This window comes from Chelon labrosus, assembly GCF_963514085.1.
Source record: "Chelon labrosus genome assembly, chromosome: 16".
Classification (NCBI taxonomy): domain Eukaryota; kingdom Metazoa; phylum Chordata; class Actinopteri; order Mugiliformes; family Mugilidae; genus Chelon; species Chelon labrosus.
Genome location: NC_140349.1, coordinates 19,259,713 through 19,322,624, shown reverse-complemented (window position 1 = coordinate 19,322,624; position 62,912 = coordinate 19,259,713). Strand labels below are relative to the sequence as shown.

At 40.5% G+C, this 62,912-nt stretch overlaps 4 protein-coding genes across 6 annotated transcripts; 3 read left to right on the top strand and 1 right to left on the bottom strand.

The window, feature by feature from the left end:
* Nucleotides 1-11,114: 11,114 nt before the first annotated feature.
* On the bottom strand, nucleotides 11,115-13,950 carry rpa3 (replication protein A3). Its single transcript, XM_084563584.1, has 4 exons — nucleotides 13,785-13,950; nucleotides 13,599-13,673; nucleotides 11,384-11,495; nucleotides 11,115-11,292 (listed from the first exon to the last, which is right to left on the bottom strand). The coding sequence occupies exons 1-4, from the start codon at nucleotides 13,881-13,883 to the stop codon at nucleotides 11,210-11,212; spliced, it is 369 nt and encodes a 122-aa protein (XP_084419710.1). The 5' UTR covers nucleotides 13,884-13,950; the 3' UTR covers nucleotides 11,115-11,209.
* Nucleotides 13,951-14,288: 338 nt separating this feature from the next.
* umad1 (UBAP1-MVB12-associated (UMA) domain containing 1) lies at nucleotides 14,289-27,478 on the top strand. The gene is made up of 4 exons (XM_084563583.1): nucleotides 14,289-14,425; nucleotides 14,788-14,876; nucleotides 20,688-20,773; nucleotides 25,444-27,478. Exons 2-4 carry the CDS (start codon nucleotides 14,795-14,797, stop codon nucleotides 25,717-25,719), a joined length of 444 nt encoding a protein of 147 aa, XP_084419709.1. The 5' UTR covers nucleotides 14,289-14,425; nucleotides 14,788-14,794; the 3' UTR covers nucleotides 25,720-27,478.
* Nucleotides 27,479-28,793: 1,315 nt separating this feature from the next.
* On the top strand, nucleotides 28,794-30,386 carry LOC311501057 (uncharacterized protein). The gene has a single exon (XM_084562714.1). The coding sequence runs from the start codon at nucleotides 29,393-29,395 to the stop codon at nucleotides 30,251-30,253; it is 861 nt and encodes a 286-aa protein (XP_084418840.1). The 5' UTR covers nucleotides 28,794-29,392; the 3' UTR covers nucleotides 30,254-30,386.
* A 3,194-nt stretch (nucleotides 30,387-33,580) lies between these two features.
* On the top strand, nucleotides 33,581-60,408 carry glcci1a (glucocorticoid induced 1a). Of its 3 annotated transcripts, none has more exons than XM_084562931.1 (8): nucleotides 33,581-34,264; nucleotides 44,979-45,130; nucleotides 49,026-49,115; nucleotides 53,391-53,540; nucleotides 54,569-54,721; nucleotides 54,841-55,051; nucleotides 56,325-56,445; nucleotides 56,526-60,408. In XM_084562931.1, the coding sequence occupies exons 1-8, from the start codon at nucleotides 33,907-33,909 to the stop codon at nucleotides 56,839-56,841; spliced, it is 1,551 nt and encodes a 516-aa protein (XP_084419057.1). In that variant the 5' UTR covers nucleotides 33,581-33,906; the 3' UTR covers nucleotides 56,842-60,408. The 3 variants fall into 3 exon arrangements, with proteins under 3 accessions (XP_084419057.1, XP_084419058.1, XP_084419056.1); XM_084562932.1 differs by having other exon boundaries at nucleotides 53,388-53,540; nucleotides 54,572-54,721; XM_084562930.1 differs by having other exon boundaries at nucleotides 53,388-53,540.
* The last annotated feature ends 2,504 nt before the right edge of the window (nucleotides 60,409-62,912 follow it).

Genomic DNA, 62,912 nt, shown 5'->3' with positions numbered 1-62,912 from the left:
TTCATTTCACTTAAGTCACAATTAAGGATCAGGAAGGACAGTATCCAGGAAGGATACTATGATTCATTAGGTTCTTATTCGTAGGTTCTTATTCCTAGGTTCTTGGAATAAGAACCTAATGAATCATAGTATCTTCTGGTTGGTTCCTGATTTGTTGCTCACTTCTGCCTTAGCAACCATGCATGTTTGTGTACCATGTTCCAAGTGTTAACAGTGCTTTTATAACAAAATTTCACTCTTATTGCAGTAAATGAAACTTGCAAAATCTCAGTAGGGTACTAAATCTGCAAAATGAGCTTCACTAACATACTGTTTAACCCGATACGCAATATGTGTGAAAGCTTCTTGCAGCTTTCCTCCACTGGGAAAAGAACTTAAGCGATAGCCTACTCATGGTCCACTCAGCATACAAAATGTGTATTTACCAAAAATGAGTTATAGCATGAGACAGCCACAAAATATTTATGGCAAGGACAGTCACATTGTCGACTCGGGGTGGGAGACAAGAAAAATCTCTATTTAGGATGTTTGGAACGTAATCTTTATGGAGCTGTGAGCCGAGTGTCAACCTGAGAATGTTGAGCGGCTGTGAGAAACTGTACCTGCGGGACGTTGGTATGAGAAACTTCTATTAGCTGCTCCCATAATTCACGCAGACAGGATCAGATAAGAGCTCGTGCCCGATTCCCGACATAAATCATTGACACGTCTGAGGGCTGCCACTGAAAAAAATTAGCAATCATTCAATAAATATTACCTGGAACATTGGAGAAAACATTCCTTCAAAGAACCACACCTTATACGTCAATCTGACACACAACGTTGACACATCTTATAAAGTTGTTAGAGCGTACATATTGCAGACACCAAGGAACATTTATTTTGGGGTCATGTTATTAACCGTCCACTTACCGATTTAATTGCTGTCATGATTAACAGGTTAGCAAATAGTTGCCTCAATACACAGAAGAATGCCAGCTGTGAGACTGAACGAGAAATTCTAAACCTGAGGCCTGTTAATATTGAACAAATATTGACCAGAAATTATGTCTTATTTGGTTCTTATTTTAACTATATTCAACTTATGTATATTTTTTTTATTTACTTGACTGCTTTCTCTCTACACCGGCATAACATTATGACCACCTTCCTAATATTGTGTAGGTCTCCCTTGTGCCTCCAAAACAGTTGTGACTCATCAGAGAATGGACATGGGCCTTCTGAGGGTGTCCTGTGGTGTCTGGTAACAGATTGTTGTTAGTAGGGGCCTTTGGGTCCTATGGGTTGAGGGGAGGGACATCTGTGGATCATCCCACAGATACTTGATCAGTTTGGGATCTAGCGAATTTGGAGGACAGGTCAACACCTTGTGCGGTTTTAATGTTTTTCGAGTTGTTCCTAAACCGTTTTTGTGTGCGTGCCTTCTGCCATCAAGGAGTGTCATTGCTATGGGGTGGGGTGCCTGGTCTGGTCTAGGTGTGTGGTACATGTCTAAGTAACATCCACATGAATGCCAGGTCCAAAAGTTTCCCAGCAGAACATCGACTTGTCACAAGATGGTCAATGTTATTTACTTCTCCTGTCAGTGGTTTTAATGTTGTGGCTGATCAGCGTATTTACATTCAATGTCAATGCCCTATGTAACCTCCAGACAAGACCCATTTTCACTGTTTCATCAATCATCTTTAGCAGTGCTCAATTGATAAAGCAAATAAGAGAGAAATTGTTGGATCTCCAGAAGTATGTATATGGCTTTTGAGGTGAGATTATATCTTTAACTGCTGTCTCTAACACATACAGCACCAGTCAAATACTGCTCTGCCTTCACTCTGTGGTCCAACTCATCTCAAACCATCTCAGTTGGGTTTAGTCCATGCAATCCATGCTTAACCAATCCATGCTGGTTAAGTTTGCCTTGAATTTTGAAGAAATCACCAACAGCATCACCATCACACCTCCTCCTCCATGCTTCATGGTTGAAACCACACATGTAGATATCTGCTCATCTGCTCACCTTATCTGTGTCTCACGAAGATGATTGAACGACCAAGCCCAGCTTGCAGCCAACTTGGACAAGAAGTTCTTAAGTTCTTAGAGAAATAGGACATTTACAGTTCCATCGCAGGTCAACAGACACCATCTGAAACTTGGAAAACAAACGTCTGTCAGCTTCTTGCATATTTTTCAGTACATCTCACCATTCCGAATGCCATCGCTTAGGCAGACAAAAAAGTATTTTTGGTCTTGCATGCACCACTGTAACAAACACAAATGATGTTGGTCAGGGTGTTACGGAGTATAATTTAAGCAGGACTGCTCTAAACATCAAACACGAGGTTTGTGTTCGATGTGTTTTAAAAAGTATATAACATGAAATACAAATGGAGAGGCGGTGGTCAATATGTGTATGGAGAAACCGCCCCTGGGTGCTTCATTCTGGGTGAATGGGAAGAGACTGGTGACTGGTAAAACTGTCTGCAGAGAGATCTGTGTTAAGACAACACAGTCGGGCCGCAACAACACTAGTACCAGACTGGGAGTTTAGAGGGCGCTTCCTGCTGCAGTTCAACATATTTTGATAAGAGAAGCTTAGCCATGTGGGGCTCTGCCAAAGATGGCAGGAAATCTGCTGCACGGAATAAAAAGAAAAAAATGACAAAAGACCTCAAACAGATGTCCTCAGGGGCAAGTTCACAATTAAAAAACAATATGTGCGGTTGTTAGCACCTAGTATTAGGTGTAAAATGGTTAATTGGTGGATGTTTAACGCTTGCACACAGCTCCAACGAAGAATTGTGGTCATAGTATTAAAAATCTGATTAGAAACTAAGACGAAGACCTCTGTCTGAAGACCTGAGAGCATCTGGAAGTGCTGAAAATAGTAATCGTAAAAAATACTTCATCAGCATTATCTGCATATTCATATGTACATATCTGTAGAGATTCTTGTATGCAGTTTTGCTACTCACAGTTCAAAGAAGGTAAAACTGTTGCAGTCGTATTACTCGAGTTGTGACGACTGTCACTGCATACTCCTCTTTCCATTCTGGAAATTGCCTTCTTTTGTGGAGCCTCCGCATTCTAGTTAACTGTTAGCATCTCAGGCTATCACCAGTGATTGCTGTATATAGACATTTGCAACACTTGTCATCTCTTTAAAGCTACTGAAAGAAATATATAGCTGCATCGAGAGAAAGAGAGAAAGGCACAGGGAAAACTCTACATTAATCTGGCATAACGTATTTGTGCATTTACTTTTCAACTATTTTCTGGCGCTACTAGAAAAGTCTCAAAGATCAAACTGCTGTTTGAAGTTGATGGGTTGGCAACCATGGCTTAGGAAAGAAAGGTCAGTCAATCCAAAAGACTGCAAGGACTTTGACTTAGACATACTTTGTCATTTAGATTTTCATCAAAATGAAATTTCGGTGCAATGGCTCAGAGCACAGCAGGAAAACTGACAGAAACAGTATATACAAAAATAGAATAAATATACATATAAAAATTTTGAATAAAAAGATAAATGGAAGATAAATACAGCCTTTCTTTGCAATGTCCTGGATGGGAGGAAGTGAAGTCCTGATGATTTTCTCCACTGTCCTCACCACCCTCTTTAGGGACTTCCAGTCAGAGACGCTACAGACCCCTGACCAGACAGAGATGCAGCTGGTCAGTATGCTCTATAGTACCTCTGTAGAAGGTGGTGAGAATGGGAACGGGAAGGTGTGCTCTCCTCATCCGGTGCAGAAAGTGCCTACGCTGCTGGGCCCTCTTTACAAGGGTTCCAGTATGTTTGGACCAGCTCAAAGAGTCCGATAACTGCACCCCCAGGAACTTGCTGCTGATGATGATCGATCTCCACTGCTGAGTTTTTAATGGTGAGAGGAGTGTGGCTGGGCTGGTTCTTCCTGAAGTCCACAATGATCTCTTTTGTTTTTGCAACATTCAGGATCAAGTTGTTGGTATCACACCAGTCCACCAGATGTTTCACCTGCTGTTATTGATGAGGCCCACTACTGTTGTGTCATCTGCAAACTTCACGATGTGGTTAGTAGTGAACCTAGCGCAGCAGTCGTGGGTCATCAACGTAAACAGCACCGGACTCAGGATGCAGCCCTGGGGGGAACCGGTGCTCAGGATGCTGAAACCACGGAGGGCCAGTATAAACCACGGGGGGCCAGTATTTATGAGATGCTGTGGAATGGTGGTATTGAACGGGCAGCTGAACTCCAGAAACAGCATCCGCAAGTGTGTGTTTTTCCCTTCCAGATACTCTAGGCTCCGATGGAGTGCAGAGGAGATGCCGTCCTCTGTGGAGCAGTTGGGGCAATAAGCAAACTGGGACGGGTCGAATGTTGGGGGGAGTCTGGTGATAATATGGTCCATTACCAGCCTCTCAAAGCACTTCATTATGATGGGGGTGAGTGCTACAGGGTGGTAATCATTGAGGGAGGAGGTTGTATTGCTTTTCGGTACTGGTACGATTGTAGCAGTCTTACGGGATGGTACCATAGCCTGGTGCAGCGAGGTGTTGAAAATGTCTGTGAGAACCCCAGCCAGTTGGTCAGCACATTCCTTGGGCACCTTTCCTGGTATGTTGTCTGGGCCCGCTGCTTTCCGGACGTTAACCTTCCTCGGGGTTCTCCAGACATCAGCTGGGTCCAGGCAGAGTAACTGCTCATGTAGGAGAGGGAGAGATTTTTTTTCCCAAGGTGTTGTTTTGTGCCTCAAACCTCCCAAAGTAGTTATTCAGTTCGTTGAGTAAGCTGATGTGGTGTACTCACAGAAGGGGGATGGGGCTTTATAATCAGTGATAGGTTTCTTCAAGTGCAGTGACAGTTTCATGAGGCCCGGCCCAGGAAAGGAAAAGTTCTCTCACCGGCGATACCAGACTTAGAAATCGCCACTCTACGCTGCGTGCACAATTATTACTTTCCAACTCCAAGCTGAATAAACTTGAATACCTATTGGATTTAGGGAAGCTAGGTGATGTGCATTTGAGGGAGGGGTGGTGATCAACACCCTATATCAGATGTGCACAATTATTTGGCAGCTTCTTTTCCTTAGGCAAAATGGGCCAGAAAAGAGGTCTAACAGACTCTGAAAAGTCAAATCTATAAAACATATTTCAGAGGGATCCAGTACCCTTGAAATTGCCAAGATATGAGGACGTGACCATAGAATCATTAAACGTTTTATTACAAATAGCCAAAAGAAACATGTTGAGAGAAAAAGATGCAAATTAACTGCCAAAGATTTGAGAATAATCAAACGTGAGGCTATCGGTAACCCATTATCATCCAGTGCTGTCATATGCCGGAATTACAACCTACCTGGAGTGTCCAGAAGTACAAGGTGTTCAGGGACATGGCCAAGGTAAGAAAGGCTGAAAAGCGACCACCACTGAACAGGACACACAAGTTGGGCCAAGAAATATCTGAAGACAGATTTTTCAAAGGTTTCATGGACTGATGAGATGAGAGTGACTCTTGATGGACCAGATGGATGGGCCTGTGTCTGGATCAGCAATGGGCACAGACCTCCACTCCAACTCAGACGCCAGCAAGGTAGAGGTGGGGTGCTGGTATGGGCTGGAATTATTAAAGATGAGCTTGATGGACCTTTTCAGGTTGAAAATGGACTCAAACTCAACTCTCACACCTACTGCCAGTTTCTAGAAGACACATTCTTCACACAGTGGTACAGGAAAAAGTCTTCATCTTTCAAGAAGACACGATTTTTATGCACACTTGAGGCCCAGTAAAGGCCTTAAAGATGAAAGAATAATGACATGGCCCCCTTCTTCACCTGACCTAAACCATATTGAGAACTTGAGGGCCTTTCTTAAATGTGAGATGCACAGTAATGGAAAACAGTACACCTCTCTGAACAGTGTCTGGGAAGTTCTATTCTGGATTATACAGGGAGCGAATGAAGAGAGGCTAAGTAATATAACCTCTCCTGTTCTGTCTCTACCTGGCTGACCTCAAGCAGGGTCCCCCCACGTGAGCTGGGTTCTGCTGAAGGTTTCTTCCTGTTAAAACAGAGTTTTTCCTTGCCACTGATCTTGGGGTCTGCTCTGGGGGGTTTCTGGCTCTGGATTCTGTAAAGCATAGACTTAGACTTAGATAAACTGTCCATAAGGGAAATTGCTTGGTCACAGTAGCTTAGTTGCACTTAGTTGCATCTTGAGACAACTTATATTCTTAGTGGTTACATAGATCAAAATGAACTGAATAGATGTGCAGCTCTTAAATCTGTGGATAACCTATCTGGCCTATTCTAAAGAGAAGCCAAGGAAAGTATTTCTTGATATAAAACCTTCATATGAACGTTGTGGGCTTTCACTGAGATCATTAAGTCATATGTTTTGCAGCTGTCAGAGGATATCAGATTATTGGAGAAATATTTTTGCGACCATGTCAAAATAAATTGTGTGGACCCATTGAGTTAGATCCTTTGATGGCAACTCTGTGAGTTACTGACTGAAGCATAAGGCAGCAGAGTGCGAAACAGAAGATGGGATCATTTGTCAGCCTTCTGGCATAAAGATTGATCTTATTCAACTGGAGATGGAAAACTGCACCAACATACCTATTGAGGTAATGGACGACCTGGAAGAAAAGAAGATTAAATTATCACTGGAAAAACAAAACAACAAGAGAAGAATTTTTACAAAATCTGGCAACCTTTCATAGATCACTTCTGTCAAATGACAGGTTTGGGGCTCTGTGTCTTTAAGAAGGTGACGAAGGAAAAAAAAATCACTTTACACACTTTAAAGCAACTGTATCCAATTCATAACTAAATGCTATATATTTAAATAAGAAGAATTGTTGAAATGCAACTTCCAAAAGCGACATGCTGCTAACTCTGCTGTTTTATCAGGCCGGAGAAAAGGTTTTTGGAGCTTGTTGATGATTACATGAGGTGCTTGCAGGTATGAAATCTTATTGAACTTGCCATGATTGGATCATTAGCTAAAGCTCCCTGTGGCACTTCAGACTGTGGCAGGCCTGACAGCTTCATACAATCGGTCCAAATGCCGTGCTCAAGGGCTCTCATAGGCATGTGAGAGGATTTTTAAACATGTTGGCTCACATTACATAACGAAGAAGTGCTCGTTCGCGGCCACCACCAGCGCAACAAAAATGTGTCCAGTGTCCACCTTGGTATGTGGAATATGAACCAATAACCTTTTGGGGTGTGGTAATAGGTTAAAAATTGAGAGGTTTACTAGATCCACAGCTCAGTCTAGCAGTTATTGTGGTCATTTCAGGGTTAACAAGGAGAACAGAAGAGCATCATAAACATCCAGCCCTTCGGACCCTTTAAAAGAACACCGGTGACAGACTAACCTTAAGAGCAGAGTTTACTTTATCATGACTGATGTTAACTTAACCTACCTGACAAAGGCAAACACCCTTAGACTGATATATGAGTGTGATGGATTGGGAAGAAAATTGTTTTTAAAGATAAACAAGATTTCGGTCCTGTCAGCATGGACCCACCAAAAAGATCAAGAGGATAATTTTATTTGACAGTTTCAAGGGTCCTAGTCTGTAAAATCTGCAATGAAACGTGCCTCACTCTGCCCACAAAGCTGTTAACCAACCCAAAAAAATGTAATTTAATAACTTTAAACTTCATGCACACCATTTTAAAGATTTAGAGCTGCGATATTAAAGATTCAGGGATTAAGTGATCATATGGTATTACGTGAAATGCATCACCCACACGGTGAAACACAAAAAAATTCTCACCAATTCTCCTTTAGTTATCGGGAGCTCTTTAGTGTCTGTAAGCTAATTTTAATAAATCCACATTTTGAAGCAATCAAATGAGTAGGTGGTGATCGACAGTGAACCATATAGCAGATAAAGGAAGAGATGTTTTTCCAGGACTTGGTGGAGATTAAATTAGAGCCAAATAGAGAAAGAATATTGAATTAAATTAATGAAGAGTCAATGTAATTGTTTCATGGATCTTAGCAGTGAAACAGCTATCAACTGCAATCCACTTTATGTTTCTGGCTATGTGCTCATGGTCATATTTCTGTAACAAATTATTATGTTAAATTCTATGTATTAGCTGCAATCTACATAATATTTTTAAGATCGTATAAAATACTGAAAATCAGATGATGTTCAAAATTAAATAGCAACTGTACTGTGATTTCTTTCAGATATTCAAAATTCAAACTGCTGAAGCCTCAACAGCAGGCTCAAATACTCCAGAATGATTGATCTTTCAGGGGCCTAAAGTAAACCATGAGTGAATATATGTGCAGGGTTTGACAAGGATAAGCAGTGACGGAAAATTAAGACATCTCCATGACAAAGTGTGGGAGATGGAAGAGATAGCTTGGGTCGATGGAAGCAGATGGACCAGGAGCTGCAACCTTAACGGCAGTGTCTTGACTTGCCGGAACACGGCAGCTGCCTTCCTCCAGGCTACTCTTCTCCCCAACGCCACACCGAGCGCAGGAGGGACGTACTCAGTTCTTTTACAGCGGCTGACACTATCACCTCGCTCCTGCGCGGAGGTAGTGATATACGCATGCATACAGCGGTTTGCCATAAAGCTATAGTTTACAGCAATCACTTCTTCTTTGATCACCATTCCGAAGTGGTCGTCATCTATCACTCTGCCGAAGGATGCAGATTTACGCTCCATACACTAATTCATAACAATATCCAATGAAAACAAGTCTGCAGTTCTGTTGGTAATGGAACTAAAGAACCATTTTCTTGTAAACGGAAATATTGTGACTCAGCAAATGCCATAACATATTTTTCACACAGTCTGCAAAAAGCCTAGTGTCAAGCTTATTCTCTCCTTTGGGAATGAAATATCGTCGTTGGACTGGATTAAGTCAAACCAGTGTTGGAGTTGATCGTTCTCTTTGGACCCCTGCCTAGTCTGACCAGCGATGACTTGTTCAGCCACACTGTACACCAATCAGGCATAACATTATGACCACCTTCCTAATATTGTGTAGGTCTCCCTTGTGCCTCCTAAACTGTTGACTCATCAGAGAATGGACACGTTCCTTCCGAGGGTGTCCTGTGGTGTCTGGCAACAGAATGTTGTTACTGGGGGCCTTTGAGTCCTATGGGTTGAGGGGAGGGGCCTCTGTGGATCATCCCACAGATACTTGATCAGTTTGGGATCTAGTGAATTTGGAGGCTTGGTCAACACCTTGTGCTGTTTTTCATATTTTCTCTGAGTTGCTCCTAAAGCGTTTTTGTGTCATTGCTGTAGGGTGGGGGTGCCTGGTCTGGCCTAGGTGGGTGGTACATGTCTAAGTAACATCCACATGAATGCCAAGTCCAAAAGTTTCCCAGCAGGCTTGAATTGTCACAAGATGGTCAATGTTATTAACTTCTGTCGGTGGTCATAATGTTGTGGCTGATCAGTGTAAATTCTAACATAATATTTAATAAAATAAAGTCAGTGGAACCTAACTGAGTTTTTTGTCCATGTGTTATCTACACTCACTAAAAATACAAGTAAAGTCAACTTATTAAATTTTACAGTGCATGTTGTTATCCACACTGCTGGTTGTTGGTGTCCAGCAAATGACGTGGCCTTCATAGACAATTGAGAAATTTTCTGAAGAGGTGGTCTGATAAGAAGAGAAGGTGTCCCTCTCACTTTGGATGGTGAGGCTCTCACATCTAGAAATAGGGCTGAGTTTATTAGACGACCTAAAGCATGATAATCCAGCGCTCAGATCAGGAGTCAGAGTTGCAGTCTTAAGGTACAGACACAACAAATCCTCATTAAACAGCTACTGGCAACAGAGGCTAACTATGAATTTGCACACCACAAAGACTACAGTCAACAGCCACCCGGCACATACATTTCAGCCTATGCGAAAAGAAGCAATTCTTCACACCAGCAGGTGGCAGTCTGTATTTTTCATTAGAAAGGAGACACCAGAAGAACCACTATTAGCTGGGAGGCTAAATAGGGATCTGAGATCGGATCGCTCAAATGTGATCTAAATACGTCCTGGGGGTGTTCACACCCGTACCTGGACAGATCTTAATACAATGTCTGAACGGGGCCTCAGTCGATGCCCTGCCCTGCTTTAAACACCGACTTAACTGAGGTAGCTGGAGGCCAGAGGTCATTTGGAGTCAGCAGTAACAAAAGTAATGAAGCTGTGATCTTGGAGCTTCTTGATCTTGAGAGGAGTGTGGCATTTAACAGCATTCAGGTGGCAATACAAACGCACCACAATCAGCATGATCAGTGGACAGGTGTTCTGGCCAAATTTACAAAAATAAGAATCAACATTATCTCAGGGTTCACGTGTACTTTTAAATCTTGTTATGCCTTTACTGGAATGTCCTGTGCTGTGTGTTTATTGCTTCAATAAGATCATTAGAATTCTTTTGTTGTATTATTAATATTTTATTTTCTTCCGTTTCCAGCTGTGAATATGTGTTGTTATTATTGGCCTTTGCATATGGCATCCTGCTTCCAACTAAATATTTGGAATAAAAAAACTGACATTCAGATGCATTTCCTGTAAATGATCAGGGCAGATGTAACATTTAATACCGTTGTGATCAGTTATCGCTCACAGTCGTTCAAACCAGTTCTTCTAGATAACGAACAGCATAAGGTTTTATGTGAAACTTGAGTTTCTCATCCCTGGCTCTGTATGTTCTGACTTAAAGGCAGTTTCTCTGGTCATACTGCCCCCTGCTGCCCAGTATGGTTCATCTCCACAGTAATAAACATACATTCAACATTAACAAATAAAATGAAAGGGCTAGCATTAAAAGTGACAAAATATTTCTACCAAATAGAATAAAAAGTTTACTAAAAGTAAGTAATCCCTGATGATAAAAGGTGATGTTACAAATCATAACATTTAGGGGGAGGTCTGTACAATCTGCTCACACCTATCAGAAGGAGGCAGTCCAGAGATATGAAATAACCGAAACACCGTACAATATAATTAACTACGACTTCACAAAAGTAGTATTAACTATTTACAATATAGTTAGCATAATTCTATTGTTTCAATACAATAATATGGACTCAGGTTCTTAACTAATTTAAGTGGTTTTATTAAAAAGAAATAAGCATCCACTAAATATGTTCATTAAAATGATTTATTGCAAACTGTAGAATTTTTTTTTTTACAACAGAAATTAGACACAGAACAACCAACAATCTTCAGCTGTGAGCCTCATCCACTTACAGCCATCTCAAAAGGGTAGTGCTGGGGAAAATCATGGATGACCTTCAGGGCCTCGTTGTAGAGCTCCAAATCTGTGGGACAGACAGAACATACTTTAACTGCCACCAACGATGAATGCTCCCGGATTACGCCGGCTTTATTTCTTCTCGCGATAAGACGTACCAAAAGGAATGCCTTTGTCCTCTCGTAGGATGTTGTATGTTGTGGCCATTATCGCTCCTCTGTTGGACACCATACCAATGACCTCCACAATGCCGCTCAGCTCCTCCTCAAGCTGGGAAAATAAATGGGGATTTTAACACTGTCATCTTGTTTGGTGAGTTGGTTTAGACTTAAAAATGTATACTGGTCTTTTAGAAGTAGTAGTAGTACTACCTCATTCATCACTGACTTAATGAATCAGGCTAAGAGAGACCGTATGTAGTTTTAGCTTGCAATATACACCGTCTCAGTGGTGGAGGAAGCAGTGATGCTTAAACAATAATTCTGGTTTTGTTTCGATCTATTGCATTGTTTTTACTTTTTCACCTATTTAGGGAAACAAAGCATAATAAATCAGCTCTTCCCATATTTAAATAAATAAATAATTACATTACAATACAGTCTCAAGAAAAACCCAGAAATTAGCTTTCTACAAAGGTTTAGACTTAGACAAACTTTAATCATCCACAATGATTATTATATGCAGTTTATTTTGTAAACTGCATCACTGACCTAATTGTTTTCTATTCTTTTGCTTAAAATACAAGTACTGGTACTCACCGTGTTGTTTTATCACTGGTTAATAATATTGATGCATAAATGTTATAAAATATATATTGTACACAAAAATGTGGAAAAAGTTACTAAAGGGGTGTAACGGTGAATTTTTACAGTCCAGTATGTACCTTGGTTTTGGGTTCATGTTTCAGTGTGTTTTCAAAATACCAAATATTCTAAAATGTATAATAAATATTTAATTTAAGTTAAACAACACTACTTACTGAAATCGTTACATGTTAGCATATCATACAATATTAATCAAACCCTGCTCAGTGATACTCTAAACATTTCCGTCATGGACTCCATCTGGAAGCAGTAAATAAATCATGCCCTCTTTGAGTCATTAAAAATACAACATTCACGTTAGCATGATACCTCTGCTAGAATCTGAGCATTTCACCTGGTTGTCATATAAATCATTTAAGCAGATTTACTCAACAGTCTTCTTCCTGGTCATCCTATCCCCCATGTGGTGGCACTGAGCCACCACATGGGGGATCGCTTCCCAGTGTGAATACCAGTGCCATAGCTGATAACCCAGCTGGTGCACTGCCTTGAGCAGGTTAGGTGAAACTTGAACAATCTTCCTGCAGTGTGAGTATATAGAGATAAAAAAAAAACATCTGCCAGTATCTATTTGGATCACAGGAAGCACAGAGCAAAAGTCTCATGCTGACGTGCTGTATTCAGAATGAATATATATATATATATACCAATGCAAACCTAGAAGTTACTGAGTAACATGTTAGATAACTAAGTAAATTTATGTCTGTGAACTGGAGAAAGACAAACAAGCTGCTGAGCAGTTCCAACTTGGTCCACCACTCATAGCTTTATCAGAATCTTGATGATTATAGTTTGTTATTAAGGAAATAACTGATCCCCTGCCAAAGCGGCAGTAGCTGCCTCATAGTAATAACAAGATCAACACTTCATATTCAATATCAGGCCATTAATGATTCATAACTAAACCTTTGCTCAGCAGCTGCTCACATATTTGTTTTGTTTTTTTTGTATTTATATAGCATACACTTCTTTATGCACTGGTGCTCAAAGTGCTTTAGAGTCACAGTGACACATCAACCACCATCACAGAAGTGATCGAAGCACTGGGAGCAACTACAGGTTGAGCATTTTGCTCAAGGACACTTCAGCATGTACCAGAGATCAAACCACTAATCCTCTGGTCAATGGACATTGTGATCTACCTAGTATCACAGCCACCCTGGGACCTTGATCTGGAGCAACTCATTATTGTTCCGTCTACTGACCATAAGGGTTTGCGGTCTGAACACAGTCTGACATTACATTTTCATAGTAAAAAGTGTAATCCGTCATGTGAATGTCTATTAGAGTGATGTTCTGGCTCAACCTTTGTGTGAGCCTCTCAAGTCAGGAATACTTACATGATTTCAGTAAGGAGCAAATAGCTTAATACTCCCTGCTGTGAAAAATAACAGCCACATATATGGCTCACCTATTCATATAATGTTACTATATAATGTGACTAGTTTAACTAATTGGAAAAAAAAAACAGTATGTGACAAAATGTAGTCGAAGACATAACTACACTCAAGTGACATTACTCGATTAACTCTGCACTAAATGAACTCACAGGTTCGTTCAGATCAACTGTTGCACTCTTCCCTTCTCCGTCTGAGACAGTAAACGTTTTTCCAGTTGGGTGAACCTGCAAAAGCGGAAAAAAATATGTTACGGACGTTCAAAATGTCGGTTAGTTAGCCATGTTTTCAACAGCTAATACAACATTTTACTCGAGCTAGCCACAAACATCACTGACCTTTTCAACACGTCCAACAAAGCAGACCGGTTTGCTGATGTACTGCGACAACATAGCGCAGTTTATTCTTGGTTTTGGGACATCCACTATGCTTGACATCTTGAGAGTTTGCTGTTATGGCGATTCTGAAGTCAGGACAATGCAACAGAGCGCGGGAAACATTTGGCTCTATGTCATATCCTCGCATGTTGGCCCGCGCGGGCGGAGCGTCCACACTTACGTTAAGAAAAGGAAGGGCTTGAAAATACGGCTGACACAAGGATAAAAACCGAACGCCTCCGACTTTAACCGCGACATATCCGCTGTCCGCCAAAATTCTCTTCCCCGGAAACGTCAATTAATAGTTCCGCAACATTTTTTGACATCAGTACTTGAAACAGAACTTAAGGCGTCATTTGTAGTTTCTACACGAACAAGGACCACGCTGAGTTCAGTGACGTCTTCGTCCTAACATAACAACACGGATGATATTGCATAGAGAAAGTACAGACGGAAGAATAATTGGGTTATAGTCTGAGGCGTACAGTTACTGAGAAAAACGGACACTCGGACACCATATTTCTTATAATAATAAGTGAGCGAGGAACCATGAACTGACTTGTTTGACCGTTTTCTGAAGTTGACAAGGTACGACAACGAGGGTAAGAGCGTTTCTGACACTTTTGTGGTGCACCGCTGTTGTCCTGAGCTGTTTGAAGCCGCGGCCAATAAAAAAAAAATCTACTGTTGCATTAAGCGGAAACTAAAAGCTCCCTGCGTCTGGTTGTTCGAGCGGAATTCATAATTCTGCTGCACCAAGTTTAAATGGCTAATTGCTTTCAGTTCTTGTTTTTTAAAAAACAAACCTATAAAGTCATATTTTCGTGACAAAAGCCTTTCTGTATTCAGTCTTTTGAACGTTGGTTGTATCTAATCGTTTAACACTCAAAATGGCTAAAATGAATAGAGGCGGGTGACGCCTGATGACATTTGCACTAAGTTTCGATTTCTTCTCTTGACACAGAATAATCATGCTCAGCTTCTTTGGTCTCCGTAAGGACTCGAAGAAGTCAACATCCGACAAGGAAGTAGATGGAGGCTTTGTTATCGTTGGTAAGATACATAATGTTATATTAAAATGGAAAATGGTTGTTTTATATTATGTACATGTAAAGCATCAGTTAGCAATTATTTATAAGATAGTGCTCAAGTAGTAGTTGTAGTTTAGGACTGTTGTTCCTAATTATACAAACATTTCAGTATATATAATGGTTCATATGAGGGCATTAGAAAAGTGATAAAATACTGAATGGAGTTTGGTGTGATGGTCACATAATTCTTCCTCATATCCCGTAACATGGTTATTGCTTTAGGAAGTGGTCAGTCACATGGGAGATTCACTTCAAAATTGTCTCGGGATATATTAGTACAGGGAGGCTGGTTCACTGTCATGCTCTCTATCTCATGATCCTCTGTTATAAAGTGATCAAATCTGAAAGTTTACAGATTTCACAATATCCTCAGTGTGTGACTTTGTCTCGCAACTCAGCAGATTTCTTGACTTTGGAAACCGTAGTTTTATGAACAAGCCTAACCCGTGATGTCTTTACTTGCAACTTATTGTCCTTATGAAAGTATAGAGAGAGTTAGTTAAGTTTCCCCTCGTGTGTGCACATTGTATATTTTGGTCATGCGACGCGACTGACGCTTAACATCTGAGTAAATGTAGCAGCCGTTTTTTATTTGTTTTTACCATACAACCCCGTCTAATGAAATTTATTTGGCAGCTGGTAATAATAATCACTGCACAACAGCCCCAGTGGTTGGCCATATTTCATATGACATTAGTAAAGACAGACAGATATCCTCCAGCCTTATTATGATGAAGATGTCTTTTTTTATCTACTGCCCCGGTTCCAGAGAAGTCTGGATGCTGTGTGAAATATTAATGTAAACAGAATGCAAATTATAATATATTTAATTGAAAATGGTGTGGCTCCTTTTGACTTTGCCAGCAACACATTTCAAAGAAACGTCTTGTTTTTAATACAGTGCTGCCAGAGGGCCCGAAGATCATGGCCAGTCGATGCTGGGTTTTGGCCCAGTTTTTTTTTTTTGGATTGTCTACATCTTTTGATGATATTATCTACTGATGTCAATGATTAAAAGCCTTTAAATGTTTCAATTTTACATTGAGAAATTAAAAAAGTGGTTTTGCCCACAGAGTCTTTCGCAGAGAAGCTTATCTTTCCCCCTCGTTTCAGTCACTGTTCCTGTAATCTTCTTTTTATGCAAAATCATGTCGCTGATCTGTTTCCAATTATCCTAATTTTTAATATTACACAACTTTCCCAGTCTTTTGTGTGCCTGGCATCAAAACGAGCATATCATTTTCCCAGACAATAAAAATTCTCAGCCCCAACATTTTACATATATTGTCTTGCTGTGCTGTTTTCAATTAAATACAGGCTTTAAATGATTGGATTCTATTTTTTAGTTTACATTTTGCAATTGTTCATATAGTGCCACTTTACCCCCTCATAATTTTCAGCATTTTTTGCATAGAAATGCCTCAAATCCATGGATATTCACACAGAGAACCCATCAAATCTATCTGATGGATAGATTCAGGTGGTTGCAAACCAAAGAAATCCACGTAGATCAAGGTTAAGCTTAAATAAGACTGTTACTTTATTTCCAAAAGGAGTGTTGTTTGCTGTCAATTGTTGTGGCTTTAATTGGAGGAGCTGGTGGTGGAGCCGGAACAGATGGTCAGGAGCGGCATGTTATTTTTGGCAGAGGAGGACAAGTGTCAGAGCCAGGCTTTCTCTTTCGGATGGAGATAACCCACTGATTTCACAGATGTTCAGCGTAAACTCCCTGCTCACCTTTCAGACATGTTCTCCTATTAAATATGGCCTCAGAGTTAGCAGCACACTGCTACAGTTGAAGTCCAAAGCTTATTTTCACTGAGGTTGCAGTCATTAAAACAAGTTTTTAAACTACTCCACAGATTTCATGTTAAGAACTTATAATTTTAGCAAGTCGGTTAGGACGTCTACTTTAATTTTAGCAGCAATCTGTTTATTTGATTATTTCACTTATAATTCCCTGTAATCACAATCCCTGATGAATGTGATTTAAACAGCTTGGATAACTCCAGAAAATAGTGTCATGTCTTAGAAGCTTCTGATAGGCTAAATAACATTATTTAAATCAGCTGGAGGTGTACCTGTGGATGCGTTTTCATACCTACCTTCCTCTTTTTTTTTGACATCACGGGAAAATCAAATAAAATCTGCCAAACAATGCTTCACAAGTACAAACACCATGGGATCATGCAGCCATCATACCACTCAGGAAGAACACGCATTCTTTCTCTTTCATGGTGCAAAATATGCAAATCCCAGAACAATAGCAAAGGACCATGTGAAGACACTGGAAGAAATGGGTACAAAACATCTAAAATGAGTCCTACCTCGACATAACCCGAAAGGCTAAAAAATCCATACAGTTTATAGCTGCACATGTGGACAAAAAACTCACTTCATGGGGAAATGCCCAAAACACAGTTTGACCCCATTACTTTCTGTCTGGCCCTAATGACCATCATTTTGTGTGGAGGACAAAGGGGAGGATTGCGAGCCGAAGAACATCATCACAACCATGAAGCACTAGTGGAAGCATCATGTTGTTGAGGTGCTTTGCTGCCAGTGGACTTCAAGAAATAGATCACTTCATCACTTCAAGACTATGTAGATATATTGAAGCGACATGTCTAGACATTAGCCAGGAGGTTAAATCTAGGTCGCAAATGGGTCTTCCAAATGGACAATGACCCCAAGCTTTGTTCCAAAGTTGTGGAGAAATGGAGAAACGTTTTTCCCAAGTTAAACAATTTAAAAGCAATGCTGCCAAATACACATTCACTGGGAATGTGATAAAATGAAATAAAAGTTGAAGTAAATCTTTCTCACTGTCATTAAGTATTGATCCTAACTGACCTAAGACAAGGAATGTTGTCCAGGTTTAACTGTCAGAAACTGTGATAAACAGAGTTTAAATGTATTTAGCTAAGGTGCTTGTAAACCTCTGGCTTCAGCTGTACATGTTTAAATAAACCAACATGACACTAGCATGTCAACAGTGGCAAGACATTCCATATAGTGCTGCAAATAGATGGTACGCTCAACCAAGTTTGCAGTAGAGCCGGAGGAGCCGGCTATTTGTCCCAAAGTGGTTTGCTGTAGTATGTTTTTAAATATCAGCTGCATGGCACAAATGTGCACGCTCCTGTTGTTTGAAGAGAGGCTTAAAATATGACCTACTCTTTAAAATATGTATCTTTAATTTGGATTTATGCAGAAATACACTGCACTGCAAATTTTCTTGGAAAGCTTATGTCATAGTACTGACGCATCTCTTAGTCACAAGATAACTTGGTCCTCTGGTCTGTCATAGTAATTCAATCATCATTGTCATCAGATGGTACAAATAAAAAATCAGCTCTCATTGCTTAGTTGGTCCTTTTGGGCTACAACAGCTGTGAGGCTATAGACCAAAATAACACTTAAGAGTTGGTGAGAAACTTCCTCAAAGCTCATTGTGAATCAGCTGATTGTTGATCTAATCTACAATCAACAGGGCTCTGAGCCTGGCTGAATCCAGGAGAACAACAGTCCTTTACTACTGGGAAAGTTGCTGTGGGGAAGTTGCAGATCCCATAAATCTGGGATCAGAGGTGCTGACGTCATCGAGAATAATTTCATTTTGTGGACAAAGTCAGCTTGGCCCTGGAGAGGAAGAGATGGATAACAGCATTACCATCCCACTTTCCCCACCAACCAATGCCTCTGTCCGCTCGCTGTTGTAGCCACTTTACGAGGGAGATCTAATTAATTGGCTCAGTGACAGCTGCCAGGCACCGAGAGTAACCTTAAAATAGGTCTGGGCTGAGATTACATGACATCCTTGAAGATTTGATTCCTCTGCTCACACACATCTTAGTTTTAGAATAGCTACAGCGTTGTAGATATAGATTAATTATGCAATAATTTTCCTTGATCAGAAAACCCCAGGTATAACCCCTCATTGGCCTCTTTTGTGCTGAGGGAAAAACAAATAGCAGAAATACTGTGTATCATTTTCTCTTTAGTCATGTTATGCTACAGTCTACTGTATGCTACTAAATCTAAAGAAACTAATTGTAAAAAAGATAAAAAGTGAGATGTGGTATACAGTATTAGTATTAGGAGAATGGGACAAACAGAAATGTCAGTTTGTTATGGTATTTGATATCACCACAAAAGTTACCATATTTACTCATAGGATCACCAGAATTTACTATCATGTGGAATACATAAATCACTGGTAAACGTGTCAATATTTCACTGGATCAGAGAAAATGATGAGCTGGTGGTGCCATGTAAAAAGTCAGAGGGCCACCCCTGGATACATAGCATTGTTCTTCTTATTCTGTCCTTTTGTTTCTGAGGACAACATTTTATTTGCACTGGCTTCAGCCTGGGCTTTAACTGATCTTCAGAATAATTCAGATTTATTTCAGCCTGACATAATGTTGCTATTGCATCCCATGGATTATGCTGTGTAGATCTCCATCAACTTTCAGATTGACCTCATCTACTTGGACATTCATTTGGTCGCACCAGTTGAACTGTTCCTTCTTCACCTCCACTGTTACCAGTTCCCAAACTGCCTCACTTTTCTATTAACATCTTGTAACTAGAGAACACAGTCTGCCGAGGTTTGTTCGTTTATCAGTTACTGTCACACTGCAAGTGACAAAAGTTACAAAGTGGCTAAGCGTAGCCAGCTGCGCTATCGTTGAGGTGCCGTTTTACTCTAGAGATTGGTTGACGCATCACAGTGTCCATTGGAGTGTTGAAAGAGGTTGAAGCTAACTCAGCTTTAATATTTACAACGTGTCGTGCCTGTCATGTAGCGACAAGTGTTTGTCGCTAGTTTGTCACTTCATATTGCTGACTTCCACTGAGAATAAACTGTAATGTGTTGCCTTTTTGTAGCCACTGTGACATGTGACTCAGCAACAAGCTTAGTAGCCGATGGTTCTAAACTGTTGTTTTGGAATAAGTTTGGAATTAACTACAAACTAGTATGCATCATATCAGCTGTAGTTTATAGCCTTATCATCATCATCGTTTTTTTTAAGGCTCTTGTTATTGTAGTAAAATTTTAAAATTTTATTATTTGTTTTTAAGTCACTAAATGGTTTGGCACCTCAGTATATCGCCGACCTTATACATGTCTATACCCCACCGAGAGCATTGAGATCTGCTTATAAACTGCGTCTTGTTGTGCCAAAAAGTAGGCAAAAGGCCAGGGGGGACCGTGCTTTTTCAGTGGTAGCTCCTAAGTTATGGAATGAGCTACCCACCCATGTCAAAATGGCCCCCACCCTGGATACTTTTAAATCTCACCTAAAAACTCATTTTTATTCCCTGGCTTTTAATATAGCATGAGAATTGTGCGGCCTCTGTCTGTCTTTTTACTGTAATTTTTGTGTTTTTCAGTGTTTTATTTAGATCTTATGGTTTTCTTATTGTTTTCATATGTTTTAATTTATTGTATTAACTTTTACTTTCTTTATTTTACTGTTGTGTATCTGTTGTGCAGCACTTTGGTAACCTCGTTGTTTTAAAAATGTGCTATACAAATAAAGTGGATTGGATTGGATTGGATTAGTTTTTGATAAGTCCCATTTCATTTTGTTTGCCGATTGCTTGATTATTGATGTTAAACATTACGTGGCCTCCCTTAAAGAGGAGATCGCAGCCTCAGTACGACCGTCCGAATGAATAAATATTAAAAAATCTTAGTTAATTTTCTGTTGTTTTGTTTTTTGGACGTGCATATTTAATACTGTCTGCTTTATTTCATCTGCAGGAGAGACAGCTGAAGAACAGAAGCGCAAGACGCAGAACACAAACTTCTCACGACACTCAACAAACGTCATAGTGCAGCCGTCAAAGGTGAGCTTATAGAGGTCACAATATGTGTATCCTGCACTTCCTGCACTAATCAGAGCAATAAGAAGGGAACGGCACCTTGTTTTCATACAAAATAGCCTGGGAGGTGGACGGGTTATTGTTTCAGCTGGGTGACCAATTTTTTACTTTAATGTTTATTACACACACCTCCCTTTGGTGCCTCTTTAGGGGCTCAGTACCCCAAACTTATCATCACAATCAGATCAGAATCAGAAATACTGGGTGGTGCATTGCCAACGCAACAGCACTAACAACTGGACTCGCTAACTGAGATTCAGATTCAGACAGCCCTATTTATTAATCCCAGGGATGGCAATTAATTTGCAGCACACCCCATCCACAATCACACCACATCCAATTAGTAATAATGATCTGAATAAGTATAGTGTAGAGATTAAATAGACATGTATTACACATTTTCTATGTAAGGGCACGGTCATTATAAACTTCCCTTAAAATGTCTACTGTCTAGGTTTAGCAACCTGATAGTGAGAGTATCAGTTAGTTCTCCTCTGGGACACATAATGGCAGCCTAAAGACGTCATCGTGGACTCACATAACAGAACATGGTCAGGCTGGCTGATAATAGTCTTTGACTTATTTTTTACCCGATTCTCTGTGACGCATTCCTGAAATATCACAATTTGCTTTAGAGGCTTAAGACAGTTTTAACAGAAAAAGGTTTTCAACAAAGAAATCAGACCTTTCAATATGTTAAAAAAAAAAAAAGAGTTCCAAGTATTCAGCAGGTCAGAATTGTTAACTCATTCATTCATTCATCTCCTGTAACCGCTTGTCCTGTGAAGGGTCGTGGGGGTCTGGAGCCTATCCCAGCTGTCGTGGGGCAAGTGGTGGAGTACACCCTGGACAGGTCACCAGTTTATCGCAGGGCTAGAATTGTTAACTCCTTTTGCACTAGTGTTTTTTGGTGTACAAATCCTATCTCGAACCACGGTGTTGCAGTACCTCTGCAATATATATCGACTGGACTGGTCATCGATCATCAACATGATCGGATTAGGACATCCCTAAGACAAACTGTTGCTGCAGCAAAGCAGCGATGGCAAAATTGTACTCACAACTAACCTAGAATGGACAAGGAATAGAAAGGGTTGCTTCACCTTAGGCCATATTAGTGGACAGTGATGAAACATGGATTCACTCAGAGGCAGTAACTGCAACATGGAAAATGTACTCTAAACTCTTCATATACTACACAAATGAGAAAACAAACTAGTGTACTTGTGTTTTCTGCCTCAAAATGAGGAAGAACTTATTTCCTACTTTCTACTGATCTAAGCTCCTTTTACTTTTACTGAGCTCCACTGAATGCTTTATTTTATAGTGATGAACTCATAGTCGGTTGTCAGCCATCTCTACACCAAACCCACGGTTCTGTTTGTTCCCTATGGGGATGGGGAATGTTGCAAGGCCTTACCAATGCAAAGAACATAGATTCACTTCAGTGTTCTAGCACTTCCACTACATTCACAAATAAATAAAACTTCTCACAAGTCTATATATTACCCATTAAGAGTTTAATATAAATTTGGACATATATATCTATAGACAGCACGTGTCTGGAGAACAGGCTTTGCGGTTGTCCAGTTGTCTGCAGTTTACCGTTATCGTAGTAAAGCTTCCTGTTGCATAGGAGGTCGAGCCATCTGTGGTTATAGCAATGAATTCTGAACTGCTCAAGTCTGCTATTGAACAACATATCCGATGTGTCACGTGCTGCCAGAAAAATGTGAACGTTTGGACCAGTATGTGTTTTTAATCAAGCTACCCCACTGCAACTGCTGCCCAAAAACTTCTTGGTGCTTAAAAGCAATAATATTTATAGTAGTGGCATTACTGCATGTACTAATTATCTAATCACTCTAGTAAATGAATAGAAACAGGGCAGCAGACAGTTGGTTTAATGATGAAGTTATTAGTCTGAATTTATTCAGAGCCTCTCTACCAATGTTTCCTGAAACATGCAGAACAAAATGTACTATACATTGTTTTGTTTTATTTGTTAGTGGCGCTAGGAATAACTTTTTAGTATCTGCATCTGCTTTGTCTGCTATTTTTAGAGATCTTTTATTAGTACAGCCAGTCAAACTGAGACAAGCACTTCTGATATGAACCCAAAGACCTTTATTCTTTTTTTTTTAAAGATGAAAAAACCTGTAACAATGGTTGTATGCAACACTGGAAACTTATTAACAATGGCAGCCATTCCCTAGTGTAGGAACTTTGTTTTGTGCTTTGATTCATAGACACTCTGGGTCAGAGAGTACAACAGAAAACAGGACCTTGCTGGAACCTCATTGCTACACCCTCCCTGCTCTCCAGTCCCAAAGGAAACCTCTGGCTCATAATTGCAGAGGAATAACCATTTCCTGTAACAACATCTTCTCTGCATTTAGTCTCACATTTGCTTTTGATTACATGCTCCGAGACACTGGGGATGAATTTTACACCAGGGTCTGCCCTGGTCTGGAAGACATATATGCTACAACACAGACACCACTATATAAGAAATAAGCCTCACTTACATGAGACAAACTTCTGTATAAAATGCAACATATATTCTGTACTTTCCCAGTAAGCAATTATTCTTTGCTTGTTTAAATTTATCTCTGCTTATTTTGCGCGTTGTTGCTGTTCAAGTATCAGAGTATTTTGTAATTAGCCATAGCTTAAAAGTACAACTGCAGAGACGCAATGAACGCATTCAGTTGGAGTCCCATATGCTCCAATAACCCACAGGTTGCCTTAAATTGTGACTGATTTGAATCATTAAAATGTGCAGGCTGCCCTATGCCATTCATGCCCTTGTTGTATGTATGAATGGCATGGTTGGACTCCCTTTCCCAATTTGCCAAGTGTAAATCAAGCATAAACAGCAGTCACAATGGAAAGTGTGACAGCAAAATAGATTCACAAATCGTGTTGTAATGACAATGACTCACTAGAGTTGGTTAGAGTTGTCAGTGACAAACTGGATGAGTAGCAGAAAGCTCTAATTCAGCCGAAAGATTTAGTCAAATCTGATACGTCATTGTAAGATAGCTTCCTCCATTTTGAACGTTCAGGGTCTCTTTGCTTAGTTCACCAGTGTCAAGAGGGTTCTCACTAGAAGCAAGGTATAACCAACAAGTTTTTTTCATGTATGTATTTTCCACACAGAGTGTGATGCTTCTCGAATTCATATAACCAACAGTCAAATAAACAACACTTCTGCGGAACCTCTTCCATGTGCACCATTACAGCCACAGTGAATTACAGTGTGGTCACTTAATTCACCGACACACTTTCAGTTGTTAACAGCAGGAAGGAACAGCGAGTTGGAATGTGTATCTTAGTGCAGCACCAATACTAATTATATCCAAAATGTGTGTATGACAGTCAACACCATTAGGGTATTGTTCATGTCAATAGTGCTGGATCAGATTTGTTCCACAGCATCACATGAGCAGAGTCACACCAAACTGTATGCATTTTGTTCCAGTAAATGGATACAACTTTTGTGTGTAGTGATTCAAATATTTCCTGAGAACAAAATGCTCACAGAGAAAAATAGTGGACAAATGTAGTTAATGTGTACTAAACATTTGAATTTTAGTGTCCTGTCTATGTATGCTGTTGTCCTACAATGCTGTGCAGAAAAGTAATTAAGGTTCTTCTCTCAATTGCTAAAACTTGTAACAACTTACCAGCGGGAGTTCATTAACTCCAGGAAGATCTTTAAATTGTATCAAAATTTTTGGGGAAAAAAAGATTAATTGGAAGGTGCTTTCCGGTGTTGCAGTTGAACGTCTACTACACCAGATTCTACGGTGTGATGATTCAAAAATTGATCTTTCCGGGCAAAACTCCAGACACTTATCATCTCACTAACACCATCAGGGTAGTGAAGCACGGTGGTGGGAGCATCATGCTACGGGTGTACTTTTCCATATCAGGGACCAAAGGCCATGTGCTCTGAGACTGGTTCACTGTTCAGCCCAACAATGAGCTGAAGCAATCGTCCAAGAGAGAGCTGGAATGTTTTCAGTCCCAGTGGCCCAAGAAAAGACCAGGCTTCAACAACACAGAACATCTATGGAGTAGGGCTGTGTTAAATTGTATGAGGGAAGTTGGAAATTTCAAAAGTGTGATTTTCAGTATGATCAAAAACAGAGTTTTTACAAAATTACCAAGTACATGCTGTATTGAGGCAATGCATTGTTGTGGACAGCTCACATCACCAAGAGTTCTTCTCTTCTAGAAGTCCGTCACTTCTGGTGGAGCTAATAAAGATGGTGACTATAGGACTAGTAAAAAAAGTGAAATACCTTTGGGCCTTCTGGGTGGCTGTGAAATGTCAAGAAGGCATGAAGACACAATAGACGATAGACTAAGACGCAAAAATAGCCTACCATGCCCAAGCCTACTTTGGATAACTCAAGTAGACTTAAAGCTGTAATCATTGTCAGCATGGGTTATTGGCAGTAGATTGATGGGGAAAATGTCAATTTCAGTTGAATAACAAGACAGTAATATGTGCCAAAAGACAAGGTGTTTGAGTATTTTGTACGTGCTTTTTATACGTATATAAAAGTAATATGTCTGTTAAAACACTGATCACTGACAAGACATATGTCTTCTTTTTCTCACAGTCATCCGTTCCAAGTCCAATTCAATCCAATGACATAAACCTCCCTGCAGCTTTACCTAACACGGGGCCAGTAGCCTGTCCTCCAGCGATGGAAGCTGCTTCAACTCTCCCAGATCTCCTCGGGGACATCCCCTTCACCTTGGCTCCTCATGTCCTAGCCATGCAGATGGGATTCCCCCTCGTCCCCGATGTACTGCTTTCCCGGGACATAAACTACAACCTGGCCAGTTTTCAGTACGACTTCACTTTAGAGAACTCTGTGCTCTCTGACACCTAAGTCTGTTGGAGATTTATCAACATCATAAGTTCACACTCTGTGGAACTTGGCTGACTTATTGAACAGGAAAAAAATCCTTCCCAATTTTGAAAAATTTCATTTAATTAGATCAGTCGTTGAAAGCTGTGTAGCATTGAAGTTCTGTATTTAACTCTCTATACCTATACCGTTATCTTCTTTTAAATAGTCATAGCAATTAAATCCAATTGATATCAAGTTTTACTGATTGTAAAATCTATTGATGGTGAAAAGTTTACAGTTTTGTAGGAAATGAATGGTCTTGTGGCTGACTGTCTTCCTGGTCGTGCTGCTCTCAGTGTGAATGCAGTTTAGGTAATGTGGTGTTTCATTTTTATTGCACATATGGGGTTTGGATCATGACTGATTAGGACATTATGACAAGCCCTACTGTCAAGGTTCACTGTAGACACAGAATGGCATTGTGTTAATGACGTGGGTAAGCAGAGAGACCGTGCCACCCAAACCAATCGAAAGCTGTAAATAGTATTGCCCTAACTACATAAATAAGAACCAGGTTGTACTAAACTGGAGTTTGCCTTTAAGAAAAGGTTGTTATTTTATTATACAGGGTTCCATAGTCCCCGTGCTGCTTCCTATACAATGAAAGGTCATCCAACTTCATTTGAAGGTATGATTAAGCAATAACTGATTCATAGCTTAGTACATGGACATGGAATCAGACAAAAATGCATACCTCTGTTCAACTTAAACCCACACCTTCATAAGAAATGTTGACTGGAAGTAACTCACTGTTGTCAAATCCTTTAAACCATCTATTGATTGTTTGGAACATGTGGACATTGTTCAATTCATCAAGCCATTAACATATTTGACATTATACTGTGTATAGTAAAAACTTGGCTTGTTTCTGTCAATAAGCAATAGATTATTGTATTATTCATTTTCATTATTCTTCATTCAGAGTCCTTGTACATAAAGGCGGTCACATGTACATATTTGCAATATACATGCAAATAATTCTGCCTTTCTTCATTTGATGCACATTTTAGTTACTGCAGAACTTGTCATGGGTCAGGACAGCATATACTGTTAAGTTACATTACAGTTTTTGGATTTAAACTTGTGAAGAGCATAGATTTTTTATTTTTTTTGTTGACAAGTAGAAATACATTTGTACTGAGTCATGAATTTACTCATGAATTTTAAAGAAATGATGGTTTGTACATGATCAAATTCGGACTCCTCAACCTGCTGTGCCTTTAATATATACACTCCCACTAAAATCTTTATCTAGCAGCTTTTGATTACCTGGGTTACTGTTTGATGCTTGCAATGTGTGGTCTTAGTTGCTACTGTGAATGAAACTTTAAAATAAATTTGAAGTGTGTTGTAACTATCATTGTGTCAGTTACATCGGACTAATGCTCTTTGAAATGTTTATTTGTATTACATTTTGTGACCAACGCATTTTGATTAAGACTCAAAATGTAGGACTTTAAGCATGTGGTCCATGCAAACACTCTGGTTCGTGGACCGTCCCCTCTACCTACTGAGCCACAGCCGACTTCTGATTTGTTGTGATTTGTTGGCCTCAACTTGACATTTTGGTTTGGATTTGCCTCTTATTCATGACTCGCCTTTGTGATATCATGATGAATACAAGTCGCCATGCCAGCCGCTCCATCAAGTGGCCCCCGACCATGAGAGTTGGGAAAAATTCATAAGTAGAGTGTATAATTCAAAATTTCCTTGTAACTGGTGGAGGAAGGTCAGAGCGTAGTATTAATTAAATGAAAATGCGAGTAAGTCTGGTGGAAGTGTGGGCAGGTCATCGATAACGCAGCTCCATGTGGCTCCACTCTTGGACCGTACTGCGCAGAATCTGCCCCCAAACTCGCAAAATGACGCTGCTCGTATCCCAGGTAAAATAGCGTCAGTTCGGTCAATGCAAGGAAGTCCATATTTATATACAGTCTATGTATCGAAACGACATGATGCTTTCAAAATAAGAGTATTTCTTTCTATTCAATTTGACTTTGAAGGTAAGTGTTCCATCCATCGAAAAGGTACAAAACAAAATCATGTTAATGTTCATTATAAACTAATGTAAAGTTTGTTGTCACCAGACCTGTATGGCTTCCACTTCCTGTCTGATTGAGAGGTCACGCTCTGCGGCTATACTATATTAATGAATGGTGTTGGAGACCTGGCGTTTCATGCCTCCTTTCTGGCCTGTCACGTAAACAGTCAGGTAGATACAGATACAGTTGGTGCTTTAAAATGTTCCAGGACCAATTCGTATATCTGAGACTCGTCTTTTGTATATCTCCTCTGCAGAGGATCAGACTATCATCTGCGTGTTTGGTTTCTAAACTGGCAGGTGGATGGAAAGGCGGCAGCATACCCCTTCACATTTGCGACGAACGATTGGCGAGACATAACTACCTTTGCGTGACCTCGAAACAGTCTACAACAGACAGCTACAGACCTCGATACAGTCTACAACAGACCTCGATACAGTCTACAAAAGACCTTGATACAGTCTACAACAGACCTCGATACAGTCTACAACAGACAGCTGCAGACTTCAAAAGTCCAGCGTACGGCTGATTCTACATTGTTCTTGTTACCCGGATCAATGGCCCAAAGAAACAGCCCAATACCCAGACAGGAGTCTGCAATGACTCCTCAGGACGATCCCCCACCGCAATTCTTTGTATTTGCTGGGGACAAAACGGAACTCGACTTGTATGTTGAGCAAATCCGCGATCTGCAACATGAGCTAAAAACATTGTGCTTGCAGAAAAATGAGCTTGTGTCTGAAAAGGACAAGCTCTACAGTGACTACAGCTCCATCAAGTGTGAGCATGACAGGCTGAAGGAACTACTGGAGAACCAGAAGAACCCCGAAGCTGATGCGCTGAAGGACGAGGCATCTTCAAAGAACAAGCTCCAGCTAGACATCAATGACCTGAAGAAGGCACCCCGCCAGAAAGACAAAAAAATCCTGAAGCTCCAGAAAGAGAAGGAGAGTTTCTCTGCAAGACTCAAAGACAGACTCAAAAAACTGAAGTCGGACAGAGCAAAGACAGAGCACAATAAGAAGGCTCTGGAGCAGAAGAAGAACCAGCTGATGAAGGAAAAGACACAACTGCTTTCCACTGATAAAGAACATGAAGAGCCAGAGGAGAGGAACGAACAAATTAAACAGCTGGAAGACAAGAACAAAGAACTGGAGGAGAAAATCAAACAGCTGGAAGAAACTAAGAAAGAAATGTCAGCAATGAGAAGAGAATGGAGGCAGAAGAACATTGACATGGGGCTAGAGATGAAAGACGTGGCGAATATAAACAAATATCTGGATGAGACGAAGAAAGAAATGGTGAACAAAACTAAAGAACTGCAAGACAAGAATAAAGAAGCGCAGCAAGAGCAGAAAAAACTGAAGAAAAGCCTTCAACATCTGGAGGAGTCTACCTTTTATCATTATTTATTCTGCTTCTGATGTCTTTTTATTTATAAATTGTATTTGGACCCAGACCTCATCGCGTTACTCCTGCTATATACTATTGCTGTGTGAATGGTTGTATGTCTAGATGGTGGATTGTAGAAACTGAATTGCCCTTCGGGGATTAATAAAGCTTTCTGTATCTGTATCTGTATCAAACAACTGGCCATAAAGAATGAAGAAATGACGGCGACAAATGAAGAGTTGGAGAAGGAGAAGAACGATCTGGAGGCCAAAAACAAACACCTGGAGCAAAATAAAGCCATGTTGGAGAGAAAAGAAGAACTGAAACAGAAGTACAAAGACTTAAAAAGAGGAAAGGAAGAACTGAAGGAGAAAAGTAAAGAACTAGAGGAGCAGATGAGAGAAGTAGAGGAGAAAAATAAAGAACTGGAGGAGCAGGACAGAGAAATGGAAAATAAAAATAAAAATCTGGAGAAGAATAAGAACAAAATGCAGGAGATAAGCAAATCACTGAAAGAGAAGAACCGTGATTTGAAACAGGAGAAAAGAGACCTGGAGGAGAAAAATGAGCATCTGAAGGAGAACATCAAAGAGTTTCAAGAGAAAAATGAAGAACTGAAGGAGAAGAATGAAGCTTTAGACCAAGACAAGAAAGAACTGGAGGAGAGGAGTCGAGAAACGGAGGAGGAAAATAAAGACCTGAAGCAGAGGAGTAATGAAATTCAGGAGAGCAATAAAGAACTGAACGAGACTAAGAAAGAAATAATGGAAGAATATAACGAGCTGACGGAGAAGAATGGAGAAATGGAGGAAAAACACAAAGAACTGAAGGAAAAGATCAGAGTAATGGAAGAGGAAAAGAAAGAAATGGAGAGGAGAAATGCTACTCTGGAAGAGAGGAATAAGGACCTTGAGGAAAAGAAAGAAATGGAGACGGAGAAGAAGGAAATTGACTCCACTAAGTCAAAGAAGAAGGAGAAGAAGGAGAAGAAGAAGAAGAAGAAGAAGAAGGGTTTCTGGAGCTGGCTGCGCAGAAAGTTCAGCATCGTGAGAGTGGAAGAGGAGACTAATGTTGTTTAGGGCAGACGTCAGTAGTTCCCTCTACCTCCACCCTCCCTCCACCTTCCTTCGTCCTTCCTCCTTTGTGAGAGTGGAAGAGGAGGCTAATGCCATTTAGGGTAGACGTCAGTAGTTCCCTCTACCTCCACCCTCCCTCCACCTTCCTTCTAACCACCTTCTTTCGCCCTTCCTCCATTGTGAGAGTGGAAGAGGAGGCTAATGTCGTTTAGGACAAACATCAGTAGTTTCCTCTACCTCCACCCTCCCTCCACCTTCCTTCTAACCACCTTCTTTCACCCTTCCTCCATCTTAATCATCCTCAACTCTCCATCCTCCACCCTCCGTCAATGACCCATCCACCTTGACCTTCCACCCTCCATCCCTCCATGACCCATCAACTTCAACTCTCCACCCTCCCTGCATGACCCATCCAGCTTGACTCTCCACCCTCCCTGCATGACTCCTCCGCCTTAACTCTTCTCCCACCCTCCCTGCATGACCTCTCCACCTTGACTCTCCACCTTCCCTGCATGACTCCTCGACCTTGACTCTTCACCCTCCCTCCAGGACCCATCCACCCGATCCAGATTAACTCCGCCCTCCCTCCAATTTCACAATTTCAATAAACAATAAAATACAACTGCAACGCATTCTATCTGTCTTTATAATGTCTTTAATGTCTATACATATTATTGTACAATTACTCTGTTGATAACTGATGAAGATGAAGGTTATTTTAATTACTGGACAGGATTAATATTGTTTAAGAAAGGTTGTTGTTTCTATACATTCAATATGATAAATATGTTAAAACTTAACTTAAACTACTGAGTTTATCATGAAAAAGTAATAATAATTATGATTTGTCCATATAAATATTCATATCCAGAGTGAATGTCCGTTACACATTTATGTTTGATGTTTGTGAGTACATGTCTAATGTCTTACTGTGTGGAGTGACTTTGAAAGTGCTGCTTTCTCGGAGATATTGAGATGTTGGGTTTAAAAGCTCTAGAGCAAAATGTGTTGGTGGTGAGTCAGGGGTCTGTATTCTATTGCTAATTATAATTTGGGTTTTCATGGAATGTGTGGGTTCACTGAAATCTTTAGGTGGTATCTGCACTTATAGTGAAATCACACTGAGTTTCAGAGTAATAATCCAAATGTATGTGGCCCACAACAAATTATTTGCCTTCTACTAGGGGTTGAACGACTTCGGATTTTTAAAGTCGACTAATATGTGGTGAAAGTCAAGTCGACAATGACTAGTCGATGACGTCACACACAAAAACACAGTAGAGCGGCAACAGTGTCAACTAATCGAACACAACAGAACTGAACATAAACACATGAGCTTATCAATACTGTGGGCTGCAGATATGTATTGTCTATAATCGGCACCGTCAATAGCAACCTTACAGGGTGTTGTGAGATAGGATAATGTAGCTGGTCGGTACAGCCCCTATATACATATACATATATATATATATATATATATATGTTTTTTTTATAATTTTTTTTTGTTTTTTTTTTGGACTAAACTTAACTCTTGTGACGGTGACCAGAAAGCTGAATTTTATTCCCCACTGTCCACCCCAACACTCGTTTCCAATTAGTCAGTGACGATTCACGCTCTGGACGCTAGGTGTCACTGTAGGACAGTCTTCATCAAGCACCGTATATTAGTAATTTAAAATCTTCACGCGAAAATATAGCAGGTTACATCAATGCCTAAAATATATCTTTCTCACTTGCCCTTCTATTTTTCTTACATTATTAATTGTGATGTAAATCACTCGTATTTATTAAGAAGACAGACAAGAAAACAGAGTTAACGTGCTTATCCATTAACAGGTGAGTCAAAACGGTAAACACGACTAGCAGCTTTGAAACCATAGACTGTATTAAGATGGACAACGGAACAGCGCCTCAAAAGTAAAGCCAAAGCAGGTAGAGGTCCCCCTGGTGGCTGGCTGCAGTATAGCTCATAAGCTCCACCCCCTCAATATAAGTGGATGGGACCCGTTATCCATATTTATATACAGTCCATACTTAATACCTGTCTTTGAAAGAAAAAATATTTTATCCATAGAATGTAACTTCTCTGTGTACGCTTTTTCCCTTTTTCCAAATAAATCATGTAATATTGTGTGTAACTATCGATTTACTCAGTGTTTATTTCTTTCAAAATGTATAAATTATATGAAATACCACATTATAGGTTTGTTTAAGTATTATAATAAAATAAGGAAAATGGTCACTTGCTTAACCCTTATGCCCTCCTCAAATTTACTACCCTGTGGACACCTTTGTGGCAAAAATGTACATGCACAATAAAAAACTGCCATAAAATCCTCATACATCAATATTGTTTTTTTACACACACACATACACAGAGACACACACATACACCTGGGGCCCCCTGGTAGTCAGACGGTTCCATAATATAAATTGCAAATTTACAAGAATTCCATGCATCGGCCTAAAATAGGAAAATGGTTGAATCAAATACAGTAAAAATGTCAAATATCACTACTTTTCTTCTAAATTAAATGCTAACATTACAGAATGCATGGTTTAATGACCGTCAGATTAAAAAATGTGGTTTGAATGGACGTCTGTGGGGCATTTTTTGGCCACAAAGGTGTCCAGAGGAAGTATCTGGAACTACATAAAAAATACTAATGCAGTCAAATCAATTTTATTGCTGATCTTGGGCATATCCAAGACTCTAATCACCACCAAAGCCCCACCCCCCTACTGTTTAGTTTATGGAAAATAATTCAGTTTTTGTGTGTTTGTTTTTTTTTTTTTGGTAAAAAAACTAACAAAATGAATAGTTCATATTTTCATACTGGCATTCAAGGGGTTAAAATTCTGAAAACTATTGAAATTTTGGTAGTTTTGAGCAGGTCTGAAGTTGTTTAAGTGATTTATGAAATAAAGCAGAAAAAAAATATTGATGTATGAGGATTTTATGGCTGTTTTTTGCACGTGTACATTTTTGCCACGAAGGTGTCCAGAGGGTGCGAATGCATCACGCGAATATAAATGACATGTGAGAGTAAAAGGCACTTTATTTAAAAAATTTGACTCGAAAAAAGAGTTCCTGCAGAAATTCATACCACACGCTGTAAAGCCTTCTGCCCGTGTTTAGTTGTGGTTAACGTGTCGCTCATTTCTATTGGCCAAAGCTTCCACGCATCCAATAGAAACCCGGATGACTTTTCGGGGAAGTAGTTCATCACCAATCAGATAGAGGTCGTGTTAATTTAGCCCCGCCCAAGGTCCAACCTCTCCTGTCAGTAATCTGATAACTGTGTTTTCTTAGAGACTGTGGCAGGAAAAGCGTTTCGAGAAACTAAACAAGGACCACTTTGACCAGGTTACGCCGTAATAAAGACTTTAGACTTATTTAGCTAAGAGTACAAGAGCGCTGTTTGTACTCAGACGCGGATTTAGACCTGTTTCTGTTAAAGTTGTCGCTAGCATCGCAGAAAAGTGAAGTTCAGAAACTTTGGTAACTCAGGTGGCAAAGTTCGTCTTCATTAAGTGCACATATATCGTGTACTGGGAAAACAAACGTGTTAAACTGTGCGCCAACAGGACTTTAACCTTTTATCTCACACACTGTCAAGTACAGAAACAACTTAGCCAACTGAACGTGGACGGTCATGTCAGCATCAACTGCAGCAGCCAGCTCATCTCAGCAGCGGGTTAAACACGACGGCTCCCCTGTAGCCTTCTGCTCTTCCTGTTACAACAACAACAACACCGCGGTCCGGTTGCAGCCTGTCCGTGCCACGGTGCCGTACCAGCTTTTGCGTGGAAATCGGCACAGCCCAACCCGCTCCGCTTCCTCCTCCTCCTCAGTAGCCGGGAGCAACACAGGACCGACGACGTCCCGTTGCTCCAGTCCCGCCAACCCGGGTGGAAGCGGCTCGGACGGCAGGCTGGTCCCCAGGCAAAGGCATTCTCCGCCGGACAGCAGGAGATCTTCTGAACGCTCTCCACATCCGTCAGTTTCCAAAGGTAACGTCGTTCTTTAAAGTAAATGAAGTTTATCTTTTATAAATGCATCATCGTCCAGATAGCTTGGTGCTATGCTAGTGCCGTTCCGTGTCTTATGGAGCGACAGTCACGCCAGACTAGCTTAAAAAAATCCTATAATTAAATGGTGTCAACAAAAATGGACACCGTATATACATTTAAACTCTATAACGTGTTGTGTTACCGAATAACTACACGACTGTCTTATGTTCGGCCTATGTACAGTCCACCGTCCGACATTAAACCTAAATAAAATGTCAACTTTAATAACTGCTGCCAGTGTTCGCCATGAAGCGCCACGTTGTGTTTTGGCGAGTCGAGCTAATGGAAATAACATGCGACGTAACTCAAATTATTACATTTGTATTCAAGGGGTTACAGTTATATCTATTACGTATAGGCCGAACTGTAAAGCGAACTGTCATCTTTCAAGCACAAGCTGTGAGGTTTCTTTTTAAAGCCGATGCAACTTTCACAATGATAGACAACGTAAAACGCACTATTCATTTATAGGTGGATTCAATGTAGCCAACTCCATGTAGCTACGATAGAGCTACCCCATATCGAGGTGATATGCTAGGCTAGTTGTCTAGCTTTCTATGTGGGTCATAACGTTGAGATCTAGCGACTGATGTCAAAAACATCGAGACGATACATCAGCAGTCGTCATGTATCCCGCAACCATGTTCTAATTTAAATCACAATGTCAGTAATATTTTAGCACACCACCACGCAGGTTGTCATTGCGTTGTATCAGAGCGTGTTGCAACTGCGATTACAACGGAATAATGTCCTGGTAGCTAATGTAGCTGTTATTACTGCACATCGACATCACCCTTGCTAAGATGAGGTAAATATGCCACTGTATGGATGCCTGTGTAGTGATGATGCAGCTACTCTGTCGAAGATAAACAGAGCTCACAGATCTACACGATACGGATGATTAGCCAGATTTTCGCGAGCTTAAATGAGCACCGATCGTGTATTATTATTTTACTACATGCAGACTATTTGTCACAATTGAAACGTGGAAAAAAAAAAAAAAAAAAAACGTCGTCAGCTGCTAGTTCTGTGGCAACATTTGGGCCTAGCAGTCGTTGAGACATAACCGTAAACAGAGCCCTCTGGGCAAGCAGGCCAGCCTCTGATACTGCATGCACACATCATAAAATACTATCTGGCAAACATAAACTATCTAGAATATATTAACAGAAGAGTCTAACGTCCTTTATTGGTGATATTTTGTTTCTAGTCCAGCCACATACAGTGTGTCATGTGTCATAGTGGTTGCTACATATTTATGTGAAGAGCCCCACTGCTTCCTCCTCTAGATTAGGATATTGCAGGCTATTATATGCACTCGCATTTGCATCTTTCCCCTCTTAGATGGTATTGCTGGTAGCGTGGTGGCATGTCCATGGCACTTTGGTCATGTGGCCAAGATGGGGCGTTCATCAAACCTGGATGGCACAAAGGATGGCGTAATGGACACCAGCCAGCAACCAATAAACAAACACATAGGGGGCTGTCATTTTGATGACCTTTTGCTTAACAATGACTGTGGCCAAACGAACCAGACAGAAGGCAGCCGGTGACATCTTTGTCTTTTGTGTTTCATAGATAGATAGATGAAGTGACATTATTTCTCCATGGAATCACACAGTCCCACAGGGACCTACCACCAACTATGCACTTCCCCTCAGCTCTGTTGTGCCTTTTGGCTTCTTTTAGTGCATGGGTTTGGATTTCTTTGCTGTCATCAACGTTTTTTCCAGCAGCATCAGTCAGCTGGTCAGTGAAAAACGTCTATTAAAGCCGCTGCATACTACCGACCCCGGACCAAACAGCGCGCAGGCAAAGACAGAGATTAGCTGGTGAACATAGTGGAGCATTCAAATAGTAGACAAAAGGATGGTGAGTATTTATTGATGAGTTTTTCATCAGTGATGCTGCATGACAGATATATTATTCATATATATGTGTGTGCATGTGTATATATACACATATACATAGGCCAATGTGTGTATATATATGTTACAGTATATCCGTCTTGCAGCATAAATGTGATGCCCGTCTGATAAATATTGATGATATACCTGGAGTTCCTGTTGGAGGTTTCCGGCCTGCAGTGGTCAGTACTTATCAAAAGTATTTTAAGGAAGTAAAATTGGTGAACCGGCGATGTGGCCATGAGCGACCAAGGCTCACTAAAGTTAAAGCTGGTTCTGACAAAGAGGTATCACAACACACTGTGCATCACAGTTTGTTGCGTATGAGGCTGCGTAGCCGCTGACCAGTCAGGGTGCCCGTGCTGAATCCTGAAAGCTTCTACAATGAGCACATGAGCATCAGAACCATGGAGCAATGGAAGAAGGTGGCCGGGTTTGATGAATCACATTTTCTTTTCCATCGTGTGGATGGCTGCGTGCGTGCGCATCCCTTACCTGGGGAACACATGGCGCCAGGATGCAAGGAATACCCTCTTGCCGTTGCCATGGAGGTGTACTAGATCTGTAACAATGTTCAGGTGGTACATACTAACATCCACTTAAATGCCAGGACCCAGGTCTCCCAGAAGAACAGTTAATCGTAATGAGATCATCAATATTCACTTCACTGGTTGGCAGTTTTAACGTTGAGGCACATGGTTGTGTTATATAAACATAATGCATATAGATGTAGCATAATTACTACTTGGACTATTACACTGAGTTATAATATATGCAGTGACTCAATATAAAACGCAGTATATATGCATATTTATATAAAATATGTCAATAGAAAATGGGAAATGTCTGAAAAGATGAATAGTAGAAGGTATGATTATTACTTAGAGGTAAGATCGACTATTCAAAAATAATTAGCAGATCCCTTATATGATAGATTAGTTGACGAATTGAAAAAATAATGTAAAAAATAATGTTTTACGTTCCCAAACATATGACAAACACCTAATGTTATTTATTCATCTCGGATGTAATCATTAAAAATAACTGTCTCCTTTATACAAGTGAATTTATGACATGTTTTTGACCTTTTCTTTTTGTGGTTGTCACTGTCTTTGTCACTGTCTGTGTGGCTCAACGGATGATGTAAACCACTGTGTGACTCATGCGCGTAAATATGAGTGGCACAAAATGGGATGTGTCTGAGATGGTCTGGCTGGTCACTAGTCACGATCTGTCAAACTGAAAACCAGCTAGTTCCGGGCTCTAGTTGATCAATCTGGAAACTCACCAGCTGTCATTTTCTAATTTAGCATCCGGAGCATCTGCTAACATTTCCGGGATACTTTCGTCCACTGCCTCTGTTGTAGCCAGGGGATAAATAGGTCTAGATTTGCTTTTGCATATGCCTGTATTGTTTATGGTCTGAGTAGCAGCTGGAGGCGTGCGAATAGAGTTGCAAGTGAGAGATTATTACCTATGTGCAACCAATGCCCACTCATGACTGAGGCTACAAACGGAAACCAGAAAGCTTCATGTGTTACTAGTATCCCTGATTCATGTCATGTTTAATATGCTGCAACATAACTTAAGTAACATCTTCCATGGACACCCGAAAAGCCCCTGCTTCTTCATAAGATTTTGCAAATGTGCAAAACACTGATGATAATGTTCAACTACAAACAGCCCAAAAATATTTTTATCAAAAATAAATCATTCTTATTTTACAAACTTAAAGAATTGAAAACGGCCTGTAATGGCAGTTACAGTGAGTGCATTGCTTTTGTGTTGTCTTTATTGCTGGATAGTCAATGACTGGAACCAAATTTCTTGTGTGTGCTAACACACTTGCACAATAAAGTAGATTTTGAAAACTTGCAAGGCTAGTTTGCTCATAACTAAGAACAGGAAGATGGTGGTGCTAGTCGTTCACAGTGGCTCTCTCAGCTTTTAGCATTTAGCTTGCAAGGTGCTATAGTAGGTGGTACTTAGCAGTTTGTCAGTGGTTAAGATTGGTTTGTGGCTGTGGATGCAAATAAACTGTTATTCACTTAAAGGAATTCTATTAGCTGAAAAATGTTGTTTCACATTCTGCTGAACCTACTCTGCTATAAACCATTGATTGTCACATAGAGGTGTGAAAACGAGAAAGACACCGTAATATTGCATGATACCGTGACAAATCCTGTAAATAGACATAATGAGCAAAATCTGTCTGAAATGGTCCTTTAAATGGAGACTTGTGAATAATGTATGAGCCTCTAAAGGGTTTCTTTTGTGGTATGAGACGGTCGCATGACTCAAACTCATGCTGGATGACCTTGTTATCCTGCAAAGGCTTTCAACCAAATGTAAGAATGAACTCAGAATCCACACAGACTCTAAGCGATTGTAAATAACATCGGAACATTTCCATACCGTGGTTGCCTGTGGTTACATTGATTTACTGGAAATACTGAAAGTGATCAACACGAACTGCAACGTCACATAACGACACACTGCGTTTATGTTTTGTCACGGGCTCTTTCTCTCTAGAAATATAAACCAGCTTCCTGTTTAAAATCCAACACATTCGCTAGCGATGTAGCGAAGCATGTCAGCCCTCCAGAAAGTTCCAGCTTACATCGAATTTGTTCCCAGCGTTGATCCATTTGGGCAACTCTGCCTTCTGCTTCTGACCTTCATGCCACTGCACATGTTTAATTCGCTATGCACCTCAGTTTGGGGCAGAGAAAATAAAATAAATGCATAGAATAACATCATTGTCCTTAATTTTGAAATATGTGAACATATATGAAACATTCTTGTCTCATTGGCCACATTTTTAACAGTATTGCTGCATTCTGTTAAGATAAGTTTAGGGGTGCAGCTTTAACTAATCTGTCGACTGTTTTCTGAGAAGTCGATTAATCCTTTAACTATTAGTGAAAAGAACCATCCCTATTAAACATTTAAATTTGTATTCAAACATAATAATGACGTTTAAACATGATATCTTTGAATGAAGAACCTATTTCAAACTTTAAGTTTTACCTAATGATAAAGTTCACATTTATTCAGTGTAAATGTAACTGGTAAAGTATTGTTTACTATTTTCTGTCATTAATTAGCATACATAGCACTGAGTATGATGGAACTTAAATGACTTGTGCTGATTGTTATTGGAAATACAGTTGTATTACCCTGTTGAGTGTCACCATTCAAACTCATATGTACAGCAAGCATGTTGAAATCTAGATTCTAGTGCGACCACTCCACCACTGTGTCACCCACAGCTGTATTATTTATCTGCTAAAGGTTGCTTAAATCCATGTAATTTAGTTTTATAGGCCTATGCACATAAACAAACTGCTTACAACTTGAAAATTCACTGGAAAGCAGCTGTGCCATGCTAGTAATTAGCATCTGTTCCATAGAGTCCTTGACAGGTTTTTGTCTGAAAAACAGCAGACACTGGCAGTCTCTGAACCCCAATCAAGGATCAGACAAAACTCATCTTAATAGTCCAAATGCAGAGACTGCCATGTCGTTGTTTTTAGTTCGGGAAGCCGATGATCCTCTCTGTTGCAATGACCCCGATTAGCAGCTGTGCTATGGTGGTGGCCTCATATAAGTTATAAGTTTTCCTCAGAAATATCTTCGCTATTGCAGGACCTGCCCATTTCCCGTCTCTTAACAAACCTGCTTGTGTCTGTGTTGTATCTGGGTCACATGTGTGTGTATTTTATTTTCTTCATTGAGGTCAACTTAAAGAAGATAATAGGAGCTTGTGTGGTTGAACGTCCTTAAGCCTCAACTGCTGCTGCTATTCTGGTGTCCCTTAGAATAGTAGAAATTTGTTGGTCACACATCTTTCTGGAGTTTTTTGACGAATATATGCGGCAATACCGGCGTTCCTCCAAAATGAGGTAGCTGCTTGCTTAAGAGTTGACTATGTATACACTGGGTTTTCCCCGGTGGACCTGTAGCATACTTACCATAGTTTCCTGTTTTCGCTCCACATGTGATGTCTGAACCTTCTAGTCTGAACTGCTTGTCAGGAGGAACTGGTGGTCTTATAGAGCTCTAGTCTGATTGTGCCATTAAAGTCAGTAAGTTGCTCTTTTGTAAAGTTGGGGTTGGTCCGCGCTGTGCACAACAGTGTGGACCGGTGTACATCGTACAGAGCACAGTGTACTATTATTATGATTTTAAACTTGCTTTAAAACAAACTGACCAAAATAAGGAAGTTTAAATAAATTATTAAAGAAGTGGGCGTGTATATTACAGTAAACTTTGAAGCATGGACATTAATGCTACATATTTCAAAATTTTGAGATATTTTCTTGAAATTGCAACGTTGGTAGTTATTTTACTGTAATTACTAAGACATGCAAAGATTCATACTCAGATTTATTTGAGGGCATTTACTGTGCAAATACAGCAATAACCGATATGAAAATGAATCAGCAAATCCTCTCTATTGCTCAGTGTGTCATTTGACGTTGCCGTTTGCATTCCTCAAATTCCTGAAATTTGATTTAAGGCAATAGAAATATAACCACCTTACAACCTATGTCTCCTGACCTAATTTGCGTATTATCGCTTGGTGCTCACTAGACTCTAGAAGCCAAATTGCTTTGGCCTGAGATACTGTATTTTTGTATACTTTAGACCAAGGGGTCCGTGACCCCTAAGCGGAAGTAGAAGTACTGCAAGGGGTTGTGAAACTTGTGGCTGATTAGACTATTTTTCTTATATTTTCAAATTTAAATGTCTTTAATACACATTAACATGAATCCAACATATTGTATTGAATGGATAGCTGGAGGCAGTAGAGTTTATCTTCCAGTCAGTAATGCACACATTCAGTGACACACAGAAGCTCTCTCAAGCTGGGCACCGGGTTACTCACAGTGCGAGACTAGCCTGGACCTGTCCCTCTAAGCCTCCTGCACACAGTAGAGGACCTATATCCCCTATCTCTGCTGTGCCAATCAGGATGCCACATGTTACATGCTGGCTCTGTCAGGTTCCTGGTGAGAGCCTGTTCAGTCACCAGCTGACTAAGATCCCAGACCCAAGGACGCACTCTGCAGTAGTATTTAAAAAGAAGAAACCTTTGCAATAAAAATAAATAAAACAAATAAATGAAAAAAAACAACAACATTTACTCCACCCACAAATCCTCGTTCAGTCATTTTTTGCAAGATATTCCTGGCTAAAACGCTGTAGCTCCTATCCACAACAGCCAACTACTGAGGGCAGGCTTATTATGCCAAGTGTATGGACATTGTTATGAGCCTAAATGGATCGTTTTGTAACTCAACCAACACACTCCAAAAAGCAAGGTATATTTATAAATGGCAGTGGCACGGCCTCTGTACTCACTGTACATTGCACTTGTTTAAAATAAAATTTGTCTGTAGTTTCCTGTTTTCTTTGCCAGAGAAGCAGTGATTAGATAATCGCCTCCGGGCAATAAACTCAGCTGTCAATAATTACAGGCAGTTTTATAAATTCACAAGTAAATGTAAGGTTTCAGAAGTCTGGGAAATAAACCATCTGGTGTATGATTGGGCTGCTAGTTTTCTATAACTGTAGACAGTCTTAATACATTCACTTAAGTTCAGATGATGTCCCCTTAAGAAGGATCAAATAGAAGAAAGTCTTAGTGATAAAGAGAAACTTTCTTCCTGTGATACAACTCACGAATTACTTCTTGAGCTACTTAACATAGTTGGGGGAACACGTCCAAGTCTAATTTAGTCTCACAAGAGTACCTGTAATCCTGTGGATTTATAGCATGCCTTGTTAAATAGGATTCTCTAGAGTTGTAGCAGAAACGAGAGACACCAGAAAACAACTGGAACATTGACTGGGGTATCCCAAAAGAACAAAGAGTGAGGTCATTGTCCTCTTGCCTTCAGAAGGTCATTCTGCTTAGGAAACATGTTTCCCATGGAAGCTGTCACTGAATTCATCTTTATTTTGATGGAAAACTTGGAAAATTGAGAGCTTAATGAATCGTCTGTCCTGCCAGGCCTGCAAGTTTTTTACATTCACTAAGTAATTTTTACTTGCATATGCGATAGCAGTGTATTTCCTTCAAAGGAATGAACGTGCCACTTTTGAAAGGTCGCAGTATTACACAGTGTGTTGGAATTTTGCTGTATTAAGTCTCTTTATCTTGTGCATACTGAATGTTTAATGTGAAAAAAAAATTGATGTTTTAATGTAGGACGGCTATTGCCGGAAAATAAAATCTTTTTTTCACACCAAACTTGAATTATGATTTTCTTTTTTAAAATAAGTTACAAATTATTCAAAACAAGTTTGAAAATGCAAACTGTGTTTCCCCAAAAACTTGACTTATCCAATGATGATTATCATTTAAAAAGACCACAAATAGGAATTATTCAATTAAATGGATTCATTGTCCAGCCCTGCTTTAATGTTTGTGTTAGAAAACTTGTTATGTGAACTGTGGAACCCTGTTTTTTTTCATCCCCAGAACTCTGACGCTTCTTCAATTTGTTTACGTCCAGATTTAGACACCAGGGTGACGTGACTTGACTGATCCAGGCTGAAATCCCCTCTAGCTGGATAATACTAGACGTTTACTAAAGCCTTTACTTTTTAAAATGCCTTTTACAGTAGCACAGTCATCTGTGTATTTTAAATCATGATTAGACAGCAGCAAAATTGTACAATATTAGTTGCTAGTGTACTAAACAAAGATGGTTAGTAAAATAAACATATCTGCTAAACAGCCGCATGTAAACATTGTCATCATGCTAATGTTTGCATTTTGCTCAGAGAATCACTGTACCTTAACTCCTGATCATACTACAGAATGGATGCAGGTGTGTGCTACATGTACCTCCATATATAGCACAATAACGCGTATACACACATGGACATTACATTCATGCACACAAAGGAAATGGTGTGCGTAGATTATAGAGATTCACTGAAACGAGGAGTCCCAGAAAACAACATAAACTGTATATCTAGGAAACGAGCACAGTTTTTTGGAAAGATGCTGGGATTTCTCATTTCTTTTGAAGTCTGATTTAAAAAAAAACAAAACAAACAAACACAGAAATTAGCTGCCTGGAGCAGCTAATATATGCTGTTTTCTAACCCGTATCTGGTGCTTTATCAAACGTGGATATGTCTTCAGTAATAAATTACTTAAAATATTCCTACACGCATGAATAAATACCATTTCTTGTACGTTCTCAGAATAAGAAGAATCTCTGCCAGAAAAGTTGTTAAGTCCAGCAGCTGGGTTCAGCCACCCCAAACATGCTTCTATAGCACATGCAGTAAACCTAAATTAGAGGGTTAGCAGTCTTATGTCTTGTGTGTGTCTTATTGCAGTTTTTAGAAACCTGACTTGTTTGGTCAGGTTGGTAGAGTCTGTAGCAGGCCTTTCAGGTTTCAGGTGTTTTTAAAAAAAAAAAAATATATCAAAGGACACCGTTGACATCCTCTGTGATGTTGACACATACTGGAAGTAAAACAGGTTGTAACGCTTCCCCTAGCCCCTTACCCTAACTGCCACTAACCATAACCTAAATGCAACCTAAAACCAAGTCTTAACATTCAAGTCTTTTTAACATTCAAAAGGTCGTGGGGGCAAGCCATAAGGGCTTAACTACAAAAAGTCCCTGCAACGCGAATGTTCCCATAACTTTATAAAAACAAGAGCACGCATGCACACATTGTCGGGTAAAACAAGCCATGCTCTAGTTCCTAAGACCTACCAGAGTTTGGTATATTACTGAGATATTTTAATAAGGTTGAACCACTGGCACACCCGCTAAATGTTAAAGCCAGTGAGTAGTTAATGACATTGTCCATCTTTTGGTGCTGGGAAAGTAGAGCTTTTTTAATGAATATGAAAATGAGGGATGGCCCTGATCAAGTTTTTTTTTTTTACCAGTCTTTTAATATTTAGTATCAGCCGATCCAAGCCCCGATCTGATCTTAAATAAACATTCATTAATATTCATAAAGGCCTTTTCTTATATTCCTTGTATTTTCCTAGATCACATGTGCACTGTCCAATAAATAGGGCTGTCAAAGTTAATGTAGTGTCCAGAGGGTAGCTTGTACCTTTGCTCAAGAAGCTCCAACAGTTGGTGAAAACGTGTTCTCTGCACCAAACGCCATAAACTCTGTAAACCTTTCTGTAATATTTTTCTCCTTGACGCTGTCTCGAGACTTTTCCCCCTTTTTTTTTTTTTTAACGTAGCATTTAGTGTTGGTTGTTATTGTTTTGGTGCAGCCTTTGCCTAAATGTATCTCACTGTATTCTTTTTTTGTTGTTGTTTTGTGGCAAGTCAAGTTGGTGGTGTGCTACTACCACCTCACCAAACATCCACATTGCACAATTTACAAATTTCTGTCTGACTGACTTCATTTTCCAGAGTAAAGTTCATCCACACAGCATGTTTAATCACATGATGCTGATTCTTCTTCTTCGATTTTTGTCAGTTTCGATACAAGCCAACCGCCATTAAAACAGAAGAAGAAGCAGTAATAGCCACCTTCTTTGTTTTTATGGCGGCTTTGATACCTGCTGACCACTGTTAAAACAGAAGAGGAAGAACTAAAGATTGGGCTTGGCTAAAACCCCGTAACGATCTACTACAAAATGATGAGCTATAAAAAGCATAGAGGAATTGCACATTTAGTTAATGAATCACATTTCCTATTACACTGTTAATGCTGTTTTCTCTTTTGTTTTTTTATCTGTGCAGTTGAAAGGACAAAGTCACAGCAGGTGCTGAGCACGGGGGGCATTCGGCGGACTTCCTCCCTTGGCACTATAGCTGGGCCCTACCTTACTGGGCAGTGGCCCCATGATCCCCATGTGTATTACCCATCTTGTATGAAAGATAAATCCACACAGGTGAGCACAGCCCATTTTGCCTTCATGTTTCATGCTGTCTCTGCTCCCCTGCAAAGATCAAGTCATGGCATTTTGTCCACATGAGAAGAGAAGTAGGCATGTACTAATTCAGTGACTGAATTATTAGGCCATATATTAAATAATGCATTACATTTTTATGAGGCACTGTCAATTCTAGATGTTTCTAAATAGCAGAAATAAATTGGGGACTGCATATACAGTACAACATAATAAAAGGTCATGACTAAACTGAAATAAAATGTCATGAGACCAAACACAAATTAAGGTCAGCAAGGACCAACCTAAACTAAATGCAAACACATAAAGTATGTAAGATCCAACGACCAAACAAAAAAGTCAGCAATGACAAGCACAATATGGCCCGAAAGCCAATCAGAAAATACAATGAGACAGTTAATAAATGTTACCTTGTTGAGGTTGTATGACAACGTTACTGATGAGGAGGAGAGACCGTACCCTCAGTAATGCTCATATGAGCAATAGAGCTTTGAACTATGATGGATGAAATTCATAGGTTAGCTACAGAAGTGGCAGCACATGTCTTGAGTCCTCTGAAAGGGGGAGTGAGTCAGTTAATGTGTTGTAATGGCCAGGCACGGAACAAGTATCACTGGGTGATGAATAACCGTGTGATAGGCTACTTTGCATAAATGGCATAACATAATATATTGAGGAACGCCTTCTACTGAGATTCTGATGGCTGCATTAGGGTTTCAAGTGAGGGGGCCAGACATGTGTGCTACAGCATTAGAATAAATCTTGAACAGAGCGAATGATACATTTGATTAATTCTCGATCATAATGTTAAATTGTTTGTGTACTTGTATATTCAGATTAGCTGAAGATGTAAAAAATGAGAATTGTACATGTTTGTCACTGTTTATCAGCTTAGCAATCACAAGGACCCCTCTTACATTATTTATTCTCTGTTATTTACTTTAATGCCTACTTTCCTTGTCCATTTTTGGCCGCGAGCTGCCGGACAGCCTAGCGGAGTCTTGCAGATGAGGCAACAGATAATCTGGATCATCTGTTGTAGAGCCAGCGTAGAGCTAGCGAACACCAGCCATCTGAGAAAGTAGATACATTCTCCTGCAGCATGTGTGTGCTGCGATCCAAAACATTCAGACAGCACAATTTGACACAAAGGTAGTTGAACACATGCTCTGTGCAGCAGTTTTCAGCAGAAATTACAGCTGACAACAGCAGGGGAGCAGAGGAGAACATATTTAAATGTTGACAGAAATTACATGATTATGTGATTGAGATTGCAGCAAGATCAGAATGGTTAGGCTTGAAACTCCCATAGTCAGCTGATTGGAGAACTGGGAAGAAAGAAAGATGTGAATGAATAAGGATGAATCAATCTGCGTCAAATGTCTTTCCCGGTAGTGTGACTCAATACAGCTATAGCTGTCCCTGTATGCAGATATCTCAGTTTGTGTGCGCTGCTACATTTTGACAACCGTCTTGGGCAAAGGCATTCTGGAGTTGCCCATATGTGGGTCCATCCAGTATATTATTGTGATTGTTCTCTAATTTGTGCCCTCCAACGATGCATTGATGCATCTACTAATGATACATGATTGTTTCATAAGTTTTTTTAAATGGATGATGGCATAAAAATTACAAACAAGCGCTTGACCGACACCTCAACAGTGACTAGGCATTGACGTTCTGTAACTGACTGCCCCACATATACAATATCTTGCTTTTCCATGCAGACACACCCATCTCTTACGCGTTCACACTAACAGCGAGAAGGCGACAAGCTGTGACACATTGTCAGTGGAAGCAGGCAATATGAAGTGACAAGCTGACATCTGACCCGCACGACATGAAAGTCAACCAGTCAAACGCATTTGCTATATATATATATATATATATATATGCATATACAGTAAATGTCCGTTCCAAACACCCCCATCAATGACATGACACTGCAAGTGAGTGACACTCCAATGGTGACTTGGCGACAAATTCGCTGGCAGCGCTGACACAGTTGTGGCTTTTGTTGCCCGCAGTGTGACCGCACCATTAGTCTGCTCTGTTGAGTGGCAGCAGCACATTCAGTTGACCAAACAAATTTTTCTGATTAACAATGTAGTCCCAGTGCGGTGTTCTACAGTCGCTGTTTCATACTTTGCATTGTCTGTCAAAGGAAGCCAGAAAAATATGTAAATAAAAAGAGCTTTATTGGGAATTTAGCTTTATTAAAATACTGTATTTTTGAACTGAATTTGAAGGAGAGAAGCAAACAAGGTAAGGTGTGAAGTGCTGACAGAGGACACTAAGCAGAATGCAAATACAACACCGTACTGTTACAGATATGCAAAGTGTCAGTGTAGACTGCATTTTCCAACAGAGACAGAAACCTGTTTTTGCATTTTATTTTTACAGTATGTTTTAACAACAAAGAGACTTAATAGCTCGCTCTATGGGAGAACCATAGGAGGATGATCATCTAAAGTTCCACCATCAGCATCAGCATCCTGGGTGTTAGTGTTAGTGTGTTTAAGGATCATACATTTACCAGTGCTGATATTCTGAGGGTAATTATCAGTTTATCTGTCTGAGTGGGACCGCATGTAGAAACCGTGTATCCACTTCATACTGTATTTCTGTTTTGAGTCAACCTCTAGTATCGTTTTATTCCTGAGGCCATCGTAGAAATGTGTCATCTCTGACCTTAATTTGTGCCCACACCTTTCCTGCCCTGTGATCATCTCACGCTGTTCAGCCTTAGATGTCCCCACACACATCGCTCTATACATCCTGTTGCTTCCAGCTTGTGTGACATTTACCACCTACGCGTCTCTCGAGCTTCAGAAGCTAGATAGCCTCTTTGCTTTTAGCTTAAAGTTGATCATTAACTCTTGAAGTGGCACAATTTTTTACAGCCCACCTGGCATGTTTTATTTTTATTTAGTTTTTTTCTTATGTTTTCTTATGTATTATTTAAGCTTTTTGGCAAAATCTATTCAAGTTATATCATGACTGTAGGTTTAAAATGCAGGAAAGACAAAGAGCAGAGCTCAAATGTTTAGTAAATGTAACAGTTCATAATTACAGCCCCTTATCTTCAGGGGCTCACATTTAATTATCAATACTTTGTCAAGGGTCTTTTGCAGGGAGTGACTGCTTGAATTATTTATCTACAAAAACTCCTGGGTTGCTTTATCAGTATGTGTTGGGCCTTTGTCTGTAGTGGGAAGTGCTATCTGATCAACTCTTTTGTATAAATTTGAGCGAACAGTATGTTCCTATACACTTCAGAATTCATGTTGGCATTTGTCTTAAGCTGCTTTCACGCCGAGTTCATGGATCCAAAACCAGGAGCATTTCCGTCCAAGATCAAGGTGTTGTGTGAACGCAGAAATCGCACTCTCCTAGTCGAAAGTCACTGTGATCTCACATCAGCCCCATTGAATGTGATGTAGGGTCCCAACTGGCACACATGAGTTAACCTCAAAGTCAGAAAAGTAAAATACACCAAAACTACTAAGCTATTGCCTCTGCTCACCAACATCTGGTGCAGAGCTTGTTCTGCATATTGTCACTGTTTACTTTGCTTATAGTTTGTTGAAAGTGTTGCAAACCTCCACACTCAGTTCACGCAAAACATCTCATTCTTCTCTGTATTTTATTGTTAACCACCTGCACTTCTTGTCTCACCTGCCTTTGGATGTTGAGGAGAAGATCCTTCAGTTCAGTAGTGCAGTCTGTGTGTCAGCGCTTAGCTCAGCTTTCGTTGTGTATTGATGAATCTGCCCTTCCTTTTATGGGTTGTGGTGGAAACATTGTTTAAACGGCAAAAGAGCGGGTATGCTGTTAGTAGTGTAAACTAATGTGTATCTGTAATGCTCTTTTTCAGACTCCTGGATGTTGGAGTGACGAAACAGGAGAGAAGAGTAGCACCCACCAGCGCTCTGCGTCCTGGAGCAACACTGACCAGCTCAAAGAGGCATGACACCCACATGAATTAAACTAACCTAAATCCATTTATATTTATGTTGTGCACAATATTTATATGAGTCATCTCAGGACACTTAACTTTAAGCTGGATTCAGCTTTTGGAAATTCTAGAAACCCCAAGTAAACCTGCAGTTTGAGAGCAAAATGCTGTGCTGTACTATATTGCCTAAGGGAACCACGTGTAAGATGAAAAGTACTGATCCTACATATTTGATGCATACAAATCTTTGTATGCATGGAAAAATAATTGTTGACATGAACAAATTGGAACCTATGTGATGAACCGAGTGGATAAACAAAAACATTAATCTTCACTTGCAAGTGCAGCAGAATTCTGCACTGGCATGTTTCCACTGTGCCTGTGGGGGATTTCTCCAGGTGCTCCAGCTTCCTCCCACAGTCCAAAGACAAGAATGTTAGGGCAGTTGGTGACTCTAAATTGGCTGTAGGTTGTTTGTCTTTCTGTGTTAGCTCTGTGATAGACTGAAGACCTGTCCAGGGTGTACCCCAGCTCTTGCCCAATGACAGCTGGGATAGGTTCCAGCCCCCCATGACCCACTAGAGGATAGATAATGAATGAAACCATTAAAATATGCCCATGTCTTTTTTTTTTCTCTTAAACTTCACTTCTTGTTAGTTTTCTTCTTTACTCTCTACATATTTTGCTGTTATACTACTAAACCAACAGTGAAAGTATTTGGAAGTCTTGTCATACTATAGTAATACTTTTTTTATCTGCATCTTCTTCTCTTGGTGATGCCTCCATGTCACTGTTAAGTCTGGTGAGTTTCTTTTAGAACTAGATGAATGCACTGACCACTGTATATGAATCAAGTACAGCTGTTGTGATTTTGAAGTGTTTAGGTTGTATAACTTCCTGTGACATTACAGCTGTGGTATGTGTCTTCATAGCACACAGCAGCAACACACATCCACTGAAGCTGCACCCGGCCTGGCACTATCAGCCCCCCTCAGCTCCACCCCTGCTGATACACAGGAGCCGCCAAGAGGTGGCAGATAACACTATCTCACTCTTAACTACCCACTTCCCCTCTTTGCAATGGCCATAACCCACTGCAATTTATGTTCAGCCGAGGCCCAGCTGGCTCTCCTCTCCGCCTCCTGCAGCAAAGGGAACAATGAGGCCTGGCCAGATGACAGCTCAGCCCTGACTAATGTGTGCACAGGCACGTTACTGAGTTACAGGGCCGCAGACGAGCAGCAGTGCAGTGGCTTAGAGGAGCTACACCAGAAATGTCAACAAGATTATTAGTTTGCATAATTACGGAGTCCTACTGCCTGTAGGACAAGACACAAGGTCTCTGCTTCACATAGCAGTAGCTTGCATCATTGAATAACAATATATCACTGAACTATCAAAACCAAAAAAGTATCCTATCAAATCCTAGAATTACCTGTTGTGCCACAACTGAAGTAGATGGTTTACCTGTTTTAGATAAGATGATGCAACATCTGGCTCAAAAAAAGAAATACAAAAACATGAAACTTGCCAACTCCACACAGGAAAGGCCCCAGTTGGCCTGGATTGCCTCACAGCAAGAAGGGTTGCTTCTTGCTGATAATCAGTGTTAACCACCACTCCACTGTGCCGCCCATATAGTACACAATGATGAGTTCATTTTAGCGGTGGTGATGACTCTTAATATGCTGTAATCAAACAGCCTATGAAGACATTGTGCTTCTGCGTCCTGTAATCAGCTGAATTGTGAGAGGGTGGCAGCAACCAGCTGTGCCAACGGTCCTGACCACACTGTAAAAACTATCGCCACGCATGCTCACTGACAGAATGACACCGGAAAAGGCCAGCCGTTGGCTTGGTGTGTCACGGGCCTTAGTTTTGTGACATCACAGTACAATCATCGTCAGGGTTTTTGTCTTGCATTTGACAATAACATTAACTTCTGTGTGGTTTTATTTGCATTAAATACAAGCTTGAGCTGAAGACCATCAAATGTTGAATACAGACTGTAGTGTATGAAGCACCCTATGAGAGTGTGCACAGCTATATAAATAGTGTACGCACGTTTGTTTAAGATCACTAAAACAGCCATATTCAAACAAGACAGACATGTTTGTAAGAAGAAAGAGAACAGTCATAGTAGGTGAATAGGTGAAACCGTGAGCAGTAAAAACTATCATTGCTCCAATGTTTTGAATGAAAGTGTTTTACTCCTGCAGTGTTGTTTAGTCTGGTTTGACCAGACCAGTAACCTCAGCTTCACTTTGGCTCTCCAACATTACAGTAGTGAGTAGTTCCTTCTGTCCAGTGGGACTATGGTAAAGTTTACAGCTGTGACAGATCTTCAGATCTGTGAAATATTCCAGTGAATATGGACCATGTAACTGGCACATTCACTCATCAAACAGTTTGTTATGTCTGCCTTAAATTCTACTAATATTGAGATGCTTTTTGCATTCCCTTTGAATTTTATATATAATGTCTCATGTTATACCAGCGTGATCTGACGATGTCCCAAAGATCGTCTTGTAATGTTATGTTAGGAATGATTGGCTTGAGGTCAGGTGGCTGTGGAGGAAGGTCTGTGACAGTCCTTGGTCTTTTTTGGTCTTCTTTAGTTACAAGGCTTTGTGGCGTGTTTGGACTCATTAGATCTAAACCAGAGGCATGTTTGTGAAGAACACTCCCAGACCTGAATATTCCCACCACCATGTTTTTTTTCTGCTTTGATTCTTGAGTTCATCATTGTAAAGTGCTAAGCTTTCCTCTCGCCTATTGAGAATAACCATTAATTGTTAAATTTACAAATGTTGTAAATGCTGCTGTAGTAGCTGCATCTTGCGTAGTTGTGATTTTGAATGAATCCTTATTTATTAATACGTAGCAAAGATATTCATGGAAAACACTCGGCTGAGATTACACACGGCGTTGTCACATCTTCTGTGTTATACAGACTGGCTTCAGTGTCTTTTGAAAGGTGAATGGCATAAACGAAAACTGAGATGGAGGCAAAAATTGGCAGGGCTGCACTGTGTAACTGGTTCAGTGGCCCACATATAGCTATCACATAACAGCCTTTCCACACAGCACTTGCGTTTCTAAGCCCTGCATGTGTTTCATTTTCTACAGTAAAGAGGGCCAGTGTGAGGACAGTGGGAGGGGACATGTATGGACATGTTCTGGAGGACCGGTGTATGGTAGAGCGCTGGGAATTCCTTCGTCTCTCCGCCAGACACACACTGAGGTTTAACAGCCTGAAGTGTAACTAGGAGGGACTCAACACCTCCAGCTACCTACTGCTTCTCTTAAATTGGTGCTGCTAAAAATAAAGATAAATCCTGATACGCTGTCTGTCAAAGCTTTATTTGAAAGTGTAGAAATTCACGTAGCACAGCTACATATGGTGCCTGTTTCATTCCTGCCAGCTGGCACTTGCGTTCGGAACAGTGACATCTGGTGGACATGTGTCAGATCTGCGAAGGACATCTCCATTTTGTAGCTATGCTTTCGGTTTAGACAGTCAAGCTGTTACAAATAATGGAAAGAGAAAGAGGAAATATGAAGAAACTTGAATTAAAGCCTCACTTTTCTTACCGTCCAACCATTATGGTGTCACAGTGACGTTGAATTTTGATATAAAATTTAATAACGTTACCAAATGACTGGACTTAAGGATGAACTGTGCAAAAACAGAAGAAATATCCTCACATTTTACACTGTGATTGGCCATTCTTGCAAACTTTTTTCATTCCTTATTATATACAAGTTGTCTGAAAATGTGCACTGTTACTATTTTTTGAAACCGTGTCCCATACTGCACAGAGCGTAAATGTTCTGTATGTTTAGAGCAGCATCGGCTACCACAGCGACAGTCAGAAGACATTGAGTGTTGTCCTGTTATGTTACTGCTGAAAAAGAAGCCCAAACTTTGGCTTAAATGATCTTTAAACTCCAAAGAAACACAGGCTGTCTAGTTCTTCGCGACAAAGGGGATTTTTGCACACAGAATAGTCGGAAGAATATATTGATATATCAGCATAAATATATGTGATTACTTCTACATTGTCTTCTTATTATAAAGATGATTCCCATTTACCTCTTTGTACTAACCTTAAATATGCATTACCTAATAATTTTGATGTCTTCAGGTTTATTCTGCAGTATAGAAATAAAAAAGAAAAAGGCATGCCCATACTTGGCTGGTACTGTACAAAAAAGAAAAAGAAAAAAAAGTCGTGTCTCTGTTTTCATGTCTTCTCCTCCTCACCTGTTTGATTCCAGCAGATAGTGAAGCTTCGGCAGCAGCTCCAGCGCAGTAAACAAGGAGGACGCCGCAGTAAAGACAAGGATCGGCTCTCCCCCCTCCATTACATCACCATCATCTACACAGCCAGCACCGCCAACCACACTTCCACTGCAGCCAGCCACCTCCAGGTATGTTGGTTAATATTCTCAGCTCAGTGGCTTTGAATTTGCCAGTCAAGTGTCCCATGGTAACTTTAAAGTGTTCACCCTCAAGTTAATAAGTTAAACAAAAACAGTTTCAAGAGATTCAGGTTGAACAGAATGTTCTTTAGAAATGTAATGCTGCCTTTCTCTGCTTGTCCACACCGAGGACACAGCCATCTAGATTCATAAAAATCACACAGTGACTTCAGCTTTAAAGGCTAATCCTGCTAGCATTAGATACAGTCACTAATAGATGACAACTGGAGACCGGAAAATGGTTGAGATCACATGGCATATTGTGTATTGAAATCTGATATCAAACCCCACATCCTGTACCGAACGATTAAAAAAAAAAGCACACTACATTACATGTGCTCTGTTTGCTCTGGTGAAGCTGATTTCAGGAATCGAAATATCGAAATATGTGGTCGACCACGTATTTATTTTGCCAGTGCAACACTGGAAACACAGTATGTGTACTATAAAATCTGGCGCTACACTGTGAGGAAAGTCATCACTGGAGAAATGCTCCAATTCTGATGAAAAAAACATTAGTATGTGGTTACTCATACATTCATTTCTTGTGGACTAACAGCCACAAAGACATTTTTTCTAATACATAATTGTTGCTTTTACTAAAGACTGATAGTTAAGAAACAGACTATATTTATAGTATTCAAATGACCCCATGGCCCCATTCAGAACTATACTGTGGTCACTATGGTTACATGGCAATAATCTTTAACATTTTTATACCAGGATGCACCTAGACATCCTGTGGTATTGGCATAATATCAAACTTATGTGATGTGGCACCTGGAAGCATTATCATACAGTACCTCAAGAGAGTTCAGTCTAAATTTGATTTTAATATTATTATATTAATAGGAAATATAGTCAAATTAAGAAAGCCTTAACCTAAAAAACCCTAGATTTCCTAAGGTCTAAACGCCCTTACTGTGTGCATGCGTTGGACCTGTGCATGTGTTTACGTGCATCTATGTTTACTGCAGCAGGTTTCCATGTCGAAGTCGGCCCAGATGCCGCTGTCCAATATCACTGTGCCAAAGCCTTCCATCTCCAGGGTGCCCAGCAGCATGGAGGGCATCAACCACGAGCTGGAGAAGGTCTTCATCAAAGACAACGGAGAAAAGGATGAGCTCAAGGTGGAGCTCTCTTTCACTTCGCTTCTCAACCAAGGGTTTTAGTGAACTTGTGTATTACTTGATCTCCGTTTGTCACAGCTCTGAGTAGTATCCTGTCCTTCTCCTCTGGTATCCTGCAGTCACTGGAGGTTCCTGATGGCCGGAGAGCACCCTTCCCTCCCCAGCAGCGCAGCAGCAGCACCCGCAGCGTGGACACGCAGACTCCCTCAGCCCCCGGCCGGTCTAGCAGCTGCTCCAGCCTGTCGCCGTGCCCCTCGCCAGCCTGCCCACCAGGGTCACATGACGGTAGTCCTTACTCCGCAGAGGATCTACTCTATGACCGGGATAAAGGTAAGGAATGTCAAACAGTAAATGCACAGTAAAACTCATAGTTATTCAGGTGTACGACTGGACCATAGGTCAGCTGTAGCGGTAGCTGCATCTTTTTGCTAAAGTTACTATACTGCTTTCTACAGCTCTCTTTGTAAAGATGAAAGTGCACATTGAGGAAAGTATTTTCTGCCTGAGAGTTTGTACTTGTAATTCAACACCAGCTGAAGCTGTCTTTCTCCTCTGTGCTCGGGGGGATTTCTTTTACTATAAATTAAGAAACTGCAGGTGTTTGTTATGTCCTCACTTCATTTTGATTGCTTTTTATGTGGGCCAGATGTCATAAAAAGGAATTACATGACTGCTGTTTTTTATAAAGCCCCTCTGGTAACATTTTAGTTCAGTAGACTAACATGGGTCTGCATTTACGTACAGTACACTCGTTGGGGTGGTACCTTTTCCGATAAAGTAAAAGATGCATTTAAGATATTTAATCCGCTTCCATATCGGTGACACTGGGGTTCATTTTTGTCAATGATTTCTTCAGCTTTTGAGGCAAATGCAAGTTCACTATAGGCGTGAACTTTCAACATGCAAGCCAAAATCTGCAGATTGACAGGCTCTTGACACGTGTCTGTTAAATCCAACCCATTTAAATGAGCACCCAAGGAGCAGTTTGGGGATTTAGGTGCTTGCATGGACATAGAGGGGATGGAAACCAGTGGACTCATAGTCCCAAAGCTACTTCTCTAACCAGTTGGCCACAGGTCTCTAACTCAATCCAAAATACTATACACCGTCCTGCTGGCTGAAGTACACTCTGGTGCGCCAAATTTTCCTAATAAATGCAGTATTTCCTTCTGTTTGAATAATGCTTATGAATTGCAAGCAGCTGTTTTAGGACATGTTTGAAGCTTTTATGAATATGAAACTACATTAGTTTTTAAGTATCTATGACTTCAGTTGGAAGCAATGTGTCTGGAACTGGGTGTGTCCAACTGACACAGTCTGGTGGTCTTCATTTATTTAGAACAGCTGATATCGAAGTTGCTCCATTCAGTGTAGAGACATGTGACTGCATGTGGACAAACTATCCTTTATTTAATCCAAAATATCACTGAAAATGAGAGTATTGGACGAAAAGAAAAAAGCACAGAACCTTTAATTAAGTCTAAAATAAGAATCTGTGTTGAGTGCATTTGACCGATGTTAGAAGTGCTACAGTTTAACTGGTAGAACTGTACCAGTGTTGATTTCCCGTGAGCCAGTGTCCATCCTGTATCTCTGTTTGCAGACAGTGGAAGCAGCTCACCACTCCCAAAGTTCGCCTCCTCGCCCAAACCCAACAACAGCTACATGTTCAAGCGAGAGCCGCCAGAGGGCTGTGAGAAGATTAAAGCTTTTGAGGAGATGAGGTATAGACTGTTTGATACTTGCGCTGAATTTCAGCACCTGTCTGGAATCCGTGATTGACGCTGCACATGTTTCTCCGCAGCTCCAGGCAGTCCTCACTGGCATCGGCCCCGCTCTTCTCCTGCCCCGACAAAAACAAGGTCAACTTCATCCCGACAGGCTCTGCGTTTTGTCCCGTCAAGCTCCCCGGCTCCCTGCACCTCACCCCGGCCTCAGAACCCGAGGAGGATGAAGACAACGCGGAGGCGGGCTCCAGCTCAGAGCCCCAGGGGGCCGCGTCATTCTACGGCACCCCCACTCAGGTCTCCACAAGCACCAGCACAGACGACCCCCCAGAGGAGCCTGGCTCATCCTCAGAGACTGCAGAGTCCCAGACAGACAGCCCGGCCATCAGCTAGACCTGAGCAGAGCTGGCCTCTGGCTCCAGGATCCACGCTAGCATCACCTAACGCCACCACTGACTGTCCCACCAACACCTCCCTCTGCTCTGCCAGGGGAGCCTCTGTCTCTCTGTGCTGACCCCCTCGACCCCCCTCTCTCCCCCTTCTATTACTGCATGACGTAGCAACAATGTCCCAAATATCCACCACCACCACCACAAATACTCTCCACCTTAATGTTCTGTCGTGCATAATGTCTGAGCTGTTGGCAGGGAAGGACCTGATGGTTGAAGGTGTCATACGCAGACATTGGAGAGAAGAATGGAGCACTATGGATGGGGGGAGGGGCATGCATTTTAAACTGGTAGTATATTTCTGATTTAATTACGTGTTGTGTTCTGTTTCAACATTCACAGTATGAATAAGCTCTCTGAACATATATATATGTATAAAGATATATATATACATATATATATACATATAGCTCTATGAAAAGAAAATGCTTGTTTAAAAAAAATAATAATCCAAATCTGCGTATGGCTGTGTTATGTACAAACAGGAAAAAAAAAAAAACAGCTGTACTATTCAGGATAATGTTTACACTATCCAGGTCACATTGTTAAACCCTATCTCAAAGAAATGCAACAGGAAACTAATTTGGGCAAAGAGGAAAAAAGAAAAAGAAAAAAAGGGGCCACAATTGGTTGCACAGTGTCTGCACATGGCCTCGCTTCAGGTATTTCACAATCAGAGTCTATACTCAGGTAATTTGGAATGTATGTCCATACAGAGTATCTGCAGCTCGACGAAGCAGATTCACTCTCATTTATTCCTGGTTTTTCTCATTCCCAGACAGATCACTCCTGCAGGTCCAGTCTGATACTAGGCCTGTAGCAGATAGTGGCCGCTGAGGGTTAAAAGGTTGGAATTGGTCTGCATCGCACTCACGGTTGCCTTCTCTCGCTGGGTGGTGGGACTCTATACGGACCACACACACTGTGACCGGTGGGATTTGTGGGTGTGTGTGTACGGATGGAAACATGCTGGACAGAGACCTGGGTCGCATACAGCGTTTGCTGTTTAAGTGTGCTGGTCGTGTGTGATTGGTTCCTCTGAGCCTGCTGACAGTGGACCAGAAGTGGATGAGTTTGCAGTACTGCAGACTGATGGTCTAGTTGTACAAACATTTTTCTGATAGTTTTTTTTTTTTTTTATTTAAAAGAAGCTGCTTTGTTGCATGACTCAATCAAATCTAGAGCTTGACTGATCCTGGGTTTCTGAGGCCAATATCACTATACATAAAATACTGGATATATTTTAAAATATATTGTTGTATTATAAAAGAATTCCAAAAAGTTACACACAGCATGATCTTCCTCTAGTGATCTACGAACCAACATTTCTTTAATATAATGTATAGCATCTGGGATGAAACACTGGTAGAAGTGTTAGGGCTGATATTTAAAGAACAATTCAAGTTTATTTCAGCATGGCATATTTCCCACTGAAATGATAAGCATCCTTGAATATGATTTCCCATAGTCTTGTTTTAAACCATAAAGGCAGTTCAAATGTAAACTGGATAAAACATTAGCAGAGTTTGGAAGTGCCTCGATGTCAATGTATTTGATAACTTTAATTCCATCAATTGTATATAATTGATAAGTTGAACTGACTATGTCGATGTGTTACACAGTTTTATGCTCATCCCCAGTTATTGCAGCTCATGATCACGCAGCCTAAATGATGATGATGAATAGTATCATTAACCGAACGCTACATTTGAAATGTTTACTTCTCATATAGGCTCCATGTTAAAGGATATCATGAGAGAACTAGTAAGTTAAAAGACGTGCAGTTAATGATAATTTAACCAAAGGATTACTCTTATTCATGAAGAGAATAAAAGATAAAAAACGAACCATCAATCGCAGCTTTAGATCTATTTTTATGTTAAATTGAGTAATAACTTGTAACTATAAGTAGTTTTTTTACTTAACTGTAAGTGTACACAGAGGCATGTTTCTACAGTAGCCCAGAATAAATAAACAAAACATTGGCTCCACATTTATGGCATCAATCCTCAAAAAATAACTACTTTGCTCTACTCTTCAGATGGTGCATCATAATCATCTGTTCAGCACAGCTCAATAGTGTCTTTAATTTTGCTTTAGTAAAGAGAAAAAACAGTGCCAGTGTACTCGGATTACAGTTAGATTTAACAGTTTTCCACGTTTGGTTAAAAACAGCCCTACAAGGCATCGGTCAAGCTCTAATAAAGACGGGCTTCTGTTTAAAAAGAAATGAAAAAACTGCTTTTTCTCACCAAAAACTGGAACAACAAAGCAGACCAGTGAGGCCGGGTATTGGCTGAGCTACTTTACTAATAGCTCTGATGAGAAAGATAAGTTTCGGTGTATCAAGGCCGTACTAGTTTGGTTATGTTACTGAGAAACTACACGTTCTGCTTGCGTCAGCGTTGGCGCCATGTGTCCTAAACAACAATGAATGCGTCTTCAAATCAGACATTAATCAAAGAATGGGTAAGGAAGTTCCAAATCTGAGTAGACTTTTACATAATCAGACCTCCACACACATTTCTGTCCTTACCATAAACTCTCATGCTGAAAGCTAAAGATGAATGTTTGTACAACGTTTCCCTCCAGTCTGCGTTCAGGTGGAAATCCAACCTTAGACTCCTCTAGTATTCCAGAAAATGACTATTCCATTGAATGCATTCCATTAGATATTAGCATCGATGACATAAATAGGCTCATGATGACTCATTCCTAAAAATGTCTCTCAGCCTTTTTGATTTTATCGCTGCAAGAGAGCACGCAGAGTACTAAGAGATTGCTGATACAGATTCGTCTGTTTGATGCGCAGACAAAAGGATCACGCTGGCCTGCCTCTTTCTCACCGTCTGTCTGTCGATGCAGTGTTTCAGGCACCCCGTTGCTGTCAACCCAAGTAACAAAACTTCTCGGCATCTCGTGTATTCTCTGCAGAGCACCACCCTCTAAGCTGTTTAACAGACATTACGATGCCCAAGTGTAAATGATCCGTGCATTTTAAATAGGAAGAGTGAAACATAATCCACATTTATTTTGATATCTGGTGTGCTTGTGGAATCCCTGCATTGACGCTCCATTCCTATTTTGTATATATGTGGCTTTTAAAGAGGTTCAATGCATTGTTGTGGTTTCTAAAGACATTTGAGCACCTTACCAAGAGCTATAGCTTTCCCAATGTACCACGTATACTTGGCATTGGTAAACTAGATGTGTGCAATAATAGGGGAAAAAAAAAAATAAATAACTAAAAAGGTGTCGTCCTCCCAGATGTTGCCCGTTCTTTGGCACGAGCGTCTCATCCTGCATTCCTTTGGTTTTGAGCATGGAGGCTGGATCGGCAAGTAGTTTGTTGCTAAAGCCATCAACCAATACAAAACCAGCACTGAGAGCGACCAGAGCACATCACTGGCAGGTCAGAGTGTTCATCAACTCACTACATGATACTCCTTATGTAACCTGCAGTGTCAAAGTTCATGCACAATGGCAATAAAAATCTTGGTTGTTTTGTCCACTTTTTAGTCTGTGTGTGTATCAGTGGACCAAGCATCTCACAACGTCCCCCCCCCCCTACAAACACAAGTCATGCTCTGATGGGGCCACAGTAAGCAACACTGTGTACGTATATACACCAGTCAGCCACAACATTATGACCACTGACAGGAAAAGTAAATAACATTGACCGTCTTGTTAGAATTCAATGTTTTGCTGGGAAACTTTTGATCCACAGAGGCCCCTCCCCTCAACCCATAGGACCCAAAGGCCCCCACTAACAACATCCTGTTGCCAGACATCACAGGACACCCTCAGAAGGACCATATCCATTCTCTGATGAGTCACAAGGGAGACCTACACAATATTGGGAAGGTGGTCATAATGTTATGCCTGATCAGTGTATATGGAAGGATCAGTTTAATTGTTGAGTATTTTCTTGCTAAGAACATTGGTAACTATTCGTTGATTTTATTTTTTTTTTTAATATAATTTCTCATGTTTTATTTCTGTTTTTTGGCAAGAAAATACTCAGTTCCTCACACTGCCAAGCAACTATTGGTCAAATACCAAGGCAACGAAGCAACTGGCAACTTGACAACCATCCCTGCCTAATAAATAAACAGAATAATGTTTAATTTATTCATATTTATTCAGGTTATATCTTTTTTTTTTCCTTTAATTTACATAAAAGAAAAAACATTTTGTACTATTTGTGAATATACTTTTCCTTCAAGTTATTTTCCAGTTTAAATCTTCATCAGTGAGTAGTTAGCAGCAAGGTCGGTGTAGACACCTGGTCTGACTCTTCAGGAGTCAGTTATGTCAACATGCAGCTACCAGTCACTTCAACTCAAAAATTAGGTATTAGCTACACATCCACAACTGAGGAACAATCCAGTTCCCTAAAGGCAGAGTGGAAGTAGTGAGTGAATGAGTTATATTTATTTTACTAGGAGGTCTTATTGAGAGAGGCCAAGGTAGCAGCTGCTCAAACTCACATCTTGCAGCATAGAAGACACGATACTGTCTGTATACAAGATCCACAATAAACAGCCAACTAATCACTGGTCTCAGGCACATTCCTCCTTCACCATCTTCCTCATGATACCCCTCAATTCATCAGGGGATGCAAGTTAGTGTGTAGCTTGAGATCTTAACTAACAAGTTGGTGAAAAGAACGGAAGGTGACTCCCTGATTAGACATCTTAGGTCCACGCCGTCCGCAAAGTGGAGGAGGAGGATGACAGTCCAATCTCAAGAGGTGGCTTCTTCCACATATGGATCTTAAAATTTACCATTTGTTTACCGTCTGTCCAGTTAAGCATTTAAGTAGTGGCCTATCACAGTGTCAGCTTTTACCTTGCACACCTGTGTAGACATCTTAAAGGGCACTTTGTGAATATAAACAGACCAGACCATAGACGGAACTGTTTCGCACTGACAAAAAAAGGGAAAGCGTGCTCTAAACTAAAGAGTCAGTTGGTCTAAGTGTATAATAGGGAATCAAAATGGAATATTCTACTCATCAGAGCACCATGAACTTCTAGAGACAAATAGCTATCAGACTGGCATAAATGTTCTCGGCATGGAAGACGCTGGGCCGAACATTCAGCTTCCCTAGTGGTAGGTAAAGCCTTGGCAGGTCAGAGCTGTTGTGGGAGTAGGCTAGGAACCAACAGCAACTACCATACACTGTGTGGGAGCTGAACCAAGAAGATAAAAAGCTAACAATTACGCTATTAGTCTGTGAAGGTCCTCAGTCATCCAGGTCATGGTATATCCAAAAATATTAAAGAAAGGCATCTGGACTTGTAAAGTTTCTTGAAGAACAGGGACCAAACCATCTCCCTCAGTGACAGGTAAGTATCTGGTCGTCAACAGACATAAGTCAAAAGAGTTTCTGATGAGCTGGAGCACTGAAGCTGAGTGAAGGTAAACACTGCCATCATTATGTCCAGCTAAGACACTGACCAATGCTGAAGACTGTTGCTATCAGAAGCTGGTAACACACTTTCCCTGGTCGGAATAAAGGGACGTACAAAAGATAATGTCATACTGTACACTGATCAGGCATAACATAATGTCCATCCTTCCTAATATTATGTAGGTCTCCCTTGTGCCTCCAAAACAGTTGTGACTCATCAGAAAATGGACATGGGCCTTCTGAGGGTGTCCTGTGGTGTCTGGATCATCCACAGATACTTGATCAGTTTGGGATCTAGTGAATTTGGAGGCCAGGTCAACACCTTGTGCTGCATCCTGCTGTGGATGGCTGCTGCCATCAAGGAGTGTCATTGCTATGGGGTGGGGGTGCCTGGTCCGGTCTAGGTGGATGCTACATGTCTAAGTAACATCCACATGAATGAATGCCAGGTCCAAAAGTTTCCCAGCAGAACATTGTATTGTCACAAGGTGGTCAATGTTATTGACTTCTCCTGTCAGTGGTTTTAATGTTGTGACTGATCGGTGTACATGCCTTCATTCATGTTGACCACTAGAGGGCAGAAATGTACAAACATGTTG

Excerpts from the sequence above, each read along its gene's own strand:
- rpa3 (XM_084563584.1), bottom strand. The coding sequence starts at position 13,883 with ATGTCAAGCATAGTGGATGTCCCAAAACCAAGAATAAACTGCGCTATG. Across the intron at positions 13,674-13,784 it reads TTGTTGGACGTGTTGAAAAG|GTTCACCCAACTGGAAAAAC; the intron begins GTCAGTGATGTT and ends CCGCTTTTGCAG. Across the intron at positions 11,496-13,598 it reads CAGTTGATCTGAACGAACCT|CTTGAGGAGGAGCTGAGCGG; the intron begins GTGAGTTCATTT and ends TTATTTTCCCAG.
- umad1 (XM_084563583.1), top strand. The coding sequence starts at position 14,795 with ATGCTCAGCTTCTTTGGTCTCCGTAAGGACTCGAAGAAGTCAACATCC. Across the intron at positions 14,877-20,687 it reads TGGAGGCTTTGTTATCGTTG|GAGAGACAGCTGAAGAACAG; the intron begins GTAAGATACATA and ends TTTCATCTGCAG. Across the intron at positions 20,774-25,443 it reads TCATAGTGCAGCCGTCAAAG|TCATCCGTTCCAAGTCCAAT; the intron begins GTGAGCTTATAG and ends TTTTTCTCACAG.
- LOC311501057 (XM_084562714.1), top strand. The coding sequence starts at position 29,393 with ATGACGGCGACAAATGAAGAGTTGGAGAAGGAGAAGAACGATCTGGAG.
- glcci1a (XM_084562930.1), top strand. The coding sequence starts at position 33,907 with ATGTCAGCATCAACTGCAGCAGCCAGCTCATCTCAGCAGCGGGTTAAA. Across the intron at positions 34,265-44,978 it reads ACATCCGTCAGTTTCCAAAG|TTGAAAGGACAAAGTCACAG; the intron begins GTAACGTCGTTC and ends TTATCTGTGCAG. Across the intron at positions 49,116-53,387 it reads ACACTGACCAGCTCAAAGAG|CAGATAGTGAAGCTTCGGCA; the intron begins GCATGACACCCA and ends GTTTGATTCCAG.